Source organism: Haliotis asinina, chromosome 12 (assembly GCF_037392515.1).
Source record: "Haliotis asinina isolate JCU_RB_2024 chromosome 12, JCU_Hal_asi_v2, whole genome shotgun sequence".
Classification (NCBI taxonomy): Eukaryota; Metazoa; Mollusca; class Gastropoda; order Lepetellida; family Haliotidae; genus Haliotis; species Haliotis asinina.
The window spans coordinates 10,950,113-11,022,201 of NC_090291.1; the positions used below are offsets into that span (position 1 = coordinate 10,950,113).

Consider the following 72,089-nt stretch of genomic DNA (forward strand, 5'->3'; position numbering starts at 1 on the left):
ATTGTGAACTGGGTGGACGTAGTCTCTGGTAGATGCAGATTCGGGTGGACATAGTTCCTGGTAGATCCTGGATCGGGTTGACAAAGATAATGGTAGATGCTGGGTCGGGTGGACGTAGTTTCTGGTAGATCTAGGGTCGGGTTTACATAGTTCCTGGTAGATCAGGAGTCAAATGAATCTTGTGTTCCTGGTATAGCTGGTGTCGGGTGGAAATAGATCTTGTTAGATTAGGAGTCAGATGAATCTTGAGTTCCTGGAAGATCGGAGCTCGGTTTTATTTAGTCCCTGGTAGATCGGGGGTCGGGTTTACATAGTTCCTAGTTGATCGGGGGTCGGACGAATCGAAGTATGATGTCATAATATCGGTTACTGGATCAGCTTCGGTTTCACTATTTAAGGTCATCATTGTAAAGCTGGGATGGAGATACTGCTGGCGTTAACAATAAACGTTTCAATTTAACATCTACAAGTGGTAGATAAGAAAACATTGCTAGAGTACCTTTTGGACATAGGTTTATCCACTAGACTCCATCAGTAGAGGTTTCCCCTTCTGTGAGCCAGTCTCGAGAAGGGTGAACTTCTCATCCACCTCAGTCTCAAAGTATCAGTTAGGAAAGTACCTCAATAATAAACATCGTTTTGTTGTGTGATATATCTTCTTTTGTCATTCTCACACTTTGATATCAAATAATACAAATGTCATGAGCATTAAAAACTAATAAAACAATGTAAGGCCATTTTGACTTTACTGTGTGGCCATTTTTACTTTTTTGTGTGGCCATTTTGACTAGGGGTTGTGGCCATTTTGACTTTTTTGTGTGGCCATTTTGACTAGGGTCAGTGTGGCCATTTTGTCGTGTGGCCATTTTGACCTGTTTCCATGGGGAAGTGCTGGAGCTTTGTTTTGATATCGGACCGTCACTGGTCATTTTACGTGCGCTTCGGTTATTTCATAATAGCGTAAAAACAAAAATAATTAACACATTCTTTGCTGTAACTGGTAAGCAGTCTGAATGGTGAAACTACTGTCACCATGAATTATTGCGGGCCTTATGGACATATCAAAATTACATCACGCAGTTAGAATATTAATTTTGAAGTAAGCAATGCGGGGCTCGAACTTATGTGATCAATGTCGATACTTTTAATGTAAGATTGTAATGAACACTGGAAGTAATGCAGGGTAGGCTCCCTTGGATATGCGATTTTCATAATAGGGGGCGCAGTTAGGTGACGTCACATACATCCTTCTCGCTAACCTCGTGTAAGATGGCAGACACAAAGTTATACGAAATTTTAGGCGTCAGTAAAAACGCTTCCGATAATGAAATCAAAAAGGTAAGAACAGTTTTGGAATGAGGGAGGGGTATTCTTTTAGTCTAGCACAGTTCTGAACGTGAAAATATGATCTTTAATTGCCTTTTGGCTGTCATTTTGCACGTGACAAAGAATGTTCTTCCGTTTCTAGAAAGATTTTTTCGTCATACGTCCATTCATAGCCACCTATTCGCATCGCATTATTTTTACATAAACGTCACGGGGTTTCCCAAATGTTTTCATAGAGTTATCTAATTATTCAAAATATATTTTCAGATTGGCAAAATGTTCGGAGATGGTTAGAATGAACGCTAGGGCACATATTCAGACGTAGCGATCGAACATGACAAACGCATAACAAAATCTGCTTGCTCATTCACCCTAGAATGTTTTCAGTTCTAAGGGAAATTTATAGATAACCTGTACATATTCATTTGTTCAAGGTGACAATGATTCTGACTAAAATTTAAAAGATATTGCCCCATATTACCAAATAATTATTGAAATTTAAGTCGGTTGTGATATCTCACCATTATTTGGGCCTAAATACTAGAGGGTATTCTAACGAAGTGATTTTTGAAAAATTAATAATGTTTATTAATCTGGACAGAGAGTACACATTTCTTGCTTGATTTTCTGTCAATTTCATTTTATAAACATGATAAATAAATGCAGAAAGCCATGCTTCCAGGTTTTAGTTTAGAGTCAGAGGATTTAGCCAGAGGGCAAACATTATATTTCACAATGTAAGACTTTCTGTATCAAAATCACTTGTGGGGAATGATTTCCTTGATAAAAATGCCTTGTATCCTCAATATTTGATAGTTGTTCATAAACACAAGTTGATAATGACTTATGAAAGTCACTTTTATTTTGAATATGTGACGATGATTTAGGCAGATATAATGATTATAATGAACATCATGTTTGAAAAGACTTCTGTCTGTATCCCCTCTTAAACATCATTCTAGTCAAATGATATCACCAGCATATGTATTCCTGATTTGAAAAGGAATGGTTTTAACATAATGTTTTAATTGTATTTCAGCATACTGAAATACATATTCACCTTAAAAAACTGCCACTCGAACAAATCTTTCCTCATTGTTAAAATTTGGTTGAGATACCAGTGGAAGTCGTACCTCATGTTTTAAGAGTTGTTAGTACCTGTTTCCATGTATATTACTAAAGCCTACTGGCAAGCATCTGACTTGAGTTCATGATATTGACACTTAAGGGTATGATATGTCCAGATATTTCAGTTCAACAGCCAAAAGATATTGTTGTTACCCCTAAGTAGTACATATTGTTCTCATACTATCCTCTAACATGTTGCTACGGAAACAGAGTTTTTCCTATTACTTTCATGTTACATTCTGTTTCACACAAGAAATGTGAAAGACTTTACATTGCCACCTGCTGGATAACATTTAGATTTTCAAAAAATACAATCCCCCATATTATGTCCAAAATCATGTCATGGTAATTGTTAATATTCCATTGGTTGGTATGTGGGTATCACATTCATATGTGCAAGGAAAGAGACTGATGGGCACATTAATTATTAATACATAATACATAACGAGTTAAGATATTAAGAGAGGAGTTCCTTCTGTTCCCCCATATTCTTTTGTCCACAGATAAACAGAGGTAACACTAAGTGGTTCAACCCTATAATATGTATACACTGTACTTAATTGGAGGGCATCAAGTTATTTTTTTGTGAGTTCTGTACTAATTGTTGTGTTAGGTTTTGTTAAAAATCGTTGTATATCTCAATTTATGAATATTATTTTTTTATTTTTTGGGATGGGGAAACGGGAGGAACTCTGAGTTTAAAAATTGGTTTTAACAGGTTCCTTTGTGTGCTGCTGCTAATGACCACATGCAGAACTATTTTTTTACAGTGAAATTCTCTTGGTGTGGATAGTGTCACAGTAGCAAGATAAAAACTACAGAACTGTCAATTACTTAGATTTCATTGTGGCTTGGATACCATGGCAACAGATAATAATACATCAATCATGATGATATGACAGGGTTTTAACTTATGGAAATTATTGTGTGCGATGGCTAACACTGTCATGTCATGCTAATTTGCTATGCATTTTGACTTTCTGCAAAGTTGTTTGTTTTCAGTCATTAAATGGCTTGAAAACACGTATGTAAAAGGTTATTTGTCGACATTTAATGTTTCAGCTAACCATGTAATTTCTCTGTAACAGGCTTACTACAAACTGGCAAAGGAATTTCACCCTGACAAAAACCCAGAATCTGGTGAAAAGGTAAGTTATTTGTTTTATCAGAAGCATCTTACCCCATTACTATCAGATACTTTGCGTAAAAGTTTTGTTAGTTTGTAGAATGAGAATAATGGCAATTTAGATGAACTTCCCGATTTTGTAATCCTGAAATGACGGCAAGGAAAACAGCTGGAAAACGTGTAAAAGTGAGGTAGCAAGTACAAGTTCCATACCAAAAGGCAATTAATGGGATCAGGTTGTCAGACTCACAGACTTCATTGAAAAAATGTCATTGTATCCCAGTGCAAACTACCACCCAAGTCCATGACTGCCATCATATTCCTGGATTGTTGATGTGTGCTAGTTAAACAGCAAATGGACAAAAACAAGGTATATTTCCTGTTGATCATCTGTCATTCTTGAATCTATTTCAGTTTAAGGAAATAAGTTTTGCATATGAGGTTCTATCTAACCAAGAGAAGAGGGAGACGTACGACAGATTTGGTCTTCAGGGTTTGAAAGAAGGTGCATCTGCAGGTAAGCAGACGTGATTTATTCTCAAGTTAATCTGCTTCCTAAAGGGTTGATGAACAGCTATTACTAATGAAAGTATACTCACTCACGAAAGTATAAATGACATTTACATGGAAAACCCAAATAACTCAATTTGTGATTCATGTATTACTATAATGAACTTGTTCCAGGGGGTGGTTTTGGCGGCGGCCTCTTTGATGACCTGTTTGGAAATTTCTTTGGCTTCCCTGGTATGGGTGGTGGTGGTGGAGGAAGGAACCGCAGGAGGCGAGGAGAAGATACCTTCCACCCTCTCAAGTAGGATCAATACTTTCATATGTCTCCATGAAACATAAAGTGCTTTGGTTTTGTTCAATTGAAATAGTTCCCTGTGTTCCCTCCTTTAATAAAAATGTTCTTCCCTGTTTAACTGAGGTAATGCAGCGAGGTTGGACCCTATATATAGTAACTCATTTGGGGGCATTTAGTTATTTTTGTGAGTGCCCTAGTAATTGTTGTGTTATCTTTTGTTAATAATTTTAGTGGATATTACTTTATAAATATTATCTTGGATGGGAGTAGGGTGGGGGACTCTTTCAAGTTATACTTGTAGGGATAAAAACTTCATTATTCTCTTAAGGCCTTATGAGATTCTGGATGACAAATGGTCATTATAGAAGTGATATATCAATCTGGACAAGCGGTCTATATCAGACAGATATGCTTTTGAATGTTATTAACTGTATAAATCTGTTTTATTAATTCAAGGATAGGACTAAGCCAAGAACACATAAGAAATTACGAACATAAATAATCAAACAAAATGTTATAGTTATAAAAAATCACATAAGACTTGGTTATGGCTGCACATAGTCTCAATATGATTTATCATAACAGTGTTTTGTCTCTGTTTGATTTGAATGCATTTTAAAAATGGAACTTGTCTTAAATTTTTCAGAGTGTCTTTAGAAGACTTATACAATGGTAAAACTGCCAAACTTCAACTTAGCAAAACTGTGATTTGTGGAAAATGCAATGGGTAAGTACATCAGATAATTTCTCATTCTCTTCGATGTAGTATTTTGTATGTAAACATTTTAGCACAACCTAGGGTGTATCATCCTCGATTTCTCCAGGGTCTACGTTCCGAAAAGTCTCCACTATACCCTGGACGCATCTACGGGTCAGCCCGATAATTTTATTACCTCCCTTTGCTGACTCCGCTTTCTCACAGTAGCCAATCAGAGTGGTCGCCGTTATAACCGAACTTGCCAGTGTCAACAAAGGTAGCATTTGCAACTGCGAAGGTTTGCTCGCCGTACGACTCACAATTTTGGGAAATCATACATGCAACTTTATAGGTCCGAAACCTTTTTTAAAACATATGCAAGAAACCCATCTAATACTTTCATAGAACTTACGCATGGTTTGTTTGCCAAGTTTAATCGGTTAGAGAATTTAAAAAGCGAAAATGAGTTGTGATTGGTTCGCTCAACTTCCCAGCGTAGACACCTGATTGGATAAAAAGCCCGCCAAGGGAGGTAATAAATTTATCGAGCTGAGCCGTAGATGCATCCAGGGTATAGTGGAGACTTTTCGGAACGTATACCCTGGAGATATCGAGGATGAGGGTGTATATTCTGCCTGGTTAAGTGATAAAATCATAATAATTAGCAGTATGCTGAAGTACTTAACACTCTATGAACTGATTAAGTAATGTATTTTATGTAAGAGGAAAAATGCTCCTACCAGGTAAAGATTTTGCTAGCTATTATTACACCAGGTAGCAAGTATGTGCTAGTTCATAAAAGAGTTAATTTCGAACCCTGAAAATGTCCTTGAGATGGATGAATAAATGTTTCCAATGCATCACGTGTTGGGTGAATTACAAGGTATGTGCATGTTTTGTGCACCTCACTGCCTGTTAAACCATACATTGGTTATATCAGGAATATCAGTTGGACCCTCTCCATTATCCTAAAGGGTGGAAGGATAGCTTAAAGTGGTCATTTTTACATCAAACACCCAGGATCGATCCCTTACATAGGTATAATGTGTGAAGCCCATTTTAGCTGTCCCTCACTGTTATATTGCTGGAATATTGCTCAAAGTGACATGAAACTAAACTATCTCACACTCATCCCATTACCCTTAAACACTCGAGAATGTGAATGAGCTGTTCTGTGTCAGGGGTATGGCCTGAAGAAGCATCAGTTAAACTAAATTCATGTCATGCTGTAAAGGGTGTCATGAGAATGGAACTGCATATATTTTTGTGATTAACACTAGAAATAGGATGTGATGTTAATGATACATATATGAATCTCCAGGTATGAATAGTAATGTGTTGCTTCAATCAAATGATAATCAGGTTGTAATACTGCCTTGTTTACCATAGTATTTTGTGGTACACTTTGAACGTTCTATACCCATCCCAATTAAACTTGTTAGATAAGTTGAACAGAAAGTGACATTGACAAGCTGTGCCATGAATGAGACTGTAGATATGGTCTGTATCAATTTTCAACTTCCATAACATAAATATCACCCAGTTGGCTCATTCCTTGGAAATATTTGGTCATTTTTACAAAATGTTATCTACTGGAAATTGTACTGTGATTGCAGCCTATAATGTTAACACACTACCCAAACTGTCAGTCTTGTTTTGAGTTCACTTGTGAGGTGACCTGTTTTGCTTCACTGCACTGAACAATTAAGTGGTATGTTGCCACCATGTGTGTTGAAGCAAGACACTTTTTACCATTGACTGATTGAGAAAGATTGGTTACTAATCTTAAAGGCTTTCACAACACTTACCACCAGGCTACACTGTTGTGAAGAAGTTGATACTCTATTTCATTTTTGATTCAGTTTGTCGTTGGAAAACCCACTTAAATGAAATATTGTAAATGTTTTCCAAGCTTTCTACTCTATTTAACATGTTTTAGCCTGATTTAAAATCAGTTCGTTTTTTTTTTTAAAGTTGTATAAGTAGCTTCATTAAGTGGCACTGACTCGATTGAGAAGCTAGTATGATGAACTTTAACCATTTATACTGCAATGTTTGTGATGTTTCGGGGTAAATGTTGATACCATTATTTGCTTATTTAGTAATGGTGTTACTGTGAGCTTCTACTCCGTCGTGTCCATTGCAACAAAGGTGTCTGTCCATTAAGAATCGTTATGTTCATTGTATCATGTATGTGACCTTTATGAGATCAGAAGAAAATGGTTTAAAACCTGTGAATATTTAAATACACTGAAAGGAGCTTCTACTTTCAGAGCAAGAACTTTAACAAGATCTCAGATCTCTCTGTTTATATGCAGCTACTTCATAGAAATGGGCCTATGGTGTTATTTGAATGTGCACCTATGGAAATCTAGGTTAGAATTGATAAAATTGATCTACCCATGCTGGGAACAAAATCAAGCTGCCAGGCTTGCTGGCTTGTTTTACATGTTATCGTATTCAAGTTGTGTGGATCAATACCCGTGCTATTGATTGCAGGATTGTCTGGTCCAGACTTGATTATATACAGATTGCTACCGTATAGTGTTGGGTGTGGCGTAAAATTAAGTTCGCACACAACTTGAGTGAGTGAGGTTAGTTTTATGCGCACTCAGCAATATATTCCAGCTATATGGCGGTGGTATGTAGATAATCGAGTCTGGATCAGACAGTCCAGTGATCAACAACATGAGCAATGATCTGCACAATTGGGAACTGATGACATGTGTCAACCAAGTTAGCGAGCCTGACCACCCGGTCCCGTTAGTCACATCTTATGACAAGCACAGTCGCCTTTCATGGTAAGCATGGGTTGCTGAAGACCTATTGTACCCCGGGACCACTCAACACTTGAATGTGTAGAGTTTGGATATTTCTGTGTTGTTGAATGCGGAAGGAGTTGTTTGTTCACTTGCAGTATGGGGGGTAAGCAGGGAGCAACAGTAAAATGCCGTCACTGCCAGGGACGGGGTGTGAAGATCACGCTGCGTCAGTTGGGCCCAGGGATGGTGCAGCAGATGCAGTCTATATGTAATGAATGTCATGGTGAAGGTAAGTTAACTAGATCATAGTATACAGTTTCATTTCTACTAGTCATTTATGTATTGTGATTATATTTACAGTCTGTTGCATTTATCATGTACATGGAATAACAGAATTATTCCCTTAACAAATTATGGATGTATTTTCATTGGCTGAAAATGTGTCACACCAGATACCTCTGACCTGAGACAGTTTTGACCTTAGACCCACCTTGCTGTGTGGTTTTTAAAAGTTGCATTTTCATGCATGATTAAGCCAGTAGACAGATGGTAAGATATATTTTAAGCCAGTGAGAGGTTTCACTATTGGCTTTGTGTTCCCTTCATTTCCTCTTATCACTTCTCATGATGCTGGCTGTGGTCAGTGTCAGTTTCTTGGGTCCATAAAATAGGATCTTGCCCTAATTATATAATGGTCAATAACTGTTTATCAATGTCAAGGTTAATGTGGGTACGCTATTATGATATTAATGGGGTAGCACAAGAGTCTGGTCTTGACACCAGTAGTTTGTTTTGTCATTTGGGTCAGAAGTTGTAATTGAATGTACTGCTAGACACATATTAGATGATCCTGCGCACTAAACATATTTGTGACAAGAGAGGCGGTACAACGAATTGGGCGAGTATACTTGGCTGCTACAGGTAGCTTGACGATTATACACATGCAATACATGCTAACCATGACATGACATCAACACCGCATATTCCTTCGAATGATAAGACTTCAATTTCAGACATAAGATACTGATATTGAACGCTGACCTTTAGTTAAGACGAAGACAAATAGATGATTGGGGCATTGACAAGCATTTTAGATATTCAACAATTTTGTTAAAAAAAACCCCAGGAAAATGTCATTTGCTTCGTGAAATGGATCAGTGGTCCTAAACATATTTGCTCAGTATATTGTGTTGATTCATTTGGTTGGGATTGTACCTGTTCCCAAATCGAGTGTGCTATAACAATTCATGCGTGAAACGCACAGGGAAAATGAACTTCTCGATATTTATCAGACAACTTGTCTCCCTCTTGTTTCAAGTGGATCGTCCTGTGGGGCGTTCCCAAGTATGCAAATTGGGGTCATTTGTCAGGTCGTGGATCATCTTATATGTGTTTACCAGTACATGAACATTGTTGCTTTACTGGCTAAATATGACATTCAATAACATCAAATTATGAAAAATACATAAACTGGAATTGCATGTATTGATGAATGCTTAATGCTCTTGCAACACGTATAGTCTGCTGAAAAAGTATTGACATGTAGGGTACAGACTTTTTGGATAATGTAGATCAGCCAATGAGTAAAGATGCATTAAAATGATATTGAACGATTTTTGGAGTCCACTTGGGCCATTTGCCGATGTTTACAGTTCATGATGCATTTACATAAGTTGTAGACATGTTGCTTTCAGCAAAGGGGTCTTAGTGCTTTGGTAGATGGGGACAGCTGTTGTCAGGTGCTGGATCAAAATCCCAGGGGTCTGAATGACCAGAATAGTGGACTAGTGGTCACCCATGCAGGGCTATGATCCTCTTCGTGTACCAGAAACGAGTATTCCAAGTACCATTCCTGGGTAACAAAGTGTTCACCCCTCACCAAGGTGGCATGTTCAAAGTGCCATTATGCTCAGCTGGCTCAGCCTATCCCAATTCGTTTACAATGTTTAGTGATGTGTGAGATTAGGTAGTATTATTTGAAATCAAGAATCCAAAATTCAGATTCGTATTAAAGGTCATCAGAAGTCCCTGACTTAAGTTTTATTTTCAAGATTTTATACCTTTTACATGTGGTGTAGAGTGGTATTGTTCTATTCAGGTGAGACAATAAGTGACAAGGATAGATGCAAGGCTTGCAAGGGGAAGAAAGTGACGAATGAGACAAAGATTTTGGAAGTGCATGTTGACAAAGGAATGAAAGATGGCCAGAAGATTCCATTCAGAGGAGAAGGGGATCAGCAGGTAGAGTGAAAGAACCCTTTGTTATATATGGTCAGCTAGCAGTAATGAAAATAAATATTTCACATTCTTTATTGTGTTGACAGTGTTACTGCTCCATGATATATCCAATGACCAAAGGACTGTCAAAGTTATAAAGAAGCAAGTAACAATCTATGCCAAGGTCTGCCTGATATATTTCTTTCTAAAGAGTTGGCACAGAATTCTTGTTCTAGTAGTGTTAACAAATGCTCTTGGGAGATTTGGTTCAGAATTGGTATTGGGCAATATTGAAGTGGATTTGATTGGCAGGTTTGCTGACTCGGTAGATGCATCTGGTATTCCAAGTGCCAAGATGAATGACCGTGATGTTGGTTGCTGAATTGTCTGGCCTAGCCTTGATCAGTACAGACCATCATCATATTATTAGTGGAATATTGCCAGGGATCATTACACCTGCTGATTTTATTTCAAATTTTGTAAATCATTTAAGTATGTTAAGAAACCTTCACGCATGCACACAAGCACACAGACGCGCAGACAATGGCTTAATATTATGACTTCAGCTGAAAATTTATCATCCTGTTGGCATCTGAAACTATTATTTGAAACATTTCTGGTTGCAGCCTGACATGGAGCCAGGTGACGTGATTATTGTCCTCCAGATGAAGGAGCACCCTGTGTTTTCCCGAGATGGTGTGGACCTGTACTGCACTCATACTATAGGACTCACAGAGGCTCTGTGTGGCTTCCACTTCTCCCTCAAACATCTAGATGGCCGGGAGCTGGTCATCAAGAACCCTCCAGGAGACGTTATTCACCCAGGTACTTACCTTTCCTAATGTTGAAGGGACAGAACGGTAGCCTAGTAGTAAAGCATTCGCTCATCACACCAAAGACCAGGTTTCAATTTTCCCACAAGGGCATAATATGTGAAGCCCAATTTCTGGTGTCCCCTGCTGTGATATTGCTGGAATAGTGCAGCCAAACTCATTCACTCCTAATGTGCAACCCTGGGCTGTGCAGCCAGCTGTTAGGTAGGCTGTTGGTTCATGTGAGTGCTCGTCATGTTGTTCATAAGGGTTCATTGAGTGAAACCAAGTTTTGGTGTCCGTCATGATAATCCTTCATCTAGCTGAATTCCCATAATTGTTTTCTGAATTGCTGTCGACATTCCTTCTTCCCCACTGTTGATCAACTTCATACCAGTATCATTCCAGTCTTAGATTAGGGACATGTTTAGTAATCATGGTAACTGGTATCAGCCTCAGAGAAGGAAGTTGCCATAAAATGCGACTATGCTAAAATGCGTTTGAGGCGACTAACGGGATTGGTTGATCAGACTCGCTGACTTGATTGACACGTCATCGGTTCCCAATTGCGCAGATCGATGCTCATGTTGTTGATCACTGGATTGTCTTGTCCAGACTCGATTATTTACAGACCACCGCTGCCATATAGCTGGAATATTGCTGAGTGTGGTGTCAAACTAAACTCACTCACAGATGAGGAAGTATATTCATTGGTCTGGTTTACTGTGAGATTTGTGCTTTTTATTGATGGAAGTTAAACCCTAGTTGACACCAGTCAGGTCTGGATTAGAATTCATGTCATAAGAGGAAATTGAAAAGGATGAGATAAGCTCATGCCACTAAATTCCTACTGCCTAGATTATTACCTAAGATGATAAACATTAAATTGTCTATCCCAGACTTCAGTATTGATACACCATATTCAAATAGTTGAAACATTGTTTATTCAAACAAAATTCATAAGTTTAAAAATGGCTTCGAGTTGCATTTATGATTTGAGGAAAGCAGTAAAATTTAAATCACTTCAGGAAGTGTGCCACAGTATTTACAATGATATTTTGTCTGATAATCATCGTCCATTTCAGGGATGATAAAGACAGTGCTCAGTGAGGGCATGCCGATCTACAGAAGTCCTTTCGAGAAAGGAAACTTGTACATAAAATTTGACATCACTTTCCCGAAGCAGAACTTCACAACAGAGGCAAAACTTAAGGTGAGAGTGAAACAAGTGGACTGATCATAGTACCAGGTAAAAGTGGCAAACCGAAATAAATTGAGCACTGACCTGAGAATTGATCGGTATCAGCGTGTATGAGTACTGCCCACTGGGTCTTGTAATTATCGACACGGTTGTCCCAGGTTGTCTGCTATCAAGTGGTTGAAGCAAGCTCTTGTGCACAGAATCAATTTAGTCGTCATGCACTGCATGCGCACTAGTTGCCATCTGCTCTACCTTTCACAAACTAAATGGGTTTGCTCATTGCCATGCACCACCTATATCTCGTAAGTGTGTTTGCTGTGCTGGTCCAACTTATCCTTGTTTGCCAGTAAGAGATTATTAGTTTCTGAGATGATCTACAGTTCCCTTTAGACTAGCAGAATTGCCAGTAAGAGATTGTTATGTTCTCTGGTGACAGCAGTCAAACCTATCATATGCCCTGCAACTGGAAACGCAGACAGTGTCTGACAGACACTAGAGTTGTAATCTCTTGACTCATAAAGATTCATGTGAGAATTTGTCTTCCGCATCCCATGCTAGTCGCAAGAGGCGACTACCAGGATCGCTGATTTGATTGACAGGTGTCATCGTATTCCTATTGTGGAGGTAGATGGTCATGCTGTTGATAGATGATCATGCTGTTGATCTTTGGATGGTCTGACCGTCACTCGATTATTTTCAGACTGCAACCATATTGCTAAGTGTCGAGTTTATGAGCAAACACACTTGAAACAAATGTAATTGGTTACTCATTGACTGCTGAATGTGCTGTGTTAAAATTTACAGTTCTATATATCCGGTTTCAGGAATTGGAGACATTGCTTCCAGTTCGTGAAAAAGTTGACATACCTATCGGTGACCATGTTGAGGATGTTGATCTCGTCAACTTTGAAGACACACGAGGTAGTGATGGCCGTCGCGGCGAGGCGTATGATGAGGATGACGATGATGATCACCATGGGCCAAGAGTACAATGTGCTCATCAGTAGTAACTTATTACCTTCACGTTTTATGAGAAGACATTTTTTACTCTTGGATATTTAACTGCAGAGGATGTCGATCTGAACTCAGCAAGGTCAAAGCAAGAACAATATTGGAATCAGACCTTTCAACATTATTGGTACGAATCTTCCACATCTTTTAATGTCGAGGCGTTCAATAGGTTTAACCAATAACTGTGGAGTTATTGCAGCTGTGACACGCCTTTTTAAACCTTATTGGACATGAGTCCAGATTACCCATAACTAATTCAGTACCTGCTGCTGTTGATCAAGCAGCGATTAAGAGGATAACGAAGAGGATGAGTTCGGTAGATGTTTTCCAGCTGTCCTAACTACGTATGTCAATCTTGCTGAGTTTTCCAAGTTGAAAAGAACACTCATGTTTGATACATGTCAACATGGATATCGCCCATTGCAACAAGAGATATGTCTGTAATTTAACAAGGATGAACATTACAAACTTGTCACAGAGGACTATCACAGTTTGATGTGTACATGGAGGAACTTCTATTTTAAAACGTTCAAAGAAAGATGGCCCTGTTATGAGCCTTGAATATTTGCACAAACTGTGAATTTGTTTTTCATGTTTTATGATGAGAGTGTTGTACCATGAGATGGATGGATGGTAAATATCTGAGGTTCGTTTCTCAAAGCGATCGTAACACTACGACTAATATGTTAGTTACAATCTTAGCGCTACAATCGCTTCGTGAAAATAGGGCCCTGCTCTGTATTCTCTACTAGCTTTCAGTTCACAATGTTTGTGATGCATTTAATCATAGTAATGTGTGTCCAGATTCGATGTGCAGGCTTAAGTCCCTCAATTAAGTATCGCCAGCAGTACAACATCTGTCCATGGGAAGGACATGCATTTGAATACAGCAGACCTACCTGTGGATGTTAAGTGTTTGTAGAACTGGTCCCTGCAGGTTTATGTCCTATCCTTGTATATACTGGTCAGTATGTTGTAGAGTTCTGTGAAAACAAAGTATACAAGCAAAGAAATCTAAATGTTGATTATTTCTGCATAAATGTTGAAAATATGAAATGACAAATTTCAAGATTACAGTCCTTTTTAAGGAATTTGTGCTTGTGGTCCTTTAGTTGAATATAAAGAAATAAATGAGAATATAAATCTTGGTATGAGTATACTGTATAGAGTGTTTTTCTACATGTTGATTATATGCCCAACTTCGTGTTGTATGGAGCTGAATGCTAGGTCTGATGTGTGTAATGGTTAGGGCTGGCTTAAAGGATCGATAATTTGAAAAGACGTCAGTGGGAGAAGTTATTAATGACTATTGATATGAAGATTTTGTCATTAATATACACAGAAACTAATTTTAGTTTAGTCACATAATACACAAAGTCAGGTCTTATTTGTGGGCTTCTAAATTATTTTCCGGACACTATTTTGTTAGTAATTATATACTAGTGATGTCAAATTTGCTGATTTCTTTCAATTTTTATTTTGTCTCAAAGTTACTTTTCTGATATTTATTGATTATCAGTCAATATTTAGTTACAGATTATTGATCTCTGATGTATATCAAGCCAGCCCTGTTAATGGGGCACTCAACCATAAATGACCTATGAAATATATATTGAAGGATTAATATATTTATTACACATTCTCGGTTTCCAGAATGTTTTTGGGTAATGTATTCAAAGCACATTAACTTACTTCACTGAAGTTACACCAATGCCCACTTTCATTTGTATATGAAACATTGATCCAGTCATTGTATGGCCGAATATTTCACATGTATTTTATTAGTTCATTTTATCTTAAGTCGTAAGTTCAGTGTGTAAATTAAATAAATGCATCAGATACATGTGTGTTAAGTGTTTCAGCAGTTTTCTCTAAGCAGCCTTTTCTATGGTCTTTAGGATGTGAGTTTGTAAATGTTGAAAAGGCCTTCACTCTTCAAAGTTGCTTTGCGAAATCTTTGGTCTTTACTGTAAAATCGTTAATGCTTCAAAACCAGAAGCAGATTTGAGGCAGTTGCTAATGAAACACAAGCCTCAGCCAATCGTTTTTGAAGTTTGATTGCTAAATAATACCAAGTGATTATTGGTGTAGAATCAAGATAAAGTTGATTATTTTGTTAGTCTTGTGAACTTGAGATGTATGCCTTTGGCAGCACAGCCATCAGTATTCCAAGTACATAACAGAAGCCTGTAAATGATACCATGTGAGGAACAGATTGTTCAGTAGATAATGGTTGGTTGCAGTATGACATGCAGCTGATACACTGTTGGACCACATGTTCGTTTCAGTCGCTTGCAAATATCCTAAATAGGGTCCATACAAGTTCCTTCAAGATGCAAGTATAATTAAAAAAATAGTATGTGATGTTATATATCTGTTGAACATTAGGATAGCTGTCAGTTTTGCAATGTTTGTATTGCTTAAGACTTGACAGAAACCGTTGCAAAACCATGGTTTGTCCTGTTGGTCAGAACATACACGTAAACACATAATGGGTACATCACTTGGAGCTTTCCTTCCTGGAAGCTGATAGTGTGAAATTAGAAACTCTGTATCACAGTTCATATGGTATATGAGTGTACAAGAACCATTTCTACTGTACTGAAAGAAACAATGGATCACAGGAAAATTCAAGCGTTCGTTTAATATTTTCCAATTATGGTGATGTCCATGATGGGCTACTCTATGGTGATTACCTAAACCTGTTTTATGACAGATAGTGTTTGTTTAGTAATTCATTAATAAGAGCTTGCCATAAAAGGCGACTAATGGTATCGGGTGGTCAGGCTCACTGACTTGGTTGACACATGGCATCGGTTCCCAATTGCACAGACCGATGCTCATGCTGTTGATCACAGGATTGTCTGGTTCAGACTCAGTTATTTACAGACCGCCACCATATAGCTGGAATATTGCCGAGTGTGGCGTAAAACTGAACTCCCTCACTCCTTAAATGATTAATAAGATATGTTTACTTCACTCAAATTCAAGTATGTCAGGACTTCAAGGTTTGAGAGTGTTTTAAAAGTTTTTCAGTCTTAAGAGGCGGTTTGGTAGCCTTGTGGTTAAAGCATTTGCTCATAAGGCCGAAGACCCAGGTTCGATTCCAAAGATGTGTACAATGTTTAAAGCCCATTTCTGGTGTCCCTCACCGTGCTATTGTGGAATGTAGATTAAAGTGGCATACAACCATACTTATTCACTCACCTCTTGACACAGTGACACTGCCACCATTGTTTGTAGGCTGTAATGTTGGTATCTGCTTTCATAAAATGGCAAATATATGACATCACTAGTCTCATCTACAGAAGCTGGTTACCTGTTCTTTTCACACGCAAGATACTGCTAATTATTGATTACAAACTGAAGAGGTTAGAAGAATGGTTTATTGAGGATAAATGGTGCCTAGACATTGGATATGTCATCACTACTAACAAAATATGGAGAAATCTTGGCATTTTAACCTATCACACTGTTGAATTTTACTTGTGACATATGTTGCCATAAAGGGTGACTATGCTTGTTGTAAGAGGTGACTAATGGGATTGGGTGGTCAGACTTGCTGTCTTGATTGACACTTGTCATCAGTTCCCATTTGTGCAGATTGATGCTCACGCAGTTGATCACTGAATTGTCTGGTCCAAGCTAGATTATCTACAGACCGTAGCCATATAGATGGAACATTGCTGCGAGCGGCGTAAAACTAAACTCACTCACTTGTGACATATACGTATACAATATATTCCAGTAGGTCTTGATGCAAACTGTGCTTGTAGGTGACTCGCCTGATCACAAAGCAGAGAGTCCGGCATGGTGATTTGGAAATGTAAATCATCGGCTCCAAAATCAACAGTACAAGTAGACTTTGTCTCTGTATTATTTGTTACACTCCTACACTGAATCGAACAAAAAGTGGGTCACATCAAGTAACCTTTTGGGCTTACTATGCCTGTCCAGTTAAATGCAGGACGGCTGAACGGATTTAAGCAATCCAACAACGGTTACTGTCTAGGGTTTGGCGGGACTTTCAAAATTCCATAGGTCACAGACACTGATCCCTCAGCACACAAAATTCTGCATTAAACAGATATTTGACATGCAGTATAAATAAGCTTAGGGCTTTCTGATGACATGGTTACCACTAACTAATATTTCTGCAAGCTGACATCCTTGAATATTGACAAAAACTATTTTCAGTATGTCTACTCTGTTGACAAGTGTTGTAGCACTCACCTTATGCATCACTCGGAAGTGTTCGTACAGAAAATAGCATTTGGAATCGTTTGGGTACAAACATTTTACAGGTGAAAGGTTCCAAAGGTACGTACGAATGTCAACTATTGCAATTTGGTAAGCTGTGTTCTGATTGGTCAATCTCAAACGTTACCTGACACGACTTTCCACTGAGATTTGTTAAGATTCAGTAGTTGAGTGTGACGAATAATACTGAGACTAACTTTACTTAAGATGCCAAGATCACAAGACCACATTACTTTCCTAAATCTGGAATACTGCAGTCTTGTAACTTGTTATTCAAATTCAATTTCAACACAGCCTTACAATATCCTGGTTCACATGTCCATGGAAAGCAATGTAAAATTAATGTGACGACATTATGTAAAAAGAGGCATACAAGTAATCTTATTCTGTAACAAAAAAACAAAATGGCAGATTGCAACAATGACTTTATTACAGTTACAAAATTGATTTTTTCATAACATACTCGGGTGATCACTAGAATATGTTACATCATCTACTGATATTTGCTTCTTTAGGTGGCAATTTAAAGGTATGATGAGGATTAAGACTTTTATGGACAGACAAATTCTTTCTTGAAGTGGATGCGATGTTTCAGTGTAGATGCTATCAACCAAAGCAAATTAGTATCATTTGCTTGATAACAGTGTTAGAACCTACTCTGAAACGTCACATCTACTGCAAGAAAGAAGTTGTCTGTCCATAAGCCTTCATCCTACACTTACTTGGCCAGGTGAAGATGCTTTTATTTTGGTAATGTGATCTAGGTAGCATATTTTCAAATACTGTCCAACTTGATAGATTAAATGCAGGAAATAGTACATTTCTGGATTAAAATGTCTTGACATGTCATCCTACTTGAGGTGCCATGTTGCCATGCCAGGATCACTGATCTAATGTGCAAACTACAGGTGTTGATTGTGAACCATCATAACAAATTTCAAACTCATAATATACCATGAATACTTTCCCTCAAATGTACCTTCCTCATTTTAAATTTCAAGAATTGTTAATCTTGGCGGTAAGTCACCATGAACGCTGAACATAATCATTTTCGAAAGCCTGTGAGGTCAAAAGGGTTACAAACTGTTGATTCAAGATCTTACCTTTACCTTTTGCTTAATAGTTCTATATACTGTACAACGCTCTTTATTAACATTGATAATAAATTGGAAATATTTAAGAATATGCGAACAAAATGATACATTTGCATCTGGGATTTCATCGTAATACCATGAATTTTGAAGCTGAATATTCCATATTTGCTAGAAATAGGTACCAGGCTTGAACCAGAATTGCAGTGAGAGGAGATATGCATTATGCATGACCACTACTTTCAATGGAATGAAGATCACAGTGAGATGAAAGAGTGGAATATCACATTGTAGTATCAAAATGGTTACAGAAGGCACCAGGGCAAGACTGTTCAGTTTCCCTTTGTTTCCTGAGGCAGGGGCAGCTTGGGGAGTTGTCTACCTTGCTCCATCCAGGCCTCAATTTCCTCCACTGTTCTCGGTACGCAGGTAAGTACTTCAACACCATCCTCTGTGACAGCAACATCATCTTCAATACGCACCTGAAATATGAGAGATTTAGAGGATGAAAGATGGACTGATTAAGATAATGTTTTCCTGACCACCAACTGAAGAAGTGATGATAGCACTGGAAGCACTGTGAAAACATTAACAACATTTGAAAGTTCAAACTACCTGATTCAGAAAGATTTTCCCATGCAATGGTGTAAAAATCTAATTTCAATAAAAAGACAGACACTGTGAATTCCAGATTGATCAATGATACACAAATACTTTGAAAATCTAAGGTAAAACACTTCTGCACAAAACAAAGTGTAATCCAGTCCAACAATACAAACATAGGGACCTACCCCTCCAAAACCTCTGTGTCTATCAATCTGTTCCTGGTTCAGGAATCTGGCTTGATCGGGGTTGGCAAGGGCTTCGTCAAGCAGCTGTGAAGTAAACATTAAATGATCAAAGTTTGCTGAATCATCATCCTAATATTAGAAACATATTACATGTTCTCAAAAGAACCCACAGATCACCCGATTTTCTATTTTCTCCTCAGACTTTAGTTAATTTATCATGTGGGGTAGCCATGTGGTTAATGCATTGGCACATCACACCAAAGTCTCGGATTTGATTCCAACAAAGGGTTCAACGAGAGAAGGCCATTTCTGGTGTCCCCGCCACGATATTGCTGGTATGTTGGAAAAGGTGGTGTAAAACCATACTCACTCCCGCATAATTTATCATGGATGCTATCTGTCAATATGATTTTCAAAGTTTTGATAAGCCATGAACACATGAACACACAGCCACATAAAGGTCTAACGCACTACATCCCTAATTCACCAATGGGCGAGGACCCAGGGGTTGAAGTGCCTGTCCTGGGTTTGATTCCCCACACAGGAACAATATGTGACATACTCACCTGATCTATAAAGTAGCACCCCGGTTCAACTGTCAGCACCATTCTGTGTTCCAGGTTACGAACTGTTCTGAGTGATCGCAGACCCGGCTCGTTTATTCTCTCAGTTCCCTGAAGGCAAGATGCCATTGTTACTGTTTCAGCAATTACTGTTATCCTAGCTCCAAAGGCCGAGTTCCAAAACACAAGACTGCTCCAGTTATTTTCATTACACATTCCACCCTTTGGCGCACTTGCCTTGACACCAATGGGTCATACAATGTAATTTCATTTTTCTCCCCATCATTGCATATTGGAGTTTGCTGAGCACAAATCAAGTCTAAAAAGGTTTCAAAATAAAGATTTTAATGTATTTTCTGGTCTAACCTGAGGATATCCTCCAACATCATGGGTGTCGATGCCCATGAAGTGTCCAAGGCCGTGCGGCATGAAGATGGCACCGAGCCGAACAGCCATCATGTCCTCCACCTCCCCCTCCACCAACCCAAGCTCTTTCAGCACTGACAACATTGCTCTCTCCGCCAACTTGTGCATGTCCACATAGTTCACACCTGTTGGAAACCCATTAAGATTTTGTGTAGAATAGGCATTCAGCAACCCATGCTTGCCATAAATGGCGACTAATGGGATCGGGTGGTCAGGCTCGATTTGGTAGACACGTCATTGGTTCCCAACTGTGCAGATCGATGCTCATGCAGTTGATTCACTGGATTGTCTGGTGCAGACTTATTTACAGACCGCTGCCATATAGCTGAAATATTGCTGAGTGCGTGTAAAACTAAACTCATTCATTCACACCTGTTGAAAGTTAGAAGATTAGTTTTCACACAACAGTATCCCTATGGACAACGTTAAATATCTCCTATACAGCTTGAAAATTATCACTGAATATTATCAGGAATTGTAAGCAGGTCTTCTGAGGGACAAGCAAACACATTAAAACCTAGGCTACTCCACCGCCCCTACCTTTACCTTGGAGCATCTAGTCTTACATGTGGGTAGATCAGTGAGCAGAATAGCTTCAAAATTTGGCTAGGGAGTTGGGCTACCTACGCTTGAATGTTACTAGCCCACAAATATTTTGCAAGCTCGAAATTTTGAATGAAGATACAGGTTTCATCATCTGGCCATAATCCTGCATGATCTAAGAGCATGTTGTAACAACAAGTTGGAGAGAGTGATATATTTACAAACTGACCGCATGAAAACTCACTAGCCACTGACTACTAAATTTTCATGGGGTCATTTTCGAAATATATGGGCAGGTGGGCCAGTGGTTATTTCTGGGGTAGATGACTGCCTTTTTATTCTATAAAATTCCTGATTGTGTCAGTCTGTACCTGGTTTGATGGCATCGATGACAGCTCGACTGGCCTTGTACACAGCGTTGTAGATTCCAGCTTGTTGTGGGGTGAACTTGCCGTTAGCGGGAAAGGAGCAGGTTATGTCTGATGTGTAGCAGTAGTACTCCCCGCCCATATCAAACAAGCTGCAACACACAAACTGTTGATTACAGAAAATCAAGCAATGCGCTCTGAACCATCCATATAGCTAAACCAGTATTTTGAGTGAGTAAGAGATAGGTTTTATGCCACTCTTGCAATATTCCAACAATATCACAGATGGGGGACACAAGAAATGATCTTTGTGACGAGCGAATGCTGTAAACACAGTGTTACTTCACTACCTCATTGTCAGTGTAGGTGACACTAAATACATCAGCCCACTTACCACATGTCACCATCATTGATCAACTTGCTGTTGGGGGCTCCAGCATGGCCATAATGGAGAATAGAACCGTTGTCACCACTGCCAAAACACAATGATCAGTGATCATCATGGAAATAACATCATCCACAACTGATTAACTGGGTCTCCTTTCACAAACCACTAAGGTGATTGTAAGTCACTAAGGTAACCTTCATGCAGTGTATATGAATGGTAGATAAGGTTAACCTTAGTACCGGTTGCTTCGTGAGAGGAGCCCCTGATCTGTTGGGAGTCTAAATATGACAAAATTCCATTTACATAAATAACATCATACAATCATGTGGGCCACTTTTTCAGGTTCTTGTTTAAGAACCCATCAACAATATTCATATATTCTATGTCATATTCTTTTGTAAACTGTTCAGTTCTAACAAGACAATCCAGTTGTTGTCATCATTATCACAATTAATTTCATACCCCAGTAATAGTCCAGCTACATGTAAGCAGTGTGTAGATAATCAGGTCTGGACTTGATGATCCAGTGATTAATATCATGAGCATCAATGGAATTGGAATGCAATGACATGCATAATATACTATGCATCCTTTCACAAAAATAACAAGCTACTGGGAATTAATTCTAACCAAGAGCGCTACAGGGATAGTTATATTGGCATTGAAAGAAATCATCACATTTTTACCATCACATTTCCTATCAAAGAACACAGCATAACAAGGTACTTTGGTTTGAACCTACACACAATTAGCATCCAATCATATGTACATAGTTCATTCATGCTGATAGTAATGTGGTTTCACCAGTTCAACAATACTGTTTCAACAGAGAAACTGATTTCACCAACCTTCCACAGATACAAGTATAGGACATATTCCTGAGTCCACCGTTGAAATAAACATAGTGACAGAACACACTGAAACAAATGTAAGTCAGTCTGACTATGACACCTTAAACTAACCTTCCGCAGACACAGGTATACGACAAATTCCTCAGTCCACCGTTGAAGGAAAGATAGTTATGGAACAAGCTGAAAAATACCCAATATTTTCACATTCCGATGGGGGCTCAATTTGAATCTTTTGGGGGAAATTTAAGGGGATTGAACTATTGGAGGATTAATGATGTGAACGATTGATGTTTCCAGTGATGATTGCATGAATGGCCAGTGTCATAAACGCTGAATCATATCTGATAGTTAACAAGGTAAGAGGGAAAACTTGAGTCAGAAATAAAAAGAATAAGGATGGTTTTCCATCCACATTGTACCCATCTGAGGTATTAAATATTTGACTGGACACTATGCTACCCAATCGCCCCAATGAAAAGATAACAGTTTGGATAAGAAAGCCCCTTGATGTCAGTATGCGTAAAGGCAAGAGTATTATGTTGGACATTTCAGGATTGAAACTCGGGTATCATGTCTTACATGGTTTCAGAGGATAATCGAGACGTTGTTCTCTGTCATTGATGTTTTTAATTACAGAATTATCCTTGAAAAATGTACAGTACATTTAAGCAATTAAATAGAAAATGTAAATAATTTTCAAAATTAAGATTTTAAGTGATTTCTTGAAAGAAATGAAGGCTGAGTTGGGGTAAAGGGAGAATGAAAAAGGATGCTTTGGAATACTAAACAAGAGTATAACATTGCTTGAAATGTTTACCATGTGTGAGTTTTTAGAGGCATAAATTAACAAGTTTCTTTTATAAATCTTACAGTCTGTTCAACAGAATAATTTATAAAAGCACCATATTCACCATATTGATCTTATCCTCACCTTTCTGCCTGATATTCATACAGTCCAGGCCTCATGCATTTCATGATCTGAAACATGGGGGAATTGATGCTAGTATCATGTCTCAATTTCCTTCTTTATCCTTTTGAGTAAGTGTTGAGTGAATGAGCGAGTGAGTGAGTGAGCGGAGGGAGGTTTAATATCACTTTGACGACCAATAATATGTTCAGTTACATCACAGCAAGTCTGGTAAATTTAGGATGAAACCTGAGAGAGTCGACTGGATGAACATGGTTTAGAGGAAGGGTGAGTGAGTGAGTCTAGTTTTACATGGCTCTTGGCAATATTCCTGCATCAGGCGACATCAGAAATGGCCTTCACACCTTGTACTTATGTGAGGAATTGAACTGAGTCTTTGGTGTAAGGAGCATTACACAAACCATTGAGGTACCCTGTACATCATGCTACTGACCATGGATTAAGTTCATCCTGGGACAACCCATGAGTCAATCAGTAACCAGCTAGTACCCGAGCTACCCATTAATGTCTTGCACGTGCAGCCTACCTCCTTGTGTCCCTCACTGCTCAGTCTGTTCACGTATCTCAGGACATTCAGTTCAAGGTCAGTCTTGAACACTCGACTGAAGCAGAAATACCAAGGTTATCTTGCCTGATGAATCACAGTGAGTCAAGTCACTTCTCTATCTCTTCAGCTGGGTCTTGAAGCATTATACAATACATAATCATGAGGTATTTTTGATAGCTTGCCTGATGTAGCCATGATCCACATATCAAATTACAAGGTGATGTGGAATGGGGCTTGCATTGTATTCAGGATTAAAGCTCTTTAAAGAGACGCACATGCATACACACACATGGCCTCCTGTACTACACTGACATAAGACTGATTTTGATTCTGCCTTCAATGATGGTGTGTGGTCCTGTGCATGCCATTCAGGTCACAATCGGCTGAAGTTAAGCAATGTTGGGCGTGGAGAGTCCGGTGACCGTGGGTGACCGTGGGTGACCGTGTCTGGCAGCTTGACTCCTGAGAATTTCTAGGACTTCAGTCCTACCCAACACAGAAGCACATGTGATACATGTGGTCTCACCTTGGGCTAGTGAGTTTGTTGAAAATTGCCTCTGTTCACCCAGTAGAAAATGGGTACCCCGGGAAACAACCCATGAGGCTATTAACCTTCTTGCACCTAACTGGGAGCTTGGGTTATCTGGGGTAATAATAATCAAATTGTGTGCTTTGAGCAGGTAATTTAGCTTGGAAAAGGCATGCTATAAATATTTTCATTACTATTATTATAATACCATGCCACAATCTAACAAATGCACTCCCACAGACACAGTGTACTGTCAAGTTAACCTGTCATAACAACAACTCCTCAAAAGCAAGTTCCAGCTAACAGTAAGTTCCATCTTTTAACATCAAGATGACAAAGCCAGGACCCGATCTCAAAGTGTTCACTATGTTACCACTGATCATAACTCTACGCTACATTATTTACTTATGAATGACGTGATGCTATGAAGCCTTTGTGGATAGAGTCCCTGGATTCAGACCACAAGCATAAACCTAAATATGAATTCTTTCTGTCTTTACTTACAGAAAACAGAATACAGAAAACTGAATAACAAATACATGAATATAGAGACCATTATCATATATCTTTGATTCCTTACCATTCTGTGATCACTGGATGAAGAAGCTTATTGTCAACTTTGAATCTGTGAACAAAATGGAACCAAATGTGAAGGAATTATGTACTGTGTTCAGTGCCTACACTATTACATGTAACACTCCAATTTGATACATCAGATATTTTTTATCCCAATTCAGGAAAGACCCACATAGATCTAAGAATATCCAAAGGTTGATTTTCTTCTTTGTCAGTTATTCGGAGCCTCAGTCAGCAAACAGTAAAATTTATGAGTGAAATTTCTTTATACTGTTGATCACAATATTCCAGCATTATGAAGACAGGTTACGCTTAAAATGGGTTTGACAGTAAGATGGGTTGGTTTGTGAACGAGTTATTTAATTTCACATTGACAAAGTTCCAGACTTATCTAAATCATAGCCAGGTAAACTCACTCTCCTATTCCATCAAAAGCTGCCTCCCGACTGTATTTGCCACTGTCAGTATTCAGTCCATGCTGAAATTTGTAAATATGTAATAAAAGCTGAAGATTGTAGATTGTATGCAATATGATTGAATAAAAAATGTAGACATTCATAATTTTCATTGGATATGAATGCTTAACAATTATTTTACATTTTTCACGTTCACAAACTTGAAAGATGAGAAATTATGGCATGTTGATACAAAAGTCTGATGATCAAAATATTGCGATGAGTATATATAATATATATATGAAATTCTTAACACTTGGCCAGTTAACTGGGACAGTTTCACTTCTAATGTGACATCAGGTTCTCTTCCTCTGGCACACGCAAATGTGTCACACACACTTTGATTGGAAGGATATTCTAAGCTATTTTTTTGTTTGTTGTTTAATGCCAAACTCAGCAATATTCCAGCTATTTGATGCTGATCTGTAAATAATACAGTCTGGACAGGACAATCCAGTGGTCAATAGCATAAGCATCAAAATATGCAATTGGGATATGATGTCATGTGTCAGTCAAGTAAGCGAGCACCCAGTACCGTTAGTCACCACTTACGACAAGAATTAGCTACTGAAGACTTTATAATCCAGATCTCCATGGGTTGTATATTAAGCAATGTGTCTTTCATCAAGTTCAAATGAAGCAATGGTAGCAAGTGTATGTCTGAATATAAAGGCATGGCTCTATTTTGTTAGAATTCTGTTACTACACAATTTTATAAGTTCATAAAAAAAAAACAAAAAAAACAAAACAACGACAACAAAAACAGCACTCCAACACAAGATTGATTGGTTGATTTGCTGTTTAGCAATATTCAAGTTTTATGACGGCAGTCAGTAAATAACTGAGTCTGGGCCAGACAATCCAGTGACCAACATCACTCTATACAACTGGGATCCGATGACATGACCACTCAATCCTATGATTACATGTTGCCATTTAGAAAGTGGTCAAATGCAACATGTCATATTTGGGGTTTCACTTTCTTAGTAAAGTACAAATTTTAGTGGCTGAGCGGGCTAGACGGCTGACTTTGTGTGCTGGCGATTAGGTGCCAGACTCTGAGGGAGCAGGTTCGAATCCCAGATGGGACTCAACCAAAAAAAGTATTAGAATTTGTACTTTACTAAGAAAGTGAAATCCCAAATATGACACATGTTGCACCCAATCCTGTTAGTCGCGTCTCACTACAAGTATTGGTTGCTGAATACCAATTCTAACCTGAGCCTTCACCGGTCTCCACCTTAGGAGGTTATGATTCCTTTAACAATTAGATAAACTGAGACAGCGATGCACATGAACCTCAGTGTTCAGAGATCCAATAAAGACTCCTGTAATACTCAGTTCTAAATAAGGATTATCAACTTTGTCATTCCATTTAAATACACACAAAACACATTATGAAAACCATCTCTGTCTATCAAGAAAGTTCCGTATAAGCATTTACATCATAAATAGAGTTTGGTGCATATAAATGCACATAATATTACTACTAAAAAGTGGCACTGAAACTGTTAAGTTTTTCACTCTTATCCTGTTTTATCTTCACCAAACACTGGATCATCTCACTTACCAGAGTTAGTAATACAGAGGGATTCTTTTCTTTCAACACCTTGGCAATCTGAAAACAAAACACATTATGATTAATGTCACAAAAACACACTTGGGAATACTGAATGTACTGTTGCTCTCACAATATTTTAGTAACAACGTGAAATTTGGCAGAGAAGGAAGTTTTGGGAAGCAATCAACATCAGAAGATTTGAACCTCAGATCAATAGAGATCAAGGCGTGTACCTACCCTCTGCCTGGTGTGTCAACAAGGACTTATAGACTCTCAATCTATCAGCTGTGTAAACAACCATGTACTGTTAAAACATTCCTCCTTTTCATCTCTCCTCTGTGATTGTACATACCTAATTACATTTATGTGCTTGTATATACATCTTACCTCTCTGGCTTCATGTATACCTATATATATTCTGCAATGTTACCTATGCTCATTATCCACCTGACGAAGGGGCAAGAATTAGCCTTGAAATGTCGTGTTAAAAGAATTAAAGAAGTTGTCATCCATAATAGTGTCTTGTATTACCTCACCAACTTCTAAATGCCTTTGAAGAATTTCAACGTGAAATTGTTTGCTACATGTCAAATGTGTCCTGAGGAGCTTTGTAAACAAGTCCCTATCAGTAACATACCTAGCATTCAAAATTAAACACCCTTGGCAAGCAAAATTTGGAAAACATTGTTCAGAATTGTGTTTGAATACAAATAACAAAAGTATTTGAAACTGCCTCCAGTAAAGCCATTACTGGTCCTGTTTTCAGCCACAGCTACAAGAGATAACATTAGTTATAAATGGATGAATGTGAATTGGGAAAAGTTCTGTTTTGGAATTTTCACTGTCATTGGTTGCAGACTTAATCTATCTATGGGTATTGGAGCAAGTCTAGACAGATTACTGCTTTTGCTGCTGAATCATATTTAAGTGTGTGAAATTGGTTTAGTAAAGTTTCTGAACAAATTTCCAGTTATGGCATTTGGGCTGCGCAATATAACCGAATTACCGGTAGTTACCAGTTCAGACATGAAAATGATATGATGGTATTTTGACTTGCATTCCTTGCATTCGGAAAACTTCATAACTCAGGGAAATCTCACTCAATTATAAGTATTTATTTGTTTGAAAATACTTCTTGCACTAAATCGCAATACATATAGCAATATATGCTTTCCCATCACAAAATATCACAATATGCAAAATTCTCTGCAATATCCACCCCTATGTGGTATCTGTTTAATTTGATAGGAACACCTGGAAGGGATACAGACTTCAATGTTTACGACTTTGCAGTGTTCACGAATTGTGTTTCAAAGTAACAGGACTTTGGGTCCTGTAAGTTTCAGATGTCTGTCTGACCTAATGAAAATTCACAGGACACATAGAATGAAAGTTTAACACGTTTCAGTTAACATTCTTATGACTGGCATTGAAATTATAAACAAATGTAAAATTTATAAACGGCAACAAAGTGTCATGTGTCACATAGGATAACTTCAGTCAAATCACTGTGAAACATACTGGGGCCTGTGGGTTGTAGATTTCTGCCGGATTTGTCAGAGGGTCGGATAGTATTTGTAAATACTGTTTTCATGAAACTCTCCAGCTTTTGTAAGATGCCAACATACCTCAAAAAACATGGCTTGAACATACAGGCATTTGTTTATGGCATGCCCAAGGGAAGTAACTCGGCACTGCAAAACGCAGTCCCTCAGATTATTGCATTAAACAACATATCATCTGTGTTAAGTATGATCTGATTCCACATAAACATGCAAGAAAGCAGTGAAAAAAAAACAACTGAGGTAAACCTAAACATAATAATTAACATAAACTTACATCTGGCACAAAATGGACTTCATCTACACCATAGCGCACACGAAAATCTTCACATGTGAGCAGTCTGGCAAAAAAAAAAGGACAGAATGAATCTTGTTTTTTATTTGCATATCTTCATTGACACTGGGTATCAGAAGCTTTTATATATATATATATGAAGTTAATTATTTTCTTCATACTGCGCCTTTCTTCTGCAATTATGACATGGTTTTGTTTAACTCAGAAATGTGCATATTCCTAAACAAAATCTAGAACCCTGATTGTTACAGCCCTGTATCTAGTTGAGCTTGCATACCAGACCCACTGTATTAGATAATAGAGCTCCCTAACCAGCAGCCTTCCAATCCAGCATGCTCTCAATATTGACACTAGAATTCGGTCCCAGCAGACGCTTATTAATTTATGATCATTTACACACACTCCCATCCAACGTTTGTTAATTCTGTATTTCAGAACAGCCAGGACACCCACCTGACTGTTTGTACAGTAATTAACATTCACAAAACTGGCATCCAATAGTTTGGCTCTCCTGTTGGCTGAACATGGATTAACAACACAGTGGATTACAGTTATGTACGTTTGTGCTGAAGTTTTCAAAGGTTATCTTTATTTTTGATGAATAAAGAATATGATGATTATCAACGTGTTGTTCAGTCATATTTTACGACACTGGGAAGATCATTCTCAGGAAAAAAGGGAAAAGTTCTAAAAAATGGCATGCCTGCTATATGGGCATTTTTCGCCAGTCCAAATGCATGCCAGTTTAGAGGGCTTTCACTGAATTAACAGTATCCTTATAGCTATTGGAATCTCACACTTGCAATGTTATTCAAGTCACTAAAAGTTTCAGGTTAAGCTGCCATCGCTAGAGCATACAGTCAAGTCTCGTTAATCCGACATCATTCATTGAAAAGCAAACTGTCGGATTTATGAGCATGTCAGACTAAATGAATGAGACTAAGTTACATTTATTCAATTTGTTACCAACAAAAGCATTGGATAAAGCTGACTGTCAGTTAAACGGAGGTCGGATTAACGAGACTTGACTGTAATATGAAAGATTCATATATTTGTACTATACAACTTTGAGAAAGTTAAACAGTTCTCTTACTTGCCCATCCAGACACCATAAGAGGCGGGCAGTTTGGGAGCAAAGAGAATGGTTCTTCCTGTTGCCACTTCCACAGCACCGTAGAAGTCTGGTTCCTCCACGCCAAATGCCCAGTGGAAATAGGACTCCTGGAATATAGGGTGTGGTTTGGTGTGATGATAACGTTTTTCGTATGAGTACAGATAAAGCAAATACTCGTGTATGAGTGAGCCATGAAGACCTTGGTTAGAAAAGTACAGCCATCATACAGTTGGAATATTGTTGAATGCAGAATTAAACACAAACAAACAAACTTGTGTGCCTGCAATTAATCAATCAAATTCTAAAAATGAGCCAGGCTATACCCTTAAATGAATAAAATTCAATTTTCTGAAATTTCATTGCCAATGTCAACCATGTTCATCTTAACAAATATTTACATTTCTGATGTGGTTAAATACCAGTATTTATTTTTAACAACATTTTCACGTGCAGATGATGATAAACAAGTATATTCATAAGACAGACTTTGACAATCAGTGCATAATGTCTCCTACTAACGTCACACACTGGTAACATTCGAACATGGCCACATGATACTGTTTGATTTGCTAGACCATTTACGCCATATGCTAGAGCATTTAGTTTCACATCCTAAACAATTTAAGCAACACATTAGATCATTAGATATTTAGTTTCACATGATCCTACGTTAGAACTTACAGTTCATTTGTTGGCGCATATCAATCACGTATTAGAACCTTCAGTCAGTGTTCGAAATACCTGCTTTCACAACCGCCAAGACAGAGTGCCGGATTCTCAAATTTACCTGCCTGATGGTCGGGTTAAAATGTAGACATTCATATGAAGACATGATATTTTGTGGGCAGGTAAGTTTCAGTCAGGGTTGGCAAGTTCTACAACTAACCAGCCCAGTGGTCTGGCTGAAATTTTTGGTAGTTTCATACTCTGCTTTAGTTCCGCATGTAAGACCATTTAAACCTCATGTCAAACCGTCCAATTCAAAATGTTATGCTAGATTCACATGTTAGACCATTGTATTTTACATGTTTCACCCTTTCATTCACATTTTAGATAATGTCATGCACATAGCAGACCATTAATATTGTATGCAAGAGTGCTTAATTCATGTAAGACCATTTGGTACTACTCTGTTTCTATGCTAGACTGTTTTTACACAATGACTAGTTTAGAAAAGAATCTATCATTCTATGGCATTGAAAACCTAGTAGACTAACTCTTAGTCTCTGAATATAATTTATGTAATTAAGATAAAAGCAAATATACTCTTCAGAAAAAGTAGTGGAACTGTACTTTCAATGTAGGACAGTTGACATTGAAAGATATATGTGATTGAATCAATGTAGTTACAATAATAATGGACGTCTTGAGAATGCATCACCACATGGATTTCATTCAAAGCAAAGCTGTTCGTTCAGTTATCCCCCTTTTTAGGTGACTGGAGTATGATTTCAGGTTCAGGTTTACAATTTTCAGTCAGTAGTGTGTGATTTCACTCTGAAAACCCTGACCATGCACAGATACAAGAAAATTATCGTAACAAAATGGTCTGCAGTGATTTATCGACCTGCCTGAAAAACGTCAAGATTCATAATGACACCCCACGCACGTGTATGAGGCTCCCACGTTGTGCATGTGCTTCCCATGCATTGTGTTTGCATGTTCTGATAACATGAAATGATGCTGCATACACAAGGTGAATGTCATTGTAACATTCCTCAATGGGTTTTCTTTCTACCAGACTTCAAAGTTCAGTTTCCCCTACTTTTTGAAGAGTAGATTTCCATTAAAACGGAGAAAAGGAGCCCTAGACAGAATGGGGATCCTTAACCTGAGGGAATCAAGACTTGCTCCACATAGAGCTTCAGCATTGCAGAAAACGCAGGACAGAAAGGAAATAATATTGTTCATGGATTGTGAGACAGATTGCACACCTACCTGTCTGAAGATGGGTTCATTGTCTGAGCAGTATCTGGTTGTCGACTCTCCACCTTGAAGCAGGACAATAGCACCATCAGGGACATCCTTGTTCTGTCTCAGCTGCTCACTCAGGCGTCGACAGTTTTCCCTGAACAGTTCCATTGGAACTGACAGAGTGTGAGTGCCCCGGCAGAATGTTGGCCTAGTAACCATGGTAACACAGAATTTCAATTGTGATGGTGTTTCTTGGATACTTTATCATTCATGATTTCATTTATTATCAAAAGAACAGAATCTGTCCTTTAATTGTGTGACCAGTACAATAGGTCAACGATGAGTGAGTGTGTGAGTTTAGTTTTATGCCGCACTCAGCAATATTGCAGCTATATGGTAGCGGTCTGTAAATAATCGGGTCTGGACCAGACAATCCAGTGATCAATAGCATGAGCATCATTCTGCGCAATTGGGAACCAATGACATGAATCAGCCAAGTCAGCAAGTCTGACCACCCAATCCCGTTAGTCGTCTCTTACAACAAGCACAGTCACCTTTTATGGCAAGCATGGCTTGCTGAGGGTCTATTCTACCCCGGACCTTCATGGGTCAAGTCAAAGTTGAAAAGGACATGAAGTGAATATGATAAATATTACAAATATTGGGTACTGAATACAATAATACATCAGCACTTGATGTATTATTCATTATAATCAATAAAACAATATCAAAATAAAGTCTTTGAGCATGCTGACAGAGACCTATGAAGATCTGGGTTAGAATTGATCTTCAGCAACCCATGCTTGTTGTATGAAACAACTAACAGAATAGGGTGTGAGGTTCACTGATTTGGCTGGCACGTAAACATACTCAGTTGCATAGATTGAGATTCATGTTGTCAATCACTGGATTGTCTGGTCCAGCCTCAATTATATACAGGGAAACACAAAACAGCACATTAAAATGGGAAAAAATCTCATTCCTTAATATCCAACAATTTCTTCTAAAAATCCCATTCTTCAGATCAAAGAAGAGATTTGCCCTAAAGTGATCCATGTAGAAGGTATACTGTTCAGTTCATAGATGACGTGGGGGATTTGTAATAACACAGTCAGAATATCAGTCACTGGGTTGTTGGGGCCTGATTTCAGTATTTACGAACACCTGTCACATCCACCTGAAATACACTACATTATTCCACAAACAAGAAATTTAAATCTTTGAGATAATTATTCGAGTTGTTGCTATTATAATAATCCATTTCATTGCTTGTTGGTAGGTTTATACATTGCCAACCAAACCAAACATCCTAAAATATTTTGGAGGGTTCATTAATACATACAGCAGTTATTGTCTGATTATAGGTTTTGGGACAACCTTAGATGATAGTGCTTACCTGGGCTTGACGAGCAGTGTCTCATCACAAATACACTGTAAAGTTTTGCATAGTGCCTTGTGTTTATTATAGGTTAGAGAGATGTAGTACAGACGTCCATGTGATTAGTAATAAAACCAAAAATATTTCTTAAGCATCTGAAAACCCATAACATGCGGATACTAGTTAGATGATAGATTGTATTTGAAAAACAATTCATAACAAATTGGATTGGGTGGTTTCAAATCCAATCTGAAGATTGGTTTTAATTTGTGAGTGACTTGTATGAGATACAATAATAGGCTAGTAATGAAAAAATTCAAAATTTAAAGACAATTGTGAATTCTGAATTGTCAAAAAGCAAATTCGATTGAGGAGAGAATTAAGTTATCTGTAACAATATTCCAGCAATATCACAGTGGAGGAAAACAAGTATAGGGTGCACACATTGTACCCATGTGGGGAATTGAACCCAGGTCATTGGAGTGATGAGCAAATATTTTAACTAGTAGGCTATCTCATGAAGACAGTTCATACGCAGGCACCCCCTAAGTCATCCTCGATATCTCCAGGGTATACGTTCCGATAAGTCTCCACTATACCCTGGACGCATCTACGGCTCTGCCCGATAAATTTATTACCTCCCTTTGCTGGCTCCGCCTTCTCACAATAGCCAATCAGCTAGGCCGCCGTTATAACTGATCTTGCCAGTGTCAACAAAGGTAGCGGTCGCAACTGCAAAGGTTTGCTCGCAGTGCGTCCCAGATTTTAGGAAATCATACAAACAAATTGACAGGTCCGAAACTTTAAAACAACATATGCAAGAACGCCTTCTAACTCTTCCAGAGAACCTCTGCATGGTTTCTGTTGCCAAGTATAATTGGTTAGATAATTCAAAAAACGAAAGTGAGTTGTGATTGGTTCGCTCAACTTCCCAGCGTAGACACCTGACTGGATCAAAAGACAGTCAAGGGAGGTAATAAATTTATCGAGTAGAGCCGTAGATGCGTCCAGGGTATAGTGGAGACTTATCGGAACGTATACCCTGGAGATATCGAGGATGCCCCTAAGTAACTGACATAATTACGGCAAATTTGAAGAAATTGCATCTCAAATGTAAGAAAACGCAGCCCACTTGTGAAACAATTGCAGCAATATCGGTAGTTTAGCGGTAATAAAATAAACACAACACCCCTATCAATAGCAATGTCGGTAACTTGCGCGCCCTGTAACGAGGATACCTATCATCGCGTAATTTGTCGTTGGCACCTCAGGAAAAGGTAACTCATTCGGAATGGCCTGTCTCAAATAAGACTAGAATCAAGTTGCTTCACGTAAACACTCCATTCCATGCAAAAACTTTTCACTTATAAAAATCAACAAAAATTTCTCTACATTTGCCATATTTTTGGAGAAATGAGCAACTTATGAAACCACATGTTAAAGTCAGTTCCAGATCACCAGAAAATAGGGATCACCTCAAGACTGCCAACCGCAGAAAAATGTTACTTACTGTTGAAATAAAGTAATTAGTTTCACGATCTTACTTCGGTTGCCTTTATTTAAAATATATACTCACTCAAGGGTCTGTCTTAGATGTTCTTTGCACAGAGTAGATACATCAAACATTTTGGTCTTCATTTCGCCAAAACGTAATTTGCGGTACAGAACTGTCTGTCAGGTAAAAGGTTATGAATATTGGAAATAACCAACTTGACAATGCTTTGGGGTTGAAATTGTTTTATTTTGTTTTCAAGTCATATTATTCTTTTTTATATAATAACTTGATGCATTTTTGTAAGGTACGACTCACTACAAGTGCCAAGCAGTCTTGCAGGGTCATTCAGGCAAATTCTTTATGTAGGTGGCAGTGTGTTTGCTGAGCCAGCTGGAGAACCTGTTCCATGTATTCTCCATTGGCCTGCTGTACCGGCAGAGAAAGGAGGAGGCATGGTCACACTATGTCATTACGTTATTAACCACAGCAACAGAAAGTGACCTTTTATGACTACCAAAACTACCCGGTTACTTGTGCCAGAGGCGGAAGCAATGAAGCTGGAGTAGACTCGAGCTATAGTTTGTTTCATTTTTAAACACAAGAAGATACATACCCATAAAGAGTTCAAATAGGCTGGTATTAATAGATTATGCTCGTTAGCTTTACAATCAGTAACTGATGATGTGATGTTAAAAAGCTCCTGACTGAATACAGCATTAAAGGTTCTGAAAAAATGGGTTATTTTGCCTCCATAGTTGTACTTTACAAGTTAAAGTTGCACGTAAAAGTCACGACAAAATACAATATATCAATACTGAAGAAATCAGTACCATAAACCACTTATGTATTAACCCCAAGAGAATATTTTCAGCCCACACTGGTACCTGGAATCATGATTCTGGAGTATGTTGTTATGAGCAGCAAGTGTTAAAACTATCTACCAAGCGGATGTTGTTATCAACTGCAATGTTTGTTAAGCATTCATTTATCAAACATTATGAATATTGTTAACGCATTTATTTAATTAAACGCGTGTTACTGTTTGACACAGACCCCTGTTGCCCCAAACGAGCACCAATAACCGAACACTGCCTTGTTATGTCACGTGATCCGGAATACCCTGAAATGATTCGGAACTGCCGTAACGGCTGAGCATTTCTTTTGCGATATTTCTAGAGTCAATCAGGACCGAATTAATTTCGGCTAGACTGCAGTTTACCGGGCGTGTGACCCGGGACTGCTGAGCGCTCGCTAATAAGCGCGCTATAGTGATAGCGCACTGTAGAGCCACTGAACTGTCTCACTTTACCGCGCTGATGTATCCTTAGGGTTACGGACCCCCCTTCTAGATCCTTAGGGTTAGAGACCCCCTTTTAGATCCTTAGGGTTAGGGACCACCCTTCTAGATCCTTAGGGTTAGGGACCCCTCCTTCTAGATCCTTAGGGTTAGGGACCCCCCTTCTAGATCCTTAGGGTTAGGGACCCCCCTTCTAGATCCTTAGGGTTAGTGAGTAAAGGTTAGGGTTGGCTTACCTTAGATGCGATTATATCCATATATCCATCCATTGTCAAGTCAAACGCTAAACGTCATCATATATCATAGCTTCGCTGGATTGGCTGCATGACATCTTGAAAACAGTGCCTAGGTGTGGCTTCTCACTTTGATGAATGGGTAGGCGGGGCCTAGCTCTGCGCATGCGCAGTAAATGAAAACAAACCATAATAGTTTGTTTTCATTCACTGCGCATGCGCAGAGCTAGTAGGGTAATGAGCCGCTAAACAAGCACTAACTAACTGTGATCGCACCGGTGGTCCCGAGGTAGCGTGTCCTCTAATTAGACTAATTAGCCCACAACAGGATTCTCTCAAGGCTGGCTGTTGGCGTTCGATCCCCTGCAGCGCGGAAAAAAATCTGAAAAAGTGCGCCCGGTAAAGTGCAGTCGTCCCTTAATGTCATATTTTGGTGTAGGGAAAATGAAACATTGCTCGGTCAGAAACTGCCCTTACGTGCTTCAGATATATTTTTGCGGAGGCGCATGCAGTTGGTTTTTCGTTAGTAATCCGGAACTGCCCTACGCACTGTACAATAAATCTCCAGTAACGACTCAGTTCAAACCAACGTTCCAGTAACACATACATAGTTATCACTTATGAATTATTCATGAAACATACTTATTATCATCTGCCATGAGTTTCAGACCAAAGTCCAAAGGTAGGCAAACGTGTTAATTATACTGACAAGGCTGCCTTAGCCTAGTTCGGATGCTGAGATCAGAGATGTACTTGTGTTTGCGATTTCTGTCTAATCTTGTTGTTGTTCATAGAAACCTTTGTTGCAAATGGGATTATTAGTGTTCTATTTTCTATACGATACTCTACCAAAAAAATACACTTGACATACATTCTTGAATTTATTATATATAAGCATACTCACTCCGCTCTCGCTGATGCCATCTCGGTAGGTGTATGTTGTTGTTATCACGCGCAGCCGTAAGCTCCACGCATCATCGACAACAGACTAAATCGGTACATAGCCAAATAGGTACACAAATGTTTAAGAAAACGGCGCCCAAGTTATTGTAAAGATATAATTAATCGACAAAAATGACGTGTTGAAATATTAGAAAAACAAAAACATATTGTGCTCGAACTTTTGTAGAATCTTATGTGGCAGTGTAATATCCTGTGAAATCGTAAGACATTATTTCTTTAAATATTACGGCGCAATAGCCGACGGTTGCAGATGAGAAGATATTTAGTATATCAGTTATTATTGGTGGATTTGTTATTATTGTTTGGGTTGATTTACATTAAATTCAACAGTGGTTTGCCTGGTTAGAAAATGATTTTGTTCTTAACTCGCCGTAAATATCCGTTGGAGAGTTTATCCTCAGCCCATGCAAATCGTAAACGGAGATTAGAGTATCAGATCCTCAGTCTGGGAAGCATGTACATAATGAATGACGACCCCACCCCCACCCCCACCCTGCTCAATTTGTGTACAACATTGATGTTCCCCTGCCTTCCAAGAACAAAACGGGTGATGGGTGTGGAACAGTAAGAAACTCGACGTTTGATCTTTCTCAGTCACCTGCATGGCCAACCCAGATTACACAGTTTGTTTTGCCTTAAGTATCTCGATCTACACCGGTTACGGTGCGGACAAAATAATCTCTCCGTGTGGTTTGTATGTGACTGTTTTAAAATGGGTACCCCTGACTGCAGGACAGTGGATAAGCCAAGTGGTTCAAGGGGTCGCTCGTGACGCCGAAGAACCGGGTTCGACTCCTATAAAAGGTTCCCATGCAGTGTGCGTGTGTGTGTGTGTGTGTGTGTGTGCGTGTTCTTTCTTTCTCGTTTTCCCATGCATGAAAACTGTACACTGCATATCTTGATAACTCAAGAGATCTTTTTAAAATGGATGCCGAAACAAATGGAATGGCATAAGTGATGGCAAGCAAGTGATATCCCGATCCTATGTGTCTCCGAAATATCGAAATATTGCTAAAATCTTCAAGACGCCTTCTTATTAGCTCGCAGATGTTATCCATCATGTTACTTTCTCCGCTCGATCGATGCGTGCGTACGTGCGAGTAAACGTGAAAATTAAATATATAATTATTAGTTAACGGGATCGCTATTATCATCGTATTCAAAACATTAAGATTTACCAGAAGGCACCAAAATTGATATGTTTGAACCATTTGATAAAATTTGGAGCGTAGAGATCCCGGTTGTCTTAATGACACCATGTTTGTCGTACGAGAGAGGGGGCAATGACTGATCCTCATTGCGCACCCCCCACCCCCCACCCCCCAAACTAGTGGTAAATTATGAATTATGCTCATGTTCTCACTGAATTGTCTTCTCCAAAATCGATTATTTAAAGTTATATAGCTGGAAATCCGCAATACACACACAAACAACAAAACTAGACATGAACAAACAACAAAGCAGTCTAGCTGTGCACGCAGATAATTACGCCGTGACTATTCTTATCAAGTGCGGTGTAAGGAGCCCGGTGGACTTTGCACTTTGCAAGATGGAAGCGTGTGTGTAACTCTAGCATTTTCGGGTCCAAATATCGGTCGCCAGCGAAAGCGTATACTTTGAAATAGTGAAAACATGGCTGCCCTTTTGAAATCATGGCGAGAGGCCGCTACTCTGATACTTGTCTCAGCAAATAGATGCCGCAGTCGCATAACTTTCAAACCAGTGGGCTCCTGTCAGACGACAGCTGAACCAAAGGGAGATAACTTTGAGACACTGATGCTGAAAAGAAGCAGCAAGTCAACTTTTATGCCAAATCTCTATGTCTTCCCGGGAGGAGTAGCAAGTGATGCAGACTTTTCTAAGGAATGGTACGACATATTCGGTCAAGCTGGCGAACTGTCCAGATCAAACTTGTTTAGGTTTGTGAAGGGTAATGGACCAGGGGCACCAATGTTTGATCGGATTCGAGATGCAGAATTCAGTGCAATCCCCAGTGAAATAGCTTTTAGGATATGTGCCATACGAGAAACTTTTGAAGAATCGGGCGTTCTGCTCGCGAGGCCTGTTGCCGACCTGAAGCAAACGACAGTGATTAATGTGGACTCACCAACATACGGCAGTGCATTGAAATGTAATTCAAGCATTAACTCTTGGAGGAAGAGGGTTGAAGAAAATGCATCCGAGTTCATCACAATGTGTCGTGATATGAATATTGTGCCAGATGTGTGGTCACTGTATGAGTGGTCAAACTGGCTGACACCAGCGCAGGAGGTTATCCTTCATCGAAAGCCAAGAAGATATGACACAGCCTTCTTTCTGTGTTGTGTGGAGGAAAAACCAGATGTGGCTGAAGACAACGGAGAAACTGTCCATAGTCAGGTATGAATGATGAAGAAGCATAGAACAGCTTGGTGTTTATGGTAATCGACAATTGTTGTGCTTATTGTGTCATCAAGCACCTTACATCTGACCAGGCAGTGTGTATTCAGCCATGGGTTTTGTTTGTTTCATGCAGCACTTGGCATTATCCAGCTTTAGGATGATTGTCAGGTGTTATTTTATGTCATAAAATGTATTTTGAGTTATTACAAGAGTTACCTCCCCCTAGACCAAACAGGGTTGCAATTCAGTAAGTCTGTTTATGTACGTCCCAATTCTTGTCAACGTGATATCTCATGAACGTCTTCAAATTTGGTGACAGCCTACATTGGGGGATTACGCAGACACCAGTCATTTTTGGTGACCTTGAGCTTATTTTCAAAGTCGCCATGACACTTTGGCCACTTTTCATTTTCTTGTTAACACGATATCTCATGAACTATTTTATTCACTATCTTCAAATATGGTGATCTTATTTTCAATATGACCACAACACTTTGTTCACTTTTCGAACTTACGTTAACACAATATTCCATAAAACATTGCAACCATTGTCCTCAGTTTTGTTGACAGCCTACGTTGGGTGATTATCCAGACACAAGTCATTTTACATATCTTGTGTGTGAGCAAAAAGTAAAGAGTAATGAATATGTCATAAATATTTCATTCTTCTTTAGTGACAGGGGACATATCCACGTTAGTGGCCAACACTTGTTCATCCATTGTAGTCATGCCAATTTACACTTGTCAGAGTGGAACACAGAGTATGTGATCAAGACTATCAGTTGTTGGGCTTCCATTTTTGAGGACCCATCTAACCCTCCGTGGGTTATATGGCCAAGTTTATGTGCTGGCGAGTAGGTGCACCTCTCCGAGATTGAGAGTTTGAACCAAAATGATGCTAGGATATGTACTCATCTGAGAAAATGATAACATGTAATACTGTCATATGGAGTTCCTTAGTTTGTCAGCACCATTCTTGTGCTTATATATCCATGTAAGTGCCAAATATTTTGATGATGATGATGATGATGATGATGATGATGATGATGATGATGATGAAATATCATGATAATGAACTTGCACCTGTTTACTTTTTCCACTGACATCAGTCTACACAATAGATTGTATAACGTTCTTAGAATCGTCTGGATCTTATGCCACTATTGTAAATTTAATAAGTAATATGTTTGAAGTTTTTATTTAAAATAATGTTTGTTTTGTAACAGTGGGGATCTCCGTTGAATATTTTGCTGGAATTTGAAAGAGGATGGGCAGGCATAGCACCACCTCAGATGTATGAACTGGCTCGTTTGCTGAACATTGGCAGTATGGAGGATTTGGTTCACTTTGGTTGGTCACGGTCAGGGAACAGGATTGAGAGATGGCTGCCTGTTAGATTTGAATGCGCAGATGCAGTCCTGTATCTTATGCCTGGTGAGTTGATTTACTCAATCTGTTACTGGCAAACAAGGATAAGTTGAGCACAGACCTGACAATTAACCTGTATTAGCTTGTATGAGTGTCACCCACTGGCACTTGCCATTGTGAGCAAAAGGGCCGTCTGCTGTCCAAGATCAAGTGTAGTGTGAAGCGCACAGCCTGTCTGAGCAAACTCCTACATGCAAAATCAATTTAATCATCCTGCTTTTTCCGTGCACAAGCAAATGGGTTTGCTCACTGCTGTACATCGTCTACTTCTCTTTATTGTGTTCTCTGTGCTGGTCCAGATGGACCTTGATTGCCACCAGATTTAGATTTACAAATCACACTGCACCCCAAAATTTTAGACTGAACAGTGTTCCATTGTTCAAAACAATCTCAGCTGCAATCAACCTTAAACACTAAGGTAAGAGTTGCGATCACCACAAGAAAAAGATACTCCCGTTGCACAAAACAACCTAAGGGCAACCTTAACTCGGACTGCCACCTTAGCTGTAACCTTAACTAAGGCTAAACTCTTCAGCGCAGGATTAATGACAGCGTCCCTAGTTACCAAGCGATTTCAGCATGTCAGGTTGACCCGTTCTGTCTCTGTACATTCTCTGCACTCTACACTGCTTCCGCTCTCTTCTCTCAGTCTTGTATAAAATAAAAGCAGCTGCCATGTTCCCTTCCCAACTTTAGAGACACTAAGGTTGCATTGGACCAACTTTCATTCTCAACCTTAACTTAAGGTTAACCTTAGTTAAGGTTGTTTTGTGAAATGGGAGGCTAACCTTAGTGAAGTTCTAAGGTTGTAATCTTACAGATAAAGTTGACCTTAAGACATAAGGTTGTTTTGAACAATGGAGCACTGGTCCCCGGTCACCATTTTGCGAAATAATCTGTGATCATCTACCTTGTGCAAAACCCTCTAATTAAAAATACCAAAACTTGCCCAATATCCTGTATGTACAGTGATAAGGAAAACCGTAGTGCTGATGCATGACAATTTACCTGCACGAAAGGTAAAAAAAATTGACTAGAAATGGGTTTCCTGTTCAGTGTGTACTGGAACATGATCTTGAGAATCAGGCCAGGTTCATTACAATAAATCACTGAGAGTAGAGGAAGGGTGTCTGGGTGCAAGCTCGCATGAATCCTTCCGGGGCTCATATTTACAAAGCTGTCATAGCACTATACAAATCATGAGTCAGTGTTACAGCTTTGGAGATAAGAATGCTACAAGGATAGTCAAGAGGTCTTAGGCTTATGAGAGCTCTGTGAAACAGGGCCCTGGGTCTTTTCCCCCCAATACCTGTTTTGAGTGTTGTTTCTTCAGCCATGTGACTGTTCAAAATATGCCTTGATTCACATGTTGCTGTGTATCACCGATCACAGTCAGTTGATGAAAAGCGATGGTGACTGTGAAGTACAGTGGATAAGTCATTGTTTGGACCCTTACTTAAGTCTTTGGTCCTGTACCAGTCAGAATGGCCTGTTTTATATGGTGTCTCTTCAACACTCTTGAACCAGGGGCTAGATTTTCGAAGCTCTCTTAGTGCTAAGTGTAGTCATAAGTCCCATACAATAACATTAACTTATGACTATCTTAGCTCTGAATGAACTTTGAAAATCTAGGCCCTGGTGACTGAATTATGCCTGTTGACCCACCAGTGAATGGGTATCTTGTAGGAAAAGATGGTAATGTAACTGTTAAGCTTCTGTTGTGTCATGTTATAGCTTATGCCATGTGTAAGGGAGTTTTGAGAATAGTATTCAAAACTTTTTGATCTTTTGCCTGGAATATTAATGGCATATACCTCTTTTCATTGTTGTCATTATTCAGCTATCAACTGTTATATATACTAACCCATGTAGATCCAGTTAGAATTCGTCTACAGCAACCAATGCTTGCTGTCAGTGTCAGAGGCAACACTGGGTTTGTGTGGTCAGGTTCACTGACTTGTTTGACTCATGTCATCGTATCCCATTTGCATAGATCGATGTTCATGTTGTTGATCACTGGATTGTGTTCTCCAGACTCAGTTATTTACAGACTGATGCCATATGGCTGGAATATGGCTGGGTGTGGCATTAAACGACAACCAACCAATCAGATGATGGCAATTGTTGCAGGGGATGAGCTGTATCCAAAGGTGCCAGATGTCTATGGAGAGGGGGAAATACTGAAAAGCAGCCTGACACTGAAGGAATTAGAGCAGAAATACCCTATACAACACCGCACAAGGTATGAGGTTGACAGTGAGGGAAGACGCAAGGGACGTATCTCCTGCAGTATTGAAATGACAGCAGGACATGTAGCTCCATATGTGGACTTTGCCAATCTTACACTAGAGTCCACAGAATCGAAACTATGAAGTGGTTGGATAATGTTTATCATGTTTATGGTATGAAAGATGTGAAGTAGGTTATTATAATTATCACCATATTAGTCAGTGAGTATGGTTTTATGACACTTATAGCAGTATTTCTGTAATATCATGTCACAGGACACCAGAAATGGGCTTCACACATTGTACCCATGTGAGCAATCAAACCCGGACCCTCAGAATGACAAGTGAAGCCTTTAAACAATATGGTTAAACTACCAACACCTTTAATCAGTATTATTGCCTGCGTGGTACTTCGAAAAGGTGTTTCATAACACCTTCGAGTGATTTCATTGGCTAATACATGAACTTTGACATTACTGGTACTACTTTCATCACTCATTCCATTCATGATTTTCATTAAAATCATCATCATCTATAAAAATAAGTAAACAAATACGTCTAGCAGTTCTCTCATGAGTGATAACAAATATGGCATTGCCCGTGAAAATTATTGATTTCGTCAGAATTTACGGACAACTGGTTGGAAGAGTTGTGAATATAATCAAAAGATTGAATACCTTCTGCGTGTATGTTGTCAGGGCTGCACAGTAACACACAACATCAAAAGATGAGCAGTGCTCTTGTATCTCCATCACTGCCACTGTCAGCAGCATCCATTCGTGTCCTCCCGCACAAACATATTGTCACTGCCATGCCTCCTTTGGTTTCTTATGTAGGGGTCAAAAGCACTTCCCAGAATCTGAACACAATAGCCTTGAAATCGTCTTCATTCGAGGTTGTAGGCTGTGTTTTCAGGACCAATTTTCTTCAACATAAATATTGAATCTCGACAAGTGGGAATTCCAAGCCGAGATGACAAGGCGTCACTGGCATCCTGCACAAAGCGTCGCCGATTTATTGACAGGAACTCGTCCTCTGATGAAGAACATTAAGCTCAACTATTTGAGACATACAGTCCCTCGTTATTCGCACTTCCTTGAGTGAAGGGGTTGACATTCCAATCACCAATATGTTGTATTAATCTGCGTTACATGGTTCTATAAAGGAAAGTAAAATATTACTTTATTTTAACGATATTTTCATTTTTTAGAATGTGGATAATAAATAGGATACAAAACTCGTTCCCCTTTCATATCAAGTTTATGTCCCTCGTGAAATAAACTTGATAAGAAAGGGGAAGTTCGTTTAATATCCTCTAATTATTACTGCTACTGCAACTGCTACTACAGGGGAGGGTAAGGGGTGGTGTATGTGTGTAGCTTAGTGGTTAAGCATTTGCTCTTCCTGACAAAGACCTGGGTTCAGTGATTGAAATAACGGCCTGCCCGACTGCCCATGGCCAGTAAATTTTGAGCCGGGCTGCCAGGAAATTCTCTGCACCAGCCCGATTGTGTGGCTGAAATTTTTAAGGGTGACCTACTTGCAGTTTGCTCTCAGGATTCCATTTTAATTGTCATGTCATATTTTTATTTAAGAAAGATGAATGAAAGCTACGAGCATATTCCATAATTATATATGGACAACTCTTCAGCCAGTGAAGATAGCAATAGCACAGTAAAACTGGCTGGCTTAGTAAGCTACGCTTTGATTGGATATCTCTAGTCACATGGTTCAATAAGAACCAATCAAAGAGAGGGTTACTTAAAGGTGGGCAGGCAACTTTCAAGATGCGTAGGCAGCATTTATGGGCTACCAGCCCGGCTGTCAGGTTGAGTTGAAAAATTATTTCAATCACTGCCTGGGTTTGATTTCACACATTGGTACTATGTGTCAAGCCCACTTCTGGTGTGTTTGTGGTGATATTGCTGGAATATTGCTAAAAGGAGCATAAGACGAAATTTACTCACTTTTGTATTTGAAAGGATGATACTAAAGAGTTAATCAAAATGAAGTCTGTATAGTTTGACTGAAGTTGCTTGCACTGGAGCAGGCTATGCACGTTAACACGTCAAGTGAGCATGAATAGTATGATAACACTACTCAAGTTTTGACAAGTATATTTTTCATAGGTGATGCACATACTGTTTCCTATAGTATGAAAAGTGTATACAGAATAAAATGATATCTGGTCATATCCAAATGTGAGTGGGATATATATGATATAGATATATAAAAGATGAGTCCAGATATTTCTTCTTGTCAAAAACTCATTTGTCCACACAAGATCTTTTGCGGTTGAACAGTGTAGACATATAGACTCCTCATATGACTTATTTATGCTCTTTCCACCTTATTGTTTGGGGTAACATTTATTCAGTGTTCCAGCTGTGTCTTGGCAGTAGTTGTTAATGAAGACTTAATCACTAATCAGAAACATTTACATTGATTGAAAGATAAGAATTATAAGAACCAGTTCAAAAGTTTGATGTTGGATAAAATTTTGTAGTCCTTAGCTTAAGTTTAATGGCAAAGGGATACTGGCTTGCAAGTGTTCTGACAAATAAATGTACATTATTTGTAAACAATTGTAGAGTAACTTTAATGTGCAAAAACAGTCCTGTTTCACAGATCTGTTCTTTCAAGAATAAACTCATCTTTTCTGTAGACTTTCCAGCAAGAGTACTTTGTTGAAAGCTCATAGCAGTGCTGGTAAGCAGTTATGTATCAGGATTTGAACTGACATACACTGTTAAGGGTGATCGTGAACTACATGCAGTCTCTGCTAAGCATATTTTGTACTTGTGTTAACATTCTAGAATATTGTTTTGTTATGTCAGTCATTTTTCGTGATAGTAATTTTTGAGTATACAGAGAATTCAACATTCTAGAAGCTAGATTTTTAAAGAAATTTGGAGAGATTTATGGAATAAGATTTTTTATATCCTACTTTAATTAAGTTGCCTGCCACTGTCCATGTTATATCCCCAGTGATCAATCTGAGAAGTTCTAGATGTACATTGTATTCAGAGAAACATCCTGTGAGAAATGCTATTTAACTGGAACATGGCATTCAATAAAGCATTGTGTGATAATCTCTGTGTTGACTGTTTCTGTAGTTCCTGACTAAGTCATGTATACCTGTGCTGATCCAGGGTAGAATTAGTCTTCCGGGGTTTTACTGTCACTCACAAACATGGTGGTTCCTGGAATATCTGATTATTAGTTTTACAGGTCCTTGATGGCAGGATGAGGGTCCTGTAGAGTAGCAGTGTAGAGAACTGGCTAGGTATTCTCGAAACGTTCATAGCCCTACGAACTTCTTAAGTCCATTCTTAACACACTGGCTACGATCAAAGTTAAGAATCCTTAGGGCTACGAACATTTTGAGAATAAGGGCTTTGTACACTTTGATATTTTTTTTTCAGAGTGGAATGAATCATTGATCATGTGGACTAATGGATGAAAAGATGCATGCAGCTGCTCTGATAGAAACAGACAAAAGCTTAGCAAACCATAGATAAGTGTTGTGGGTACAATGAATATGTTGCATCTGCCTGGATGTAGTGAAATGTATTTCTGTGTCCATTCTCTACATTTGTGGAGAGTCCACATTTAAATGTTGCATAAAACCCTGGTCTTCAGCAACACCTACTTGTCGTAACAGACAACTAACGGGATCAGGTGGTCAGATTCACTGTATGGACTGTGAATGTCATTGTATCCCAGTTGTGTAGGTCAGTGTTCATCACTGGATTGTCTGGTCCAGGTTCAGACTGCTGCCGTACGGTATGAATATTGCTAAGTACAGCATTAGACAACACACAAAGGTAGTCATTGTATCACAAATCATGGCAAACTGGCATATTTCACTGACACAGGTGTGTGCATTTTGAAATCGTTAGTAAGTTACTGATGTAACTATATGTAGGAAAAAAGGTAAAATTCCAGGCTTCTCGGAACTGGCAAGTGTGAGTTCATCACTTTGTGTCATAACTTACATACAGGTTGGAAGAAGCAGTGTATGATATACGCTTAAAAAAGAGTAGGGGAACCTGAACTTTGAAGTCTGGTTGAAAGAAAACCCATTGAGAAATGTTACAATGACATTCACCTTGTGTATGCAAGGTGGAGAGTTGATAACTAGATACTGCTCAGACAATGAACCCATCTTCAGACAGGTAGGTGTGCAATCTGTCTCACAATCCATGAACGATATTATTTCCTTTCTGTCCTGCCTTTTCTGCAATGCTGAAGCTCTATGTGGAACAAGTCTTGATTCCCTCAGGTTAAGGATCCCCATTCTGTCTAGGGCTCCTTTTCTCCATTTTAATGGAAATCTACTCTTCAAAAAGTAGGGGAAACTGAACTTTGAAGTCTGGTAGAAAGAAAATCCATTGAGGAATGTTACAATGACATTCACCTTGTGTATGCAGCATCATTTCATGTTATCAGAACATGCAAACACAATGAATGGGAAGCATGTGCACAACATGGGAGCCTCATACACGTGCATGGGGTGTCAATATGAATCTTGACGGTTTTCAGGCAGGTCGATAAATCACTGCAGACCATTTTGTTCCGATAATTTTCTTGCATCTGTGCATGGTCAGGGTTTTCAGAGTGAAATCACACACTACTGACTGAAAATTGTAAACCTGAAATTTTCATGTCATACTCCAGTCACCTAATATGGGGGATAACTGAACAGCTTTGCTATGAATGAAATATACATGCATGTGGTGATGCATTCTCAAAACATCCATTATTATTGTATCAACATTGATTCAATCACATATATCTCCCAATTTCGACAATCGTACATTGAAAGATCAAAGTATATAAGCCAAACACCCAGCCAGACATCAGGGCTGGTGACTTCAAAATGTTACCCGCTCAAACTGGATTCCACCAGACCAGACACCAAGAATTCACTCAGATGTATGGAACATCTTAACTTTGCATGAGACTATCGGGCTGGCTACCTGAAAATTTAAATCTGTAACTAACCTGTCTCAGGTGGTCAGACAGGCCTTATTTCATGCACTTGAAGTAGTGACTTTGACTAAGTTGCAAGACTTTGTTGAGTCTATTGTTGTTCATAATACAGTCACTGAATTGTCATATCCATACTTACATGCCATATTTACACACCCCAGTCATGAAGCTGGAATATTTCTGAGTTTTAAATAAGAAAACATATCACTTATTTCGCCCCACATATCTCTCAGAAGAACACTCGTGAAAATCAGGGTTAGAACATTCTCCTTCATGTTTGTCGTAAGAGGCGACGTAAAGGGATCAGGTGGTCAGGCACGCCGACTTGGTTGACATGTCATCAGTTCCCATTTGCACAGATCAGTGCTTAAGCTGTTGATCACTGGATTTTCTGTTCAAGATTTGATTATTCACAGACCACCACCATTTAGCTGGAATACTACTAAACTCTATCACGCAACAGCATCATCCAGATCTACTAGCAAAATCTGTAATAGTTACAGATTTCTACTCTGCATTGTGCCAAGTTTTGTCCTTGACATCTTGATACTTGGAGCTGTTGTTAAACAAAGCAAGTCCCATGAGATTTTAAATCATCTGTTGTAACCATATCGTATCTGGAGATAACCTTGAATACCTTGTGGTTGTAGATATGATGTGCACATGTGTGTTCCTAATACAAGTCAAAGATAGATTTATATTTTAATAAACTTAAATGTCAAGAATCAATAAATTGTTCATTTATTTAACAAGACTAGTGTAATTGCACACTTCACATAAAAAAATATATTTTGTGGAATGTTCTGATCACACAGTTGTATTGAGCACACAGTTGTATTGAGCACACATTTGTACTGCTGACCACACAGTTCTACAGATCAGAGAGTTATACTGAAAACAAATGTACAGATCACATTGTTGTACTGATCAGACACTTCTAATGATCACAGTGTTGTACTGACCACACAGTTCTACAGATCAGACAGTTATATTGATCACAACTGTAAAGATCACATTGTTGCATTGATCAGACAGTTCTTCTGATCAGTGTCGTACAGATCACACATTTCTACTGACCACACAGTTTTACAGATCAGAGTAACACAACTGTACAGATCACATTGTTGCACTGACCAGACAGTTCTACTGATCACACAGTTGTACAGATCACACATTTCTACTGACCACACAGTTCTACAGATCAGAGTAACACAACTGTACAGATTACATTGTTGCACTGATCAGACAGTTTTACTGATCAGACAGTTGTACAGATCACACATTTGTACTGACCACACATTTCTACAGATCAGACAGTTATATCGATCAAAACTGTACAGATCACACTGTTGTACTGATCAGACAGTTGTACTGATCACACAGTTGCACTGATCACACAGATGTACAAATATTTGATCAGATATTCCACAATGCAAAAACATCTCTGGTCTCTCACCATGACGTGTGAAGCTATTTGCCTCATCAGACTAAAGTCGGTGTCATAATCTGTACCATTCATTGCCCTGTTTCTGATACAATGTAAACTTTCACTTGGATGCTTTCCTCCATGAGGCACAACTAAATCAAGAGTCTTTCCACCAACACTGTCATTTCACTGTGGCCTCTGATTTAGTCAGTCGTTGTCTAAGAATCAGTAAGTGTTCCTTGAGAAACCACAGATATTGTCCGAAGTCTGGACTTTGATTTACTGAATGTTGCCACAAACGTACCATGAGTCAGTGGCAAGTAAGTTTCAACATCTACTGCATTGTCTTATTCCACCCAGGTATTTAGTTTGAGAGAGTTGGTGTAGACTGAGCACTGGAACAAACAGCTCTAAAGACTCAAATCGAGATAGGATTGTAGTTCATATAATCAGCTCAAGCTCCACAGTGAGACTGGCTTGTTGTCTGTTGAATCTAGGTTGAATCTACTTTTGGCTCCACAAAGAGATTGGATTCATCCATACACAAAATCCTCGATTTCATATCTCTCTTGTCATGTTTCCCTGCAGGTCGCCAGTTATGGAAGCCGACAGTACACCTGGAAAGTACAAGACATCACTCAACAGGGAGCCTGACACCAACATGTGTTAACCGATATGGCTTTCCTTGTGACATATTCCAGTAGCAATATGCAGAAGCTGAAATCCATGGGTTAAGGCTATCTATTTTATTACTATAGACTAATTCCTTGTCTCTGAATATATTTTTGATAGTAACAAATAAACTCATTTAAATTGAAACGGAGCCCCAGTGAGTTAGGAGATTTAGACCCTTAGGAAATCAAGTCTTACTTTTTTGTGCAGTGAGGGCTGGGCAGAAGTGAAATAAATGTAGTTAAGGGACTATGAGACTGACTATTGATATTACAGCTTCTATGATGCCACTTTTGGACACAGTGGACTCATGGATTTCAGCTTCATTCTATGTGAGATTGTAGAACTGGTGCTAGTAGTGTATCAGAAGCCCTGTCTCTTTCTGTGCAACATTTCAGCAGCTGACCAAATTCAGAGATTTTCATCCTAAGTTTCAAGACTCTATAAAAGTGTGAAGTCCAAAGCTTGCTTGGGAGTTAAAAACATTCATCAATGAGAGTTTGTTTATATGTGCAATGGTGAGATTGTAATTGTCACATGGCGTTCTCTTTCTCTTTCTGTTTTGTATAGACTAATATCTAGTGTCTTCAGTTTAAAATGTTCATCTAACAAGTATTAGTTCAAGAGATATGTGATGTTATTTCTTGTGATGCCATAGCTACTAATGATGATATGATGCTCTGAAAAGTGACCCGTAATATCCAGGGTAGAATAGGCCTTCATCAACCGTATGCTTGCCATAAAAGGCGACTATGCTTGTCGTAAGAGGCAACTAACAGGATTGGGTGGTCAGGCTTGCTGACGTGGCTGACTCATGTCATCAGTTCCCAGTTGCACAAATCGATGCTCATGCTGTTGATCACTGGATTTTCTGGTCCAGACTCGATTATTTACAGCCTGGCGCCATATAGCTGTAATATTGCTTTGAGTGGTGTAAACCCAACCTCACTCACTCACTCTGAAAAGCATTGTGATGCAGTTTATTGCATCTCCACATACCCAGTCTCTGCATGCTCTTCCAAGGTAGCATTGGCTGTCTGAGCCAACAGGTCGCAACATGTCCACTTGTGATTTGGTGTCTGCTTCTTGCCCCCATTTCTGTTTGTCAATGGATCAGCAACTACAACATGTGAAATCATCATGGTATTATTAGCCAAATAAAAAATCATGATTTGGGGACGTAAAATTGAGAGGTGTCCTAAGTTGGAGAAATCAATCCCATTCTCACTTTTGTGAATACAAACATTAAAACAAAACCAAACCAGGATAATAACGACAGTTGATATTTCAAATTAAATTAATGAGGGCTATTTAAATGCTCAAATATGCAACTTTGTTTCCTATTTGTATCTGTACCTTAGGATGAGGCGACAAATATTTTCAAACCTATATATCCGGGATGGTGAGTACACTTGGCAGCCTTAAACAATGGTGTAGTGTAACCGACCAAACAGTTGAGGCAGCGACTCCCCTCCAGTTTGGAGACGTTCTCTTGTCTGCCATGGCGGCTGCAAATACAAACCCACATTCACATATGATCAGTGTGCAAAACAGCCAATGGGCCGAGTAGTATAAGTAATGAGGGCACGAGACCAGTTCAAACTAATTTTACTTATTACTTATTACTTATACTACTGGCCGCTACCCACTTGGGCCAGTAAATCTCCACAGCAGGGGTCCAAAAATCCCATCGCCCAATGCCTGGGACAAGTCAGTTTTCATTTCGGGAAATCAAATAATGATATCTTACATGCCTGTGGACTACTAGATAATTTCCACTTATGGTTTCAAAATGCAAAAAATCTTGGATTTCATTTCATATCTGCTCATAATGAAGCTATTAGAATTAGCACTAATAATAAAGTAGAGCTTGAAGAGAGAGAAATTATAACTCTTCAGTAAATACTCCAGTAAACGTTAACATCATGCATTGTGTCATAAAATCAGGGCAAGTGGAAAATTAGTCAGGACAAGTTACTTTCTTGAAGTAACTTGCCCTGTGGCAAGTGGGTTTTCAAAATATTTTTGAATCCCTGCAGTCACTAGCCGAACTGGCTAGTAAATTTTCATGGGGTCATTTTGTAAATATATCAATCTCTCCGACCTGTTAAGTTATAATGAACTCTTAAATCATGCAAGCTTATGGTCTGACAAAAATGTTCATCATATCAAAAACTTAATGATGAAACACATGTCATGCCTGCGATATCTTATTGTCGTCTATTTTTCTTATCTTCTGCTTAGTTTCTACATTCAATTTCCGGCTAGTGAATTATTTTGTTGGCTAGTAACTTTTAGGTGTAGCTAGTCCAACTGGGTAACAAAATTTGGAAACTATTGTGTACTCTGTATCAGTGTTCACAGTAGGTTTCATAGCAGTGTGTACAGAAATAAATACATAGTCAAAATCTTTTGCGCATGAAATTTTCACTACAATCCTGAGCCATTTCAATTTCAAAATGTCTTGGTTTATATGTTGCTGTTTTAAGGTACTTTTTACAAATTAGGTCGATCAGACGCTATGCGTGTAAAACCAGAAGACCCAAGTTCAGTTCCCCACATGGTTACAATGTGTGAAGCTTTTTTCTAGTGTCCCCTGTTGTGATGTTGCTGGAATATTGCTAAAAGCAACATAAAACCTGACTCATTCACTTACTACATGTGAGATGACACTTGTGTTATTTGAACTGAAGCACAGCATCAAAGTAACAAAACACTGAGCAATATTAAAAACGTTCATACTTTCTTAATGCTACACAAATTTGCTGTTCAGAATATACGTTTTTTCCAAAAACTGGTAGCCAAGGGATGTTTTTGGGAATCCCTATATTATATCAAATAATAACGTACTGTCTGTTGTTTTTGAATCTCTTCTCAAATTTTCTGACGTTTGACATCTTCTCATTGAAGTTGGTATCTGTTCAAACAAATAGAACATAAGAACATAACAATCACATTCTACTGTACATTGACACCTATATACAGCAGGTCTATACACATATACTATATACTGAACAGCAATAGAAATGCAAGGTTTGCAAAACTAAAATCTCATGAAAGCAAGCATTCATGTTTATGTCTTCTATTTAAAAACTTGACAAAAAAATCCCAGTTGTGTTTCTTTTGCTGTTCAGTATATTTATTTTTTTCACTGCACTGGTTTACATGTGGTTTCCGAACATGTGACAATAAGAACCAGAACCTTGCCAAAATTGACACATAACTTAACTGCATGAAAACTGAACACAATTCACTTCTTAGTACACTTGCCTTCATATATGTATATATTTTTTCAATTATGAAACTTTCCTTGTAATTATAAAGTTGGAAATCATTGTACATGCAGATATTTTGGGAGACAGTATTGGATATGTAATTTTGGATAAGTTACATTGCCAACTCGATAGGTAAATAAATATAATTTGGTAACATGATGTAAAATATATACATTTGGATTTGAAGGGAAGTGTTAGGAAAGGACAAAAATAGTATTTGATAGCTATTTTAAACAAAAATATGACCTACATATTTATCACTTGTATACAAGCAGTTTCTTCCTATTCCATCACACTGCAAATACAGTATAATATGACACATGAAGCTACAGTGGACGCTGTCCAAACCGACAGCTGTCAACACCAGGATAAAATCTCTGTCTGTAGCTTGTACCCTTATCATCATTTAAAGCTCTGCAATCTGGCAGTCTTCAATTCCAGATCTCTGCGTGAAATGAGCTGTTCGAACATTCGTTTTTAAAGTAATTAGCACAGTCTAATCCAGCCGCACAGGAGGAGTTGGTCATATGTGTATTGCCACCAATTAATCCTGCATTGATGCTACGTGGTTGCCGACAAATATGAAGACAATTTAATCTTAGTTCAGTATTAGGTATATCGGTACATGTATTTAGTGATTTGAGTCAATGTGTGCAATAACTGAGAGAATGACATGATGCAACAATGTATATGAGAGTGACAAAACTGGTTCAGTTCTAGTTGTATGTAGTTCTACATTTCCAAGCCAGGTTATTTCTTCAGTCCTGATGAGTGCCAGTTTAGACAGCTTCCACTGTATTTAGGACCAAACATGACATCAATTCATACAAGTGAAATTTGTAAACAAACTTTGTTCAAAAATGAATGAAACTGACACCTTTCAGTACAAATGGCTTGTCAGTAGCATTGACCGTTTCGTGGTCATATTCTAAGTATATCGTGTCACATGACCACGATAAAATATGAACTGTGATTAAGTATACTTTCTTGTGTAAGACAACTATTAGAGGGGAGGGAGGGAGTTTGGTTTTACGCCGCTTTTAGCAATATTCCAGCTATATCACGGCGGGGGACACCAGAAAATGGGCCTTACACATTGTACCCATGTGGGGAATCGAACTCGGGTCTTCGGTGTGACGAGCGAACGCTTTAACCACTAGGCTACCCCACCGCCCCAACAACTATTAGAGCCAAGAAGTGGGTCAGAGTGTGGTTACCATGGTTACTGTGGTAATAGTGTGCTTTATCTGGCAGTGAAGTTCTGGGTTAGAATTCATTTTCAGTAACCATTATGCTTGTTGAAAGAAGAGTCGACCAACAGGATCTGGTAGTCAGACTCACTGACTTGGTTGAAACGTGTCTTTGTATGCTAATTGCGTAGATTGATGATCATGCTGTTGATGACTGGTTTGTCCGGTCCAGACATGACCATGAATTCTTACATACTACCGCTATATAGCTGGAATATTGCTGAATGTGGTGAACAGATAAACAACCGATAAACAAAACAGGAAGTAACAATGTTATGACAGATCTAAAATTCTAGTTACCTTTTGAATGGTGCGTGTTCCTGCTGACCCTTTCACTCTTTCTCCGATAATACTCCAGCGTCTGACACAAAGATCATATCAATTAATATCAATGTTTCATTTTGTATGATACTTCCTTGCATAAAGATCTGAACTCACCTCATAGGGCAAACACATCAGTAGACTAACAAGTAGTCTCTGAACGTTTTTTACTGAAAAACATTGGCTTTCCTGGATATATTTGCTTCAGGGTCTGTACGACAGACTAACAGGTGAAATTTCTTTTATTGTGAAGGTTGTAATAGACCTTCACATTGAGAGGCATTGGTTCAGATAAAAACATCTGATTTCAGTACGACAAGTGCAGGTCAGTTACAGGATCTAACGATAAGATAAGTTTCCATGACAACTGCTAGTAGGATGAGAGCCTGTTCTAATCTAAACAATTATGGACCCATGTAGATAGGGGTTAGAGTTGGCCTCCAGCAACCGATGATTGGGTGACAGGCTCGCTGACTTGGCTTGCCAGTATTGCATAAATTGATGCTCATGTCAATCACTGGATTGGCTGGTCCAGATTAATTTACTTAACAGATCACTTCCATATAGCTGTTACATTAATGAATTAAGCATTAAACAGCAAACAACAAACAAATACCAAATAAAACAAAACAAATATGCCATTCACCTACCCTCAGTCGACAGTATTCTCTTTCCACAGCAATCCGATTTGCTTCCTTTACAAGATGCTGATAAGCATCCTCCAAATTTACAGGTTTTCGTGAAAGGTATTTAATCACGGCTGCAACTGTATGGTTTAGTCCACTGACAAATTCGACCTTCAGGTTTATTTTACACCTACACTGTCTCTCTATTTTACGGATATTTTGACCCTTTTGCCCAATAAGAAACCCCATGAATCGACGTTCAGTTGTCTTCACTGTAAACCTAAATGTTTCTGACATCCAGATGTCCTGATTCACACTGGGGTCATCAACATGATCAATCAGGTGAAAGTCTTGTTGCAATGCACAATGCAGAAGGTAGATGAGACGTTTAGCACTTCTACTTCTATGCTGTTCTTTCCAGATGTCGCACCCATACAAATATTCCACAAAATCCCTGGCGTTTCTGTTTGGTATGTCTTTAGTGGAAAACTCAGACAAGACCTTGTTAAAATTCCTTGGAAATTTTTCTGAAACAGAAAAGGATAAAAATCTGACAAATACAACAAAAAATCACTCATGTGATAACCATAGTGTTATCGATGACAATTAACTTCACAATCCAAAATACGTTATAAATAAGTCTATAACGCACATGATTACACATTACTGTTTTAGACCCCTACCAGGAGCCAATATTGACAGCCGCAAAAATATAAAGGTAATTACCTTGAGGTATGCACGTACACACAAGCTTATTGAACCTGGCGAGGTAGATGACAGGCACAATATTCCCTCTTATATGATTGATGAAGTATTGAAAACGGCCTCTCCATCTATTGTCATGGTAGAGACAAACTTTTCTGGGATCATCACATCCTTTACTCTGCATTGTGAAGGCAGTGGTGGGCTTGTCGCATACAAGTTGCTGAAATGTAAGAGAAGATGCGCAGTGAGTGAGTATGTTTTTACGCTGCTTTCAGCAATATTCCAGTAGTATTACAACAGAAATGGGATTCACACATTGTACCCATGTAGGGAACTGAACCCAGGTCTTAGGCAGGCTGGGCGAACGCTTTAACCACTAGGTCGTCCCACTGCCCCATAAATGAACAGAATGAAGCACATTTGGCAGGCTTCAGAGACAGAAAGTGGGGCAACGAAGGGTGAAGGGCTTTGACATCCATTTCATGTGACATTTTTCACTACCCGAACCGTATGTACAACCTTTATAACCCTACTTCGATCCGACAGTGAGTGAATTTGGTCTTACGCAGCTTTAAGCACTATTCAAGCAATATCACAGCAGGGGACACCAAGAATGGGCTTCATATATTGTACCCATGAGGGGAATAAAACCCAGGTTTTTGACGTGACAGGCAAACGCTTTAACCACTCGGTTCCCCCACCACCTCTACTTCCCTTGATTATTAAAGGTCAAATGCAACCCAAAAATCAAACATAATTGAAACACAGTTATCACTTGTTCATGATACAAAAAAGGCTTTGTTGATTGTGAAAAAAGAAATAAACAAAACTATAAGCCTATAATCGCAAATTAAAAGTGCAATATTTTGTACTTGGGTTTACCTCCCTCGAAACGAAGCAGGCACGATACCAAACCCAGTCAGGGCCGGTGTGTGTGCATTCATGTGTAACGACACCTTGTCATTGGCCACTGGTTCATTTGCCGATATGCTTACCCGGAGGTTTGTTTATGGCTTGCAAGCCTGTTAGGTGTTAATTTCAAATTGCAAATGGTCAGTAATTGAAGTTGTGCATTGCATATTGTCATCAGCAGACAGGCAGGCAGACACATAGGTGTCAATAAACCAGACATTTAGTCTTCTCTCTGACAGAGTCTGCTTATCACTATCAACATGGTCTTTTTTATGTAACAAGTAGACTATTTACTTACTTATGTAGACAACCAAGATTAGACTACTGCTCACGACCTCATACTGAGGGCAGGAATACTGTTTCAAGCTCTGCCAACCTACTCACTGCACATGCGCTATGAGTGCAGCGCGGCATAGCTGTTGAAACCAATTTTTCCCACAATGCTGGGGGAAAATTAGTGAATTGTTTGAACTCCGATTTCGCAGGCTTTTTTATGACGTTTTTTGTTTTTTTCCAACCTTATTGGTTGAATTGGCATTTGTGATGCTTTGTTTCGGTAAGTGCATACCGAAAGGTATCAGAATCTGCAAAGTTATGCAAAGTTAACCAAGTGCTGGTTATCGCTCACATTAGTCACAATATGCAAATAGGTAATCAGAGCTCAGTAAAGGATCAATGATCAGTAGTTATCATAAACCCCACCACAAAATCATGTGGGCAATAATGAGACACAATCGTAAGATTGTACAATTATTAATTTATACTGCAATCAAGACGATTGTTGATGCCTCCTCGTGAGACACGCACACGACTACAGTATGTTGTTCACGCAGCAGTTGAAAGCCAATCAACTGCATCAATTGTCTTGATTTAACAAACATAACAATAAGAAAAATACTTAACTTTAATTGCATGTTATTATGAATATTGATTAGTCTCCCTAGCAATAATCAAGTGAGATCAATCCAATGACTGATTATTCAATCAACTGCTTCACATAATATATTATATGAATAATGTTCAATTAGATTTAAATGGAACCACATTTTTCTAACTGATGACTTGGATGACTACATGAAAAACGATTAAAACTACATACACGATTATTATTTAAGTTTACTTTCCAATGTTGGGTGCCCTCAGGCCTGACAACCACATATAATATCACCATTTATTACTCGCCCGTTGAAGATGCTGTGCACAGTGTAATATTTTTACGGCAATATTGCACTAGTGTAATACCGCGCGCTTGACGTATGACGTCAAAATGGCTAAAATTGTGACGTCACAATGCTATTGCCGATGTCGCAATTTTACTAGACCTTGCTTGACTCGCGGAAAGCTGAGAGTCCTCACACTGTAGGGAATTTCACGGCAGTTTCTGTCAATTTATGTTGGCGAGTAATAAACAGAATACTAAACTCGCTTCCGTGAAATATCATTTTTATTAAACTCGTTAGATTTCGTATCAAACTCGCTTTCATTCGTTTGATACCAAATCATTAACTCGTTTAATAAAAATGGTATTACACGGAAGGTCGTTTAGTATCCTCTATATAGATCCGGGTTAGAACTGGCCTTCTACAACTTACGTGAACTTCTGCCGTCATTTCATTAGTGTCATTCCGACTTTTCAATACACCAGTACATGTACTTTCAACTGCGCTTTGATTTCAGACCTGTCGTGTCTCAGGTGGTAGTGGAAGGACTGAAATGATCAAAATATCGGTTGATATATATATACTGGCACAAATAAGCATGTCAGCATATATTGCGCTAAACCCCTTCAAAGAGGTTAACCATACGTCTCTCCGTGGTTAACCTCGATATGACATCACTTAGCGATAAATAAACACTAGAAACTCTAAACACTGCCTGCTATAACCTTTAGTCGTCAGCGACATCTAGCAGACACTGTCTAGAGCTTTCGAAGTAAACACACGCACGTGGAGAGCAGTATATACGTCATCACAGAAATAAGGAAATTGATCTTGCGTTATGTTCAGCAGGGAGACTATATAGCGAGGGACAGGAAACTGCTCGAAAAGCTCTTGAACGCATGCCTCAGCAGTGTAGTCAATATGGCGGCAGCTTAGTATTTAGACTGAGCCCGGGTCATTTTCAAAAGCTGATTAAATTCGCTGAGTATTGTGACAACTGAAAATCTACATCACTTGTAGAAGATAAGTTAACTGTTTTGTAGCTTCAGTTTAAGTCAAATAATTGTTATTAGTGTCAGTATTAGGACAGTATATTTGTAGTAAAGTCGGTATGTTATAGCTCACTGGCTTCCATTCTCGATTCACCGCGATGATAGACTATACATTGTGTCGATAAAAACTCCTTTCACACATTCATTTAATATTTAGAAGGGAACACACCTTGTTGAAAGGTATTTGCAAGTTCTGATCCGCCGTTGAAATACTACACGGCGTTGTTTGGGCGTTTCCAGTTATTGCTTCAAAAACATCTTCACATACACCTTTAACTCTTATGATCGGAATACACTATCAGGTGAAATGTGTTTGCAAGTAATAGTGATAGTTTCATTATCTAAAAACAATGTTAAGGTGTATTTCAGGTGTGTGAAAAATATGACGTATCGCTGATCTGATCTGATCTGATCCGCCATTGAAATACTACACTGCGTTGTTTGAGTGTTTCTAGTTATTATTCTAACACTTCTTTCAAATACACCTTTGATTTTTATGTGGGGAATATACCACCAGGTGAAATGTGTTTGCAAGCAATAGTGATAGTTTCATAATCTCCAAAACAATGTTAGGGTGTATTTGAGATGTGTGAAAAATATGACATATTGCTGATCTGCTCTGATCCGCCATTGATGCTCGTAATGGTTGAGTTTTATAGTTCTAAACCTTCCTTCTATCTTATTCCTCTTAACATTCGACAAAACTAGAAAAGTGTTTGCAACGCTTTGTGACAGTTTTAAAGTTTTTGCTTTGGTTTTCTACAAGTCCTTTTTACCGACAGCTTTTTCAACCCCAACAAATGAGAGTATTATTTTACAGGAAACATCGGTCTGAGTTTTTGTAGTTTTTACGTTTCGATCACCAGCTGTGGTGTGTAAGTGAAATGACTTTCAATACGGAGGAAGCAATTTAGATTACTGAGATGTAATCTTTTAACCCGAACAAGTTGCTTGGAACTGTCTACTCTATCTCTCTCTCTCTCTCTCTCTCTCTCTCTCTCTCCCTCTCTCTCTCTTTCGTCTGTGTGTCTCTGTGTGTCAGTGTGTGTCTCTATCTCTCTCTCTCTGTATGTGTGTGTAAGTAAGTAATTTAAGAATTCTCTCTAGACTCAAGTTGACTAAATCTTTCATTTGTTAGGGAGAGAATGTATGAGCGTCAGAGATATCGTCTGGGTCGCAATTCGCTGTCCACAGTAACCTCCCTTAGACTGATTCTACTCCAAGAGAAAATGTTGGATAGTGTAACATGACTGGCATGTCTCACATTCCTCGAACCACATTATTTTCCAGACTGGCATATGTCCTAAATGAAGCAATCTAGATTTCGACGGGTACTGTTTTTCCCAACACAATGGAACTTTTCTTTTCGATTTAAATGGGCTTGTTACTAACAAAATTATGTATTTTCATAGACTAAACGACCCGTGAAGGTCCAAGGTCGAAGAGGCCTGTTTTTCATAAAAGGCGACTATGCTTGTCCTAAGAGGCGACTAACGGGATTGGGTGATCAGCCGCGCTGACTTGGTTGGCACATGTCATCGGTTCCCAGCTGCGCAGATCGATGCTCATCCTGTTGATCACTGGATTGTCTGGTCCAGGCTTGATGAGGTTGCAGGGGTGTACACCCACACCCAATGGTCATTGAAACTCGGGTGAAAATGAAGTGTCCTTCAACACCGTACTCTCGTTTAACAACGTCCTTCAACACCGTACTCTCGTTTAACAACGTCCTTCAAAACCGTACTCTCGTTTAACGACGCCCTTCAACACAGTACTCTCGTTTAACGACGTCCTTCAACACCGTACGCTCGTTTAACAACGTCCTTCAAAACCGTACTCTCGTTTAACGACGTCCTTCAACACCGTACTCTCGTTTAACGACGCCCTTCAACACCGTACGCTCGTTCAATGACGTCCTTCAACAAAAGTAACCGTACGGTATCGTACACGTTTTTCTAATTAGGTCCACGCGACGTATCTTATGAAAATTACGACACCAGTCTAAGTAAAGAAAGCTGTAACAGAAATAAAAGATGGGGTTTTCCTGCATCTGAGAAACTAGCTGCTGGTGCTGATGCTGATGCAGATGGAGCTAGTTCTGGTGCTGGTGATGAAAGCTGTAAGATGAAAATGTCATCTAACTATCTAACGCTTCTGATACTGTTTCACTTTCAGACATATTTTTCTTCAAAGGAAAAGTGAGTTGGGTTTTGCATCCTTTCTAGATCCTTCTAGACTTGGACCGACTTCTTTTTTATGCAAACGCAATGATCCCTGAGGCAGAGCAGAAGCACACAGAGTGGAGAAAAATCAACGTTCAGTCTAAATACCGAAAAAATGGCTGCGGATACTTATAAAGAACAAACACACCTTTTAGGACAGAGAGTAGGGTATCTTTAATGCCGCTTTCATTAGCCAACTGCGAGACTCCAGAAAACTGGGGCACCCGTGCCGTCTAATGCTGCGCGATAGGCTTTTCGCAGATGAAGTTGCCACGACGAAAGCAGCAGGTGTCACCCATGCACAGGTCGCCGCCCCGCCGCTGAGAAATGAGTTTGACACACCGTTTACCCTTATTCGGGTACAGGGGACACCAGTTGGCATAGGTCATTGGGCTACCGTCCATCCACGTGTAGTGTCCTCTCTCTTTCATCATGGAGCCGATGGCAAAGCTTGACCGACTCCCTGGAAACAAATTATTATGAAATAGACACAACAGTACGATACCAACTTTCACTCCTCATGCTACCAGTGAAGGTCCCGGGGTAGAATAGGCCTTCAGTAACCCATGCTTGCCATAAAAGGCGACTATGCTTGTCGTAAGAGGCGACTGACATGATCGGGTGGTCACGCTCGCTGACTTGGTTGACGTATGTCATCGGATGCGCAGATCGATGCTCATGCTGTTGGAATGTCTGGTCCAGACTCGATTATTTACACACCGCCGCCATATAGCTGGAACATTGCTGAGTGTGGCGTAAAACTCAATTCAACTCACTCACTCATGCTACTGAGGGATGGGAGCCAAGCAGTATGGATACAGCAATGTCTCGATCAGAGCGTTCCTGAGTCTGTTACAGTATGAACACCTGCAAAGATCTGGATTATATAATTAGAACTTAGTCTTCAAAAGCCCTGCTTGTTATAAGAGGCGACTAACGGGACCGGGTGGTCAGATTTGCGGCCTTTGTTGACACGTAGCATTAAATACAATTGCAGAAATTGATGATCATGCTGCGTATCACTGGATAGTCTGGCCCAGGTCCGACTCTTTACAGACCGCCGCTATATGGCTGGACTATTCCTGACAGTGGCGTTAAAACAACAAACTTACCATGTTTATTGCGGCTGAGGTATTTTGTGAGCTCCCTCATTTTGTCCCTTGAGTCCGGCTGGACCAGGCGACCTCCACTGACCATCTGCTGGCATATAGTCTTGGCGTTGTGCGTGGAGGCTATCTCAAAAATCACTTTGAAACAGAACTTCAGATTGGCGTTGTACACAAAATCCTTAGGACAAGACGATTCTAAAACTGAAAAGGAAACCTTATTGAAGTTATTTGTCGTCTTATGTGTATAATCTATGAAGATACGGCTGTCGCAGGTCACTTTAATTTCTAGTTCAGTTGGGTCAATCAGTAGCATTAGAAAATTAAAATTAACTAGAGGTCCCAATATCATCCCATCAGTACACGAACAGGAAGGAAGATGGAACGACTGTATCAATAAATGTCCTCTCCCACATAGTGCCATGGACCTGTGAAGGTCCCGGGGTATAATAGGCCTTCAGCAACCCATGCTTGATATAAAAGTCGACTGGCATTGCCGGAACTGTGCTTGCCCGGTTTACATCTTATCTCTACAACAGAAGACAATGTGTATGTGTCTCTGGAAAGTTTTCCGAGAAAACAGTGCTCTCTTGTGGTGTGCCGCAAGGTTCCGTACTGGGTCCTGTTTTGTTTCTTATCTATGTCAATCATCTAAAAAACGTCACTGATACGTTTGGCACTCCTCACTTCTCATATGCTGTTGATGTGGAACTGATGAATAAGTTCAACTCAGACTCCTTACCTAGTACCCTTCAGCAAACTGAAACATGCTCATCTGAAATAAAATCGTGGATGACTGAAAGGAAACTAAAACCAAATGACGAGAAAACCGAAGTATTGCTGTGGGAAGACAGCAACACATTGACAAAGCAAAGGTGGAACAAGTGAAGATTGCCTCTGCTTGTATTTCTCCCTCAACACAGGTCAAGAATCTCGGAGTGCAGCAACACATTGACAAAGCAAAGGTGGAACAAGTGAAGATTGCCTCTGCTTGTATTTCTCCCTCAACACAGGTCAAGAATCTCGAAGTGCAGCTGCAATCGGATCTATCCATGTCCTCACAAGTTGAACATCTGTGTAAGATCTGCTACCAACATCTTCGTACAATCGGAACAATCAGGAAGTACATCACCAAGCAGAGCGCACATACTCTAGTTAGATGTCTCATTATTTCCCGCCTTGACTATTGCAATAGCCTCCTCATGGGTCTCTCTAAAGAACACATACGAAAACTCCAGAAGATTCAGAATACGGCAGCCAGAATCATTTCTTTATCTTCTAAATATGACCACATATCTCCTGTGCTAAAATCTTTAAATTGGCTTACTGTTCCATACCGGATAGAGTTCAAAGTCCTGTGCATCGTCTACAAGTGTCTAAACAATCTTGCGCCTTCATATCTATCATCCCTTTTAACCCAGTATGTCCCGTCCAGGACTCTTCGTTCCCAGAATCAGCATCTATTGATAGTTTCCCTAGCTCGCCTCTCTTCCTTCGGAAAGAAAAGTTTCCAACACGTTGCTCCACTCCTGTGGAACTCTTTGCCACTCCACATAAAACTTTCTGAAAGTATAGATTCTTTCAAGAAAAATCTTAAGACGTTTTTCTTCACTAAAGTCTTCCAGTGACTCATACTTAAGTTTCCCAGCGCCATGGACATGCATTCGTGGGTGAACACGAATATACATATCCCTATTATTATTTATTATTATGCTTGTCGTATGAGGCGACTAACGGGATCGGGTGGTCAGCCTCGCTGACTTGGTTGACACCTGTTATCGGTTCCCAATTGTGCAGATCGATGTTTATGCTGTTGATCACTGGATTTTCTGGTCCCGACTCAATTATTTACAGACCGCCGCCTATATAGCTGGAATATTGCTGAATGCGGCGTAAAACTAAAGTCACACACTCACTCATACTGCCATGCTGTCCATCAGGATATTCAACACTAAAGAAGACTCAGTACGGATAAAATCGTCCCATAGAAAGAATGTACAAATCATAATTACCTTGCCTTGGATTCTTGTTGAACTGATTGGAATGATGATGTCTGTTGCTATTCCGTCTGCTCCAGTGAAAGCCATTACGACGATGTTTGGCCTTATAGTGCCTTAAATTACCCTTCCATTTCGTGCGAGTATTACTTGTCCTTCTGTTACCTCGGAGATTGCTGATCCAGTCTTCTCCAGAGCTCCCTGTCCTGCTGTTACCGTCACCTTGGAGATTGCTCATCCAGTCTTCTTCAGAGTTTCCTGACATACTGTTACCGTCACCTCGGATATTTCTCATCCAGTCTTGTTCAGAGTTTCCTGACATACTGTTATCGTCACCTCGGAGATTGCTCATCCAGTCTTCTTCAAAGTTCCCCGTCCTTCTGTTATCGTCACCTCGGAGATTGCTCATCCAGTCTTCTCCAAAGTTCCCCGTCCTTCTGTTACCGTCATCTCGGAGATTGCTCATCCAGTCTTTTCCCGAGTTTCCCGTCCCTCTGTTATCGCCACCTCGGAGATTGCTCATCCAGTCTTCCCCAAAGTTCCCTGTCCTTCTGTTATCGTCACCTCGGAGATTGCTCATCCAGTCTTCCCCAAAGTTCCCCGTCCTTCTGTTGTCGTCACCTCGGAGATTGCTCATCCAGTCTTCTCCAAAGTTCCCTGTCCCTCTGTTACCGTCATCTCGGAGATTGCTCATCCAGTCTTCCCCAAAGTTCCCTGTCCTTCTTTTATCGTCACCTCGGAGATTGCTCATCCAGTCTTCTCCAAAGTTCCCTGTCCTTCTGTTACCGTCATCTCGGAGATTGCTCATCCAGTCTTCTCCAAAGTTCCCCGTCCTTCTGTTACCGTCATCTCGGAGATTGCTCATCCAATCTTCTCCTGAGATCCCGGCCCTTCTGTTATCGTTATTTCGAAGATTGCTCATCCAGTCAAGAGCATGACCCCCTGTCATTCTGATATCATCATCTCGGACTTTGCTCACCCGTCCTTCTCCGGACTTCCCTGTCCCCTTGTTATCGTCAACTCGGACTTCGCTCATCCGTTCTTCTCCAGAGTTCCCTGTCCTCTTGTTATTGTCAACTCGGACTTTGCTCATCCGTTCTCCTCCAGAGTTCCCCGTCCTCTTGTTATCGACATCTCGAACTTTGTTCACCCGTTCTTCTCCAGCACTGTCGCCAGCATCGGTCACCTGTCCCTCCATGTACTGCATACTTGCTTCTTGTCCTGTAGGTTTCTCCCCTGACGATATCACAGCGTCGATTTCATCAACGTCTACGTTGTTTGACACGCCGTCGTGGTCTACAGCTATAATGGCATCGACAGTGACCACCGCGACTAGAAACAAGAGATGTCTCATTTTGAGAGACATAGACATAGAAACTATACTGATCTCACACACGAAATATAGAAAAAATACTCCTACAGACTCACCAGGCCCGTGCCCCTTTATATATACCACCAAGTTCTTAAATGGGATATGTCAACAAGTGCCAAGCCGTTTATTCCGAGGTTAAAATATACATTATGTTCCCAAGGAACTACTGCGTATAGAATGCATTATTTCAATAAATCTGCACACGTCAAAATAGTCAGGTGATAAAATTAATGTAAGACAATGTTTCCTGTGAAGTTGAACTAGGTTAAGTGGTTAATGATTAAAAGCAACCCTGATATCCATGGTGAAAATATCCTAATATAGTGAAAAATAACGTACAATTCAACATATACAGCGTGTTATGTTAAAAAAAAATAGGAGCAGTGGGGTAGCCCAATGGTTAAATCGTTCGCTCGTCATGTCGAAGACCCGGGTTCCATTCCCCAATGTGTACAATTTGTGAAGCCGATTTCTGGTGTCTTCTGCCGTGATATTTCTAAAGTGGCGTAAAACTAAACCCACTCACTCACTCACTCAAAGATATTAGGGTTGCACAACACAGTTATGTACTTGTGTTATCAATACGCCACGCTCCGCGATATATCAGCTGTATTATGGCGGCCTGTGTGTGTTACAGTGAATATGTCAAATCACTGAAAATTCCAGGGATTTTATAAAATTCCTGATTCACTCGGTGGTTTGATGGTAAATGAAAATCATAAACATTTTTACATATTCCCTGAAATGGATATATCGTATACTCGTATATTTCTTAGTGTTGATGGTGATAGTGATAGATATTGTTCTTGTCACTTACATGTTGAATTCGAGATACGGCAACAAAATACTGCTTTTGACAACATGTAACAAAATGCTGAATTTGAGTTCTTGTAAAGAAGATGATGAATTCGACTACCTGTGCCAAAATACTAAATCTGAGTGCCTATAAAGATAATATTGAATTCAAATACCTGTAACAAAACACTGAGTTTAACAATCTATAACAAAGTTCAGTATTTGAGATTTTATACAAAAATACATAGTTTGACAAACAGTAACGTTTAAATCAAAAACTAAATTTGATAACCTGAAAACAAAATGCGAATTTGATGACAGAAAATATTGAATTTCGAATAGTGAGTGAGTGAATTTAGTTTTACGCCTCTTTTAGCAATATCCCAGCAATATTACGGCGGGTGACACCAGAAAATAGGCTTCACACATTGTACCCTTGTGGGGAATCGAACCTGGGTCTTCGGTGTTAAAAGCGAACGCTCTAACCAATAGGCTACCCTACCGCCCCTTGAATTTCGAACAACGGTGCATAATCTGAATTTTGAATTCGATTAAGTAAACATAAATTGCTGTTACCTACAACGGCGAAGGTGTCAAAATCACTGCCAGTACATTCTAGGAAACATTGTGTCCAGGTCACTATTGCTAAGCCTAAATAAATATGTAACTGAATAGCCATACCTTGAATGTCAGCTACATGTTTATTACACTGAATGTCTTATAACGTAGCGTGGTGTTAGCTATTGAACTCCCAAGGATATGTGCACAACGGTGATATTAGCCAGTTGAATGTCAAGAGAAATCTATCAAGGTGTAGATATGTTATTTTTCAGCAAATAATCACAATACAATATAATCTACATGTAGAATTGTGATATAAATATTTGTTTCTGGTTTTTAAACACGATTATTTTTATAGATTTGTAACCAACTAAAGAGATCGAACAGAAATCAATGTATTATTACTCCCTACGTACAAGGTCTGCTTTTGACAAGGTCATGGGAAACAGTAAAGTATTTCTGAGATGGAAGGGCGATAAACTAGTCTAACAACTCTGGTGCATGTATAGCGATGCACATGCATGCGTGTGTTATTGTTTGTGCTGAGTGTGTTTATTTTATTCGGCTTGTCCCGGAATGACACGATTTGGCAGCGCATAGCGGTTACGGAAAGGGGCGAGTGACTTCAGTCTACCTTGTTTTCGTATCCTTTTGGAGTGGGGTAGGCTTGTGGATAAAGCGATCGCTCGTCACGACGAATTCGAAGATCCGGGTTCGATCCCCTGCATGAGTAAAATGTGTGAAGACCTTTTCTGGTGCAGCGTTATTGCATATTGCTAAAATGGCGTCAAACTATACTCATTCATTTATACTCATAATGTCGGTGACAACCTTTTTTTCCCTGTCACTCCATCACAAGGCTGCTTCTGTACTACCTTATATGTAGGGAGTTGTATGTGCTACCCGTATTTGGCTCACCACCAAAATCACTAGCTTCTACACGGGTAATGCATGACATTTTGAATTCACATTCAATTGCCATCTGTCAGCCAACACATATTGTATGTGTCAGAGTTTATTTCTCCAGGCATGGTAAAATCAAGTATTCTCTGTAAACGATTTTGGTGTGGCCGGGACTGGGTTCGAACCCGGATGTGCACTTCGGCAGACACTTTGTTCACTTAACAATGGAAGCATTCGATATAAAAATTGAATTATACCAAGATCTTAAAATGGAACCTTTCTTTCTGGACGCCACCATGTATTTGTAGTTAGAGCGTCCGCTCGGAGCGCGGAAGGTCGCGGACGCTCTAACTACTCGTATCCCTTGCCATGTGATACCAAAAGACGTTTAATCATGGTACTTGTTGGTCCCTGTCTGCCTCTTGGCATTAATACAAGAAGGACTGTTCGACTCGGAGTCAATATAAGTGTCGTGGCGTATTCAAGCTTAACTGCGGCATGGCATCTCAGTGAGTCAGCACTTAGCCAGCACTTACTGAGCTAGTACAAGCAGCCATACATACACACACGCATGCACATATGAGCGAAGCATTCCCAAGTACTTCTTTAAACCCCGTTTCACATCACCTCACCTTTCAACAGCAATGTGACTACCCAACATGTGTCAGAAATGTAACATAGGTAATAAAAGATGTGGCGTGAACCTGAATATATCTACGTTAGATGAATTAGAAATCATCTCACAAATCCACCGTACCTCAATCATAATTAAATGTGTCACCCTTGCAATTAAGGTTTCTGTCGTATGACGAGTATGACGCGTGTGACGTGTGTGGTGCGTGTGACGCGTGTGACGCGTGATAATGCTGTTTAAGTTTAAGATTTCTTTGCACTTTGTAAGTGATAATATTTAAGCCACATTTTCCCGGTATACTGATCCGGGTTATGTCGACTAAAGCACACGTGATACCTCCACACTTGAGGCGGAATGACCCTGAATGCTGTCGGAATAAAAAAATTCTGGAGATTCCTGGAAATTCAAACTAAATTCTGAAACTTCTTGCTGCACTCTGAATGCATTCCACTGACCATGTTCAAAACTTTGGAGTTACATTCGATGTGGAAAAATATCGAACTACATATGAGGTAAGTTCAAACTGCATTCTAAGCACCCTTACTGCATTCTAAGTATTTTTACTGCATTCTAAGCATCGTAAATACATTCGAAGAAGAATAGAAAAGACAGGCTCGTTTTTCTAAAGCTTGAAAAAATTGTTGGTCTTTTTGACATTCTCTTCCGAATACGGTTCGAATTTTGGGAACATTCTTTTTTTCTGGCTGATTCTCCTTGATCCCTGTCAATTCGAAGTAAGTGTGAAGGAGCCATTAACTGTGACAGTTGTCATGAGGCATATCATCACGAGCGATATCACCCATGCAGGTGTATAGTGAGCCATTAAACCTTGTCTCTGTCTGCCATATGACGGTACGGGTCTTCATGAAGGTTCGGAAAGGAACGTGTGGTGACGATTGACGTTTCGCGGGCACGTATGGGTTTGCTAAGTTCAAGTTCCACCATTAAACGTCCTAAAACCGACGAGTCACATCAGATACGCTCCAGGGCTGAATCTTTCTCAAAATCGGTAAATGTAAAGGTCCAATCCGCATTGGTCTGTCATACACACCCTGAAGCAAATGTATTCAAGAAGCCCTCACAGGTTAAGGAAATGTGGCAAGTGTACACTCCACAGCTTCAGGGTCTGCAAATGAAGAACGTCCAACGGTTCCTTTTCGTTTTATTTTATTGTTTTACTTTGAACTTTTTTATCTGTAAAATATGTTCTTTTCAGAGAGTAGTTACTAGTCAAAGTGCGCATTTGACATGATTTGCAAGAACACACTTAAAGTATTGCCCGAAGCGTTCATATAATATGAAAATTTACGATTTTCAAGATTTTCAAGTACATAATGAATTCGACCCGAACTACACGTTTAAATGAATGACTTATATCCCATGATATCTCCCCATTTAGATCACCCTCAACATGTATAATTTAGAAAATACACGTGACGTGATTTATTGTGCTCGTTGATGTTGAAACTGGTGTGTGTTGTAATGTAAAGAAATGCAACATTGTTTCATCCCAACACTTGGTTGGTTCGTCATCCTGCATATTCAATAATTTGTAAAAGTAGTTCCGGCAAAAATTACGGTGAATTTTGATAATGTGTGTACAACTCTATTCCTAAAAAAGATGCTTAAACATACTGGATACTGAGAATGCGTATTGAGTTCCGATTATACCGTCAGACGCGTTCATAAAATCGCAACTGAGTAAGACCAGTGCTATTTCCCTGCTTCAGCGAACGCTGCACTCAGCAACATTCCTGCTACATGTATATTGCATCGGTCTGTTAATGATAGAGTCTGGACCATACCATCCTGTGATCAGCGACATGACCAGCTATGGGATACGATGACACGTATCAACGAAGTCAGTGAGCGTGACCACCCGATCCCGTTAGCCGCCTCTTACGACGAGCACGGGTTGCTGAAGACCAACTTCTACCCCGGATATTCACGGATAATCTGTTGGTTATGCGTGATAGACGCGTTCGGCGTTGTGGTGACTGGTGACTGTTGACTGGCGTGATAGGGCTGGTAATTTATTATGGAGGGAGGGGGGATACAGGGAAGTTATGATATTAGTAGTAGTCGCAGCAGTGTTGATAGTAGTAGTAGTAGTAGTAGCAGCAGTAGCAGTAGTAGTAGTAGTAGTAATGGCAGCAGCAGTAGTGACAGCAGCAGCAGCAGTAGTGATAGTAGTAGTAGTAGTGTTAGTAGTAGTAGTAGCAGCAGCAGTAATAGTAGCAGTATCAATAAAATTAGTACCAATAACAGAAGTAGTTTTATGAGTTAAATAATAATAATGGTAGTAATGACAACACCAAAATGACAAGGAGTAGTAGTTCCGGTAGTAGAAACATTGGTTGTAGTTTATTATGGTCATATTTACCGTAAATACCTGCAAGGACCTTAGAATATGTTCGGGAAATCACAGTTTTTATAATTAGGCGGCGCACAAGAGTCGTGGAGTGACTGTTGGTGAAAATATCACGTCCTGAATTCGATACGTCTCTGCTGCGACGTGTTTTATGAGGACATGTTCAAAACCATCGTTATTTTCATTCTGCCCACGAAAAATATTTCTCGATTCCATATATATTCTTCCAGTTATGCTGAGACTGGATATGGGAGTGAGTTTCAGTTGTTTCTAAAAAAATAATAAGTAACTGGGGCCTCCGTCTATCTAGACTTGCCTCATCGAAGGAAAGAATTGCTTTATATGCACTGGCTCAGCATGCAGTAGCATTTAAGTTAGTGACTTGGATTTTACGCCGCTTTTAGCAATATGAAGGCGAGGCACCAGAAATAGGCTCCACACACTGTACCCATGTAGGGGATCGAACCCGGGTCTTTGGGGTGA

At 39.3% G+C, this 72,089-nt stretch overlaps 4 protein-coding genes across 5 annotated transcripts; 2 read left to right on the forward strand and 2 right to left on the reverse strand.

Annotated features, from left to right (window-relative positions):
- Positions 1 to 1,195: 1,195 nt before the first annotated feature.
- On the forward strand, positions 1,196 to 14,932 carry LOC137257663 (dnaJ homolog subfamily A member 2-like). Its single transcript, XM_067795023.1, has 10 exons — positions 1,196 to 1,338; positions 3,543 to 3,602; positions 3,995 to 4,097; positions 4,265 to 4,391; positions 5,032 to 5,112; positions 8,000 to 8,133; positions 9,943 to 10,085; positions 10,688 to 10,886; positions 11,959 to 12,086; positions 12,899 to 14,932. The coding sequence occupies exons 1-10, from the start codon at positions 1,270 to 1,272 to the stop codon at positions 13,079 to 13,081; spliced, it is 1,227 nt and encodes a 408-aa protein (XP_067651124.1). The 5' UTR covers positions 1,196 to 1,269; the 3' UTR covers positions 13,082 to 14,932.
- Positions 14,933 to 16,457: 1,525 nt separating this feature from the next.
- On the reverse strand, positions 16,458 to 37,235 carry LOC137257722 (xaa-Pro dipeptidase-like). Of its 2 annotated transcripts, none has more exons than XM_067795128.1 (16): positions 37,155 to 37,235; positions 31,872 to 32,055; positions 29,913 to 30,040; positions 28,802 to 28,865; positions 26,972 to 27,019; positions 25,363 to 25,424; positions 24,951 to 24,995; positions 23,821 to 23,896; positions 23,298 to 23,344; positions 22,364 to 22,432; positions 21,522 to 21,599; positions 21,131 to 21,279; positions 20,157 to 20,341; positions 19,794 to 19,901; positions 19,228 to 19,311; positions 16,458 to 18,918 (listed from the first exon to the last, which is right to left on the reverse strand). In XM_067795128.1, the coding sequence occupies exons 1-16, from the start codon at positions 37,172 to 37,174 to the stop codon at positions 18,769 to 18,771; spliced, it is 1,497 nt and encodes a 498-aa protein (XP_067651229.1). In that variant the 5' UTR covers positions 37,175 to 37,235; the 3' UTR covers positions 16,458 to 18,768. The 2 variants fall into 2 exon arrangements, with proteins under 2 accessions (XP_067651229.1, XP_067651230.1); XM_067795129.1 differs by lacking the exon at positions 22,364 to 22,432 and adding an exon at positions 22,478 to 22,546 and having other exon boundaries at positions 16,461 to 18,918.
- Positions 37,236 to 38,735: 1,500 nt separating this feature from the next.
- LOC137257724 (acyl-coenzyme A diphosphatase NUDT19-like) lies at positions 38,736 to 46,343 on the forward strand. Its single transcript, XM_067795132.1, has 3 exons — positions 38,736 to 39,592; positions 40,822 to 41,029; positions 43,154 to 46,343. Exons 1-3 carry the CDS (start codon positions 38,846 to 38,848, stop codon positions 43,393 to 43,395), a joined length of 1,197 nt encoding a protein of 398 aa, XP_067651233.1. The 5' UTR covers positions 38,736 to 38,845; the 3' UTR covers positions 43,396 to 46,343.
- A 2,593-nt stretch (positions 46,344 to 48,936) lies between these two features.
- On the reverse strand, positions 48,937 to 59,279 carry LOC137257723 (uncharacterized). The gene is made up of 8 exons (XM_067795131.1): positions 59,026 to 59,279; positions 56,543 to 56,741; positions 55,841 to 56,343; positions 55,170 to 55,230; positions 53,195 to 53,261; positions 51,731 to 51,852; positions 51,344 to 51,464; positions 48,937 to 50,289 (listed from the first exon to the last, which is right to left on the reverse strand). The coding sequence occupies exons 1-8, from the start codon at positions 59,041 to 59,043 to the stop codon at positions 50,166 to 50,168; spliced, it is 1,215 nt and encodes a 404-aa protein (XP_067651232.1). The 5' UTR covers positions 59,044 to 59,279; the 3' UTR covers positions 48,937 to 50,165.
- Between the last annotated feature and the right edge of the window lie 12,810 nt (positions 59,280 to 72,089).

Coding starts and splice junctions, on each gene's coding strand:
- LOC137257663 (XM_067795023.1), top strand. CDS start 1,270: ATGGCAGACACAAAGTTATACGAAATTTTAGGCGTCAGTAAAAACGCT. Junction 3,603..3,994: donor ACCCAGAATCTGGTGAAAAG/GTAAGTTATTTG, acceptor AATCTATTTCAG/TTTAAGGAAATAAGTTTTGC. Junction 5,113..7,999: donor ATTTGTGGAAAATGCAATGG/GTAAGTACATCA, acceptor GTTCACTTGCAG/TATGGGGGGTAAGCAGGGAG.
- LOC137257723 (XM_067795131.1), bottom strand. Junction 53,262..55,169: donor GAACACGCACCATTCAAAAG/GTAACTAGAATT, acceptor TTGTTTGAACAG/ATACCAACTTCAATGAGAAG. Junction 51,853..53,194: donor AGATTCAAAAACAACAGACA/GTACGTTATTAT, acceptor TTGTATTTGCAG/CCGCCATGGCAGACAAGAGA.
- LOC137257724 (XM_067795132.1), top strand. CDS start 38,846: ATGGCTGCCCTTTTGAAATCATGGCGAGAGGCCGCTACTCTGATACTT. Junction 39,593..40,821: donor GAGAAACTGTCCATAGTCAG/GTATGAATGATG, acceptor GTTTTGTAACAG/TGGGGATCTCCGTTGAATAT. Junction 41,030..43,153: donor AGTCCTGTATCTTATGCCTG/GTGAGTTGATTT, acceptor CAATTGTTGCAG/GGGATGAGCTGTATCCAAAG.
- LOC137257722 (XM_067795128.1), bottom strand. CDS start 37,174: ATGGCATCAGCGAGAGCGGA. Junction 30,041..31,871: donor ATGAACCCATCTTCAGACAG/GTAGGTGTGCAA, acceptor CCTATATTCCAG/GAGTCCTATTTCCACTGGGC. Junction 23,345..23,820: donor GCAGTGAGGGACACAAGGAG/GTAGGCTGCACG, acceptor CCCATGTTTCAG/ATCATGAAATGCATGAGGCC.